General features: G+C 42.5%; 1 long non-coding RNA gene across 1 annotated transcript; it reads right to left on the reverse strand.

Annotated features, from left to right (window-relative positions):
- Positions 1-39,510: 39,510 nt before the first annotated feature.
- Positions 39,511-46,669, reverse strand: LOC122546117 (uncharacterized). Its single transcript, XR_015753384.1, has 4 exons — positions 46,642-46,669; positions 44,607-44,740; positions 43,658-43,735; positions 39,511-40,804 (listed from the first exon to the last, which is right to left on the reverse strand). It is a non-coding gene; the product is annotated as an uncharacterized LOC122546117 (long non-coding RNA).
- Between the last annotated feature and the right edge of the window lie 25,420 nt (positions 46,670-72,089).

Below are 72,089 nucleotides of genomic sequence, written 5' to 3' on the forward strand. Positions count from 1 at the left end.
TTAGGATGGAATCTACTATCTGTTTTTCCTGACATCTTCGCAAGTAAGTCAGAGTTTCCCATGTGTTATTTCAGCTCCAAGTCCTTCAATTCAGCGACCATTTGAAAATACTAACTCTGTCTTTAAAAGGAAATTGGTAACTTTGGTCCAGGTTGATGGATAACTTGTGTGTTTCCCTTCCTCACAGTTAACGCAGTAACGATCCATGTCCTGCTTTATAAAGATTGTGGATTGTCTCCATGTGTCAGACGCTACCTGGGGGCCATGGCAGTGGCGGATCTACTGGTCATTATCATCGACCTGATATTGAGACGCATTCCCATTGTTTTTCGGGAATATTTGGAATTCCGCTATTCCATCCCCGTGTGTAATATCCACGCAGTCCTGCTTTATGCAGCCACTGACTGTTCTGTCTGGTTCACCGTCACTTTCACCTTTGATCGATTTGTGGCTATTTGTTGCCAGAAGTTGAAAAGGAAATATTGCTGAGAGAAAACGGCAGCTGTGGCTATTGGAACAGTGACTGTGCTGAGTATTCTTAAGAATATTTTCTGGTATTTTATGCTCACAAGCGAGTATTACGTGGTGAACAGCCCCTGGTTTTGTTATGTAAAATATTATGTTTACTTGTCTCAGATCTGGGCCATAATTGAGTTCACCCACTACGTTCTAACTCCGGCTGTCCCTTTTCTCCTGATTCTGCTCCTGAATGTTTTCACTGTCAGACACATTTTCGTGACCAGCAGAGCCCGCAGGAGACTTCGGGCTCACAAAAATGTAGACACTCAGTCTCACATTGAAATACAAAATCGAAAAAAGTCCATTATTTTACTGTTTATGATCTCGGTCAATTTCATCCTGTTATGGTCAATGTTGATGGTGTTTTCCATATGGAACCGGATGTACTTTATTGTGGATACCCCTGTATATCTAGAAATCTTTGTTCAGGAACTGGGATTCATGCTTCAGCTTCTCAGTTGCTGCACAAACACCGCGATTTATGCCCTGACTCAGACTATGTTCAGACAGCAGCTGAAGAATGTTCTGAAATATCCATTTACCCAAATAAATAAATCAATCAAATTTGCTCCTTAATTAATCCGTCCGGCATTTTCTCATTTTAATTCACGTTTGCAGCGATGAAGTCGTCTGTCGCTATGATAACAGACTGAGGATAGTGATGATTTATCTAACCTTATGTAACGGGGGTCACTGGAACATATATTAATGTTTCTCAACTTATGGCCAGTGAGAAAATGCACCATCCGACTGAATGCATCTGTAACTTCAATTTAAAAACTGTAAAATCGTTTATTCAAAATGACAAGGAGTAGACTGAATCTATTGTTGTTTATGTTTGTGTTGACAATTCTGAGCAGGTGAAAGACAGACACAGCTCCATTTCCTGGATCTCAGGGAAGGGTTGACAACCGGAGCCAAGCTCAGCAGTTGGGTTAATTCCCTCCGTCCTTGCTTTCTCTTCTGGTGTTATGCACCCTGCACCATTGACCTCCCTGCCTCTCCCTCTTGCACTTCCTCTAACTCTCAATTTACCTCTCCCAGATTACCGCACACTCGGTTTCATTCCGTGGTTACGTGTTTACCTGCCGTTGACAGGAGAAAGAGTGTGAATGGGTTCACATGATTTTGTAAGGGGAACAGAATCAGAATGGGCTCACACGAGATTGCCAAGAGAGCAGAGTCGGGGTAGGAGCAGAGGCTGTTGCTCGGAAAACAGAGAGGGATGATGTCAAAGGCTATTGCTAGGAGAATATCGCGCGGTTATGGCCACAGAGCATTACGATTAGAAGAGAGTGGGAGTAAGTATATAGGCCATTTCTGGGGTAATAGCGTGGGAATACGTTCACAGGCCATTGTCAGGTGAAAAGAGTGTTGGCGGGGCCGCAGGCCATTGCCAGGAGTACAGAGTTGTGATGAACACACGTGTCATTGTTAATGGAATGGATTGGAAATCAGCTCACTCGCTGTTGCAAAAGAAACATTGTAACTATGTGCTCTCAGGCTGTTGCAAGGATGAAATAAAAAGCGATATGTTGTTGTGGTTCTGTTCGCCGAACTGGGAATTTGTGTTGCAGACGTTTCGTCCCCTGTCTAGCTGACATCCTCAGTGCTTGGGAGCCTCCAATAAAGCGCTTCTGTGATGTCTCCTCCGGCATTTATAGTGTTTGATCATCACTATAAATGCCGGAGGAAACATCACAGAAGCGCTTCACAGGAGGCTCCCAAGCACTGAGGATGTCACCTGGACAGGGGCCGAAACGTCTGCAACACAAATTCCCAGCTCGGCGAACAGAACCACAACAACGAGCACCCGAGCTACAAATCTTCTCCCAAAATTTCAAAGCGATACGTTCACATGGGATTCTTTGTAGAATAGAGTGGGGATGGATTCTTGGGGCATTGCGAGGAGAACAGGGTGGTGATGGGAACACAGAGAGATTTTAGGAGAGTAGACTAGGGATGGGGTCACTCGCCATTGCTTGACCAACAGGATAGGAATGGATTTACAGGACTTTGCGAGTGTAACTTTGTTGGGATGGATTCACAGGTGATTGTTTGGAGAACAGTGCAGGGATGAAGTAAAGGTTGTTGTTAGCAGAACAGCGTGTGGACGGATTGAAGGCTGCTGCGAAGAGAACCGATGGAGGATGGATTAACGGTCCGCTTTTAGGACACCAGAGAGGAGATGGAATCCACAGGCTGTTGGGAGGGTAACAGAGTGAGGACAGGATCACATTCTGCTGCCAAAAGGACAGAGTTACGATGGGTTCAAGTGGCAGTACTTGGGGCACAACGTGCGGATGCAGTCACATACTTTTTCTTGGAGAACAGGAAGGCGATGCGTTCACAGGCTATTGCTTTGCAAACTGTAAGGAGAGGGGTTGACAGTTAGGTGCAAGGAGATCAGGATGGGGTTGGGTGCACAGCTAGTTGCTAGAAGAAACAGGTGCGGATGGCATCACAGATGTTGCTAATTCGAACCGAGTGTGGATGGTACTCAGGCTTTTTCGAGGAGAACACTGTGGTGATGGGTTCAAAGGCACTTGCGACAAGAACAGCGCGGGAATTGAAACAAAGTTTATTACAGCAGAAGAGAGTGAGGATAAGGCACAGACAAATGCTCAGTGAACAGAGTGAGAATGGGTTTACAGGCCGTTGCTAGGAGGACAGAGTACAGATGGATGGTACGTAGTTTTCCAGAGTTTGGACGGGTTCAAAGGTAATTTCAACGAGAACCGAGTGGGGATGGGTTCACGGTCACTGGTAGGAAATCAGAGTGGGGATGGACTTTGTTCGTTTAATAGAATGGGGATGGGGTCTCAGGCTGTTGCTCGGGGAACAGATTTGTGATGGGTTCAGCTATATGTGCAAGGACAACACAGTGGAAAGGGGTTCACAGACAGTTGCTCGGAAAACAGTGCTGATGGAATTCACAGGAAGTTGGGAGATGAACAGAGATTGAGAGGGGTCACATGCTTTTGGTGAGAGGACAGAATGGGAATAGTTGCCTACGCCATTGCTCGGAGGACACAATGGGGAGGTATTCACAGGCTATTTCTTGTCGAACTTAATGGGAAGGGGTTCACAGGCAGTTGCTAGGAGATTAGGGTGTGGGTGTATGCACAGGTCGTTGCTGGCAGGACAGAGTGTGAATGGTGCCACCGGCCGTTGCTTCTTAGAGCACAGCGCAGATGCGGGTATTGCTTTGTGAACAGAGGAGATGATGAGTTCACCGGCTGTTACTGTGAAAATGGCGATGATCTGCATAGGCTGTTGGTCGGGAAACACAGTGGGGTTGGGTGTCACAAGCCTGGGGAAGAGAGCAGGGATTGTTTCGCAAGCTTTTGCTTGGAGAACAGAGGAGGGATGGTGCCACAGGTAGTTTCCCATAAGAACAGAGTGTGGATAGAGTCACAGTCCGTTGATTGGCGAACACAGTGGAATGGGTTATTTGGCAGTTGATAGCAGAACAGAGTGGGGAAAGTTTCAGAAGTCACTGCGAGGAAAACAGAGTGAGAATGAGTTTACCGGCCATTACAAAAGGAAAAGAGTCAGTCTGGGTTCACAGCACGTTACTGGCAGAAGAAAGGGAGAATGTATTCATGAGCCGTTGCTCGGAAACACAGTGTTTAGATTAGATTAGATTACAGTGTGGAAACAGGCCCTTCGGCCCAACAAGTCCACACCGACCCGCCAAAGCGAAACCCTCCCATACCAATTCACCTAACCTGCACATCTTTGGACTGTGGGAGGAAACCGGAGAACCCGGAGGAAACCCACGCAGACACGGGGAGAACGTGCAAACTCCACACAGTCAGTCGCCTGAGTCGGGAATTGAACCCGGGTCTCTGGCGCTGTGAGGCAGCAGTGCTAACCACTGTGCCACCGTGCCGCCCGTTAGCATAGGTTAGTAGGTGGTTGTGAGGAGAACAACTTGCGAAGAGTTTCCACGGTGGGAATAAGAGGCAGTTGGCATGGGAACAGAGAGAGGATGGGATCACAGGCCATTAATACAGAAACAGTGTACAGAGTGATACAGAGGTCGTATGGAAACAGAGTGAAGATGGTTTCACAGGCTGCTGCTCGCAGAAAAGTCTGAGGATGGGTTTCCAGGCCATTGCTCGTGAACAGATTTGGGACCGTTGATGGGCCATTGCACATAGAACAGATTGAGGATGGTCTCACTGGCTGTTGTCAGCAAATCAGCGCGGGTGTGAGTTCACAGGCGATTTCTGACAATAAAAGAGTGGAGCTGAGTGCAGAGCGCAGAGGTAAGAGAGCAGACAGTGGATAGAGTCACAGGCAGTTGCCGGAGAAAAGAAAGGGGACAGTGTCCTGGCCTGTTACTCGGAGCACAGACTGGTGATGGAAACACAGCTGTTACGAAATGAATAGATTGGGCATAGGTTCACCAGCTGTTGCATGGGCAGCAAAGCAGTTGCGTGTCCACGGGCTGATGGCTGAAGAAAATACTGAGGATCTGCTCACAGCACGCTTCTAGGGGCAGTGAAGTCTGCAGATGCTGGAGATCAGAGTTGAGAGTGTGTTGCTGGAAAACCACAGTAGGTCGGGCAGCATCCGAGGAGCAGGCAAATTGACGTTTCGGAGCTGAGCCCTTCATCTGAAATGTTACTCTGGGAACAGGCCGGGTTTGGGTTCACCGGATGTTGTTGGGATAACCGAGCGGGGATGGGTTCACAAGTTGTTCCTCTGGGAATAGAGTGTGGATAAGTTCACGGGCAGTTTTCAGGAGAACCGAGTGAGCATGGGGTCACAGACTACTCTTCGAGGAACAGAGCGGGGTGACTTCACAGGCAATTCCGAGGAGAATAGAATGGGAATGGTTTCACGGGCCATTCCTAGGGGAACGGAGTGGAAATTGGGTTCACAGGCCGTTGCCAAGAGAACAGAGTGTGGGTGTATCCCAGTTTGATGCGAGAGTGGGGATGGGTTAACATACCGACTGGAGATAGGCTCATGATCCATTGGTAGGAAAACAGAGTAGAGATGGACTTTCCAAGCTCTGGCTAAGGAACAGAGCAGGGGATAGGGTCAGAAACTGTTACTACTTCGAACAGAGTGGGGAAGGTTCACAGACAATTGCGAGGAGAATGGAAAGTGGATGAGTTCACAGGCAGTTTCAGGAGAAACAGAGTGTAGATTTGTTCAAAGACAATTGCACCGGGAGCAGGGTGGGTCAGTTTTCACAGACTGTAGGTGGGAAATTGAGGGGAATGGAGTCACAGACTGTTCCTAAGGTAACAGAGTGGGGATGGGTACCCAGGCTATTGCGAGGAGAGCAGCGTTGGGATGGTTTCACAGGCAGTTGCCATAGAAAGGAATAGGGATATGTTCACAGGTTATTATTAGGTGAACAGTGTGGAGATGGGTTCACTGGACATTGTCAGGAGAACAGCCTGTGAATGGATGACAGGCTCTTGCTAGAGTGCGGACAACTTCATTGACTGTTTCGCGGAGAATCGTGTGGGATCAGGTTCACAGTCCAGTGGCAGAGAATCAGGGTCAAGATGGACGAGTGGCGTTGGCGTCACAGGCTTTTGCTCGAGTAACAGAGATGCGTTTAGGTCAGCGACCAGTGCTAGGTGAACATGGGGGAAGGGGTTCATACGCAGTTCCTAGGGCAATGAGTGGGGAGGGACGTCAATTGCCGTTGCTATGAAAGAATGTCTGGATTGGTTCCAAGGACATTTCATGGGAAACGAGTTCAGAATGGTTCACAAGTTGTTGCTAAGAGAGAGATTGGCGATGGGTTCACAGCTAGTTCCTACTTAGAACAGTGTGAGAATGGTTTCCAGGCCGTTCCTGGGAGAGTAGATTGCAATGGGTTTCCAGGCATTTTCTGGAAGAACAGGCTGGGGATGAGGTCGCAGACCGATCCTATGGAATCAGTGGGAATTATTTCAAACACTGTTGCTCGGAAAACCGAGTCAGGCGAGTTCACAGGCCATTGCTAGCGTAACAGAGTGGCGATCATTTCACCGGCCATTGGATGAAAACCAATTGGCGATGACCATCGCAGGCTGTTGCCAGGGAATGGGGTCACAAACTGATGTGAGAGGAACGGAGTGGTGATTGAATCACAGGCATTTGCTCGGACAGCACATTTGGGATGGGTTCACAAACAGCTGTGATAAGAAAAGAGTGGGGATGGGATCACCATCCGTTGTGACGAGGGATTCAAGGCTCAGAGAACAGAGTGAGAATGTTTTCACAAACTGTTGATAACAGAATAGAATGTTCACAGGCTGTTCCTTCGCGAACAGATTGGGGAAGGGTTCAAAGGCAATGGCTCGGAGAAAATTATGGGAATGGAATCAAACGTGGTATTTCGAGCAACACTAAGGTGAAAGGTTAACTGACCGCTGCCGGAGACAGCGTGGATATGGCTTCACAGGTTGTTGCTATAGAAACTGACCAGGGATGGCATCACAAGTTGTTGCGAGAGGCACAGAGAGGGTATGTATTCACAAGCTGTTGCTCAGACGGCAGAGCAGTTATGGGTTCAGAGGCCGTTCCTCAGGAAACTGTGTGAGGTCATGGTCAAACGCAGCTGCTCATTAAACAGAGTGTGGAAGGAGTCACAGGACGTTGCTTGATAACAGAGTAGGATAAACTTCACAGACTGTTTTGAGGGAAATAGAGCAAGGATGGGGATACAGACTGTTACGAGGTGAACAGAATGAGGAGACTTCATAAGCAGTTGCTAGGAGGACATGGTGTGGACGTGGCCACAGTTAGTTCTGAGTAGTACAGGGTAGTAATAGGACCACCAGCCATTGCTAGTGGAACAGCGTGGGGATGGTTTCAAAGGACGTTGCCAGGAAAACTGGATGGCGATTGGTGTACGGGTTGTTGCACGAAGTGCAGAGTTGTGATCGGCTCACTGGCAGTTATTAGTCAGAGCCATGATGGATTATCAGGTAATTGCTGGAAAAACAGTATGTGATGAATTGACAAGCTGTTAGTTGGGTAACAGAGTGGGGACGGGGTCACAGGCCTTTGTCTGGGCTACAGATTTTGGATGGGGTGCCAGGGTGTTGTAAGAGTAACAGAGCGGGGATTGGTTCACAGGCAGTTGTTAGTAGAGAAACGTTGGGATGTTGGAGAACAGCGTGGGCATTGTTCCACAGGATGTTCTCGGGCAGCAGAGTGGATATGATTTCAAATAACGTTGCAAGGGAACAGGGTGGTAATAGTGAAGGTGTAAGCGATCCTGTAACTTTAAGAAAGTTGAAAGAAAGCAAGGACTTAGAGAAGGAAAATGTTTGCTTAAAAGAATACTGTGCAATTCTTGGTTCAGAACATCTGGCACAGGCAGTTTTGCTAAGTTAAAAGAGCACGTTCAAATTCGACCAATAAGTTTAAATTAATGCCAATCTCCAATCAAGTTTAAGTTTGGTATATTGACAATATTACGAACCAATGGAACGAGTCGATGCTTTGGAGTTTACACCGAGAAAACTTGAACAGCTGGGGAGAACTACCAAACCACCAGCATGTACAGATTGCCCGAAATGCAGCTCTCTGAAAAGTATCATTCTCTATCAATAATCTGTGCATCATATATCGCTAAGCAGAAGAATATTTACAGAAGAAAATAGAAAAGGAAGTTTCGACAGATGCCTGATTCTGAAATTTGAACTTTATGGGAAATCTTACTGGGGTATTTATCGGAATAATATTATTGAAGGGAAAGGAAAAGATAGTTTAGAGGAATGAGTTGCAAATACTTGTTTGTTAATTATTCTCTGTTGTACTTTAAGAAGTGAACTTGCTAATGTTAACTTTCAATAGTTATTGGCCTCTTGAGGTTTCACAGATTACTGCATTGGACTAATCTTTGGTGTGCTGCTGGTTGGAATGGGCAGGGTTGCGGTGGGGATTTACTCTGTGTCGTAACAGTTTGGGGGTTTGTCGTCGGGATTTGAATGGTTTAGGTCTTTGATTCGTGATTTGAACAGGTTTGAACAGTTTCAATAGATTTTGGGGAAATGGCACAAAGGTTGCAGGTGTCTTCGATAGTATAAAGGTCAACTGCAGGCTGCAGCACGACGTAGGCAGGTTACCGAGCGGGCTTGAGAAATGGCAGATGGAGTTCAACCTGGATAAATGCGAGGTGATGCATTTTGGTAGGTCGAACTTGAATGCTGCGGAAAGGATTAAAGACAGGATTCTTGGCAGTGTGGAGGACAAGAGGGATCTGGGTGTACAAGTACATAGATCCCTCAAAGTTACCACCAAATTGGATAGGGTTGGTAAGAAAGCATATGGTGTTTTGGCTTTCAGGAACAGGGGATCAAGTTTAAGAGCCGCGAGGTTTTGCGAGAGCTCTGCAAGTCCCTGGTGAGACCACAATTGGAATATTGCGCCCAATTCTGGACGTCTTACTATGGGAAAGATACGCAGGCTTTGGAGAGGGTGCTAAGAAGGTTTACCAGGATACTGCCTGGAGTGTTGGCCTTGCCTTATGAAGAAAGGGGAATAAGTTCGGACTTTTCTCTCTGGAGAGAAGAAGGAAGAGAGGAGACGTGATCGAGGTGTACAAAATAATGAGTGGAATAGATAGAGTCAATAGTCAGAGTCATTTCCACAGGGCAGGGTTGACTGGTTACACGGAGTCATAGTTTGGAAATATTAGGAGGAAGGTATAATGGAGACGTCAGAGGAAGGTTCTTTACGCAGAGAGTTGTGAATGCATGGAATGCGTTGCCAGCTGTCGTGGTGGAAGCAGAGTCATTGGGGACAAGTAAGCCACTGCTCGACATGTACATGGATAGCAGTGAGTTGAGGGATTAAATCTCGGCACAACATTGTGCGCCAAAGGGCCTGTTCTGTGCTGAACTTGTCAATGTTCTATAATCTATAAAACGACAAATCCTAGCAGATTTAAACAATTACAGACGCTCGATCGTTATATAATGCGGAAATGAGACAATGTGTTTAATTTTGGTGATTTGCTGTTCATTCAAACTGAGAAACATGAGAAGAAAGAGAGAGAGAGAATAAATGGAGAGAGAAAAGGAGAGAGAATTTGAACTGCAGAACTTGCAACTTAGTCACAAAATTCAAGTTCACAGGAAGGAGATTGAAAGAGAAGGTAGTGACTTCGATAAAGTTTTCAAAACTCTGCTATATTTTGTTGAAAAATATGTTCCTACCTTCTTTATTTCACCTGGGGAATTGGCAAGGCAATTGGAGTGCTCCCACGATTCATGTATTATGCTAATTCCGAATAACCTAATCGGCAGTAAGAGTGAGGCTATTGCCGTGCTCTCAGCTGATGAGACAAGGGATTACGAAGAGGTAAAACAGGCTGTTTGAAGTGCTTATGAGTTGGTTACAGAAATGCATGCGGTTCAGAAACACAAGGAAGGTAGTAGTTCAGGCTTATGTCGAGTTCAAAAGAATTAACATATTCGTTTTCATATTTGACGTGTTTTGAAATTAGATCAAACGATTGATGCTCGAAGAGAGATTATTCTGCTGAAGGAGATTAAAAACTCACTTTTGGAGATTGTAAGAATTCACGTGGAGGAGCAAAAAGTTCAGAAAGTGAGAAGGCTACCAGAATTAACCGATGAATACATACATGTCGGTGCATAAGATAATCTTCCGGCCAGACTTTTGTCCTGTTAGGAACAAATGTTGGGAGAAGGGGAGACCCTACACTACGAAACAAAAAGTAGAGAACACTGGTAAGAGTTTACCACAGGTTAAAGAAGCCCAAGAAGGTGGACAAGAGGTGGAAGTCCTCAGTTGTTTTCACCATAATGGAGTGGGACACCGAAAATTACGGTCCGGTGGTTTCAGAACGTCTCTGGGAAAAGATGTTGTCACTGCGCGATAGTGGTACATGTAAAGACACAGTGCTGGTCGATAAGTAAAGGAGCAGTGGGAAAACATTCCAAAAAAGAAGCTTCGCCAGTGGCATGAGTACAAGTGGGAAAGGAAATCCCAGAAGAGCGGAGGAGCTGCACGAGATTGCACAGTTGAGGCAGGGCTGGATATGGAGTTAGTACCTGATCTCTAGAAACAATTCGCTTCTGTGGTTGAAGTTTACTCAGAAAGAATGCGGAAGACGGAAAACTAGGTAGAATTTTGAGACATACGCGATCTAATAAGGCACTGATAGGAAGGGATGAGTGAAAATGCCCTCTTTCTAATTTGTTACTCGAGAGTGTCCTAATTTATGGGATAGATTGAGAGATTGTTAACGTATTTCTATGGAAGTTTAGGTCACAATACCAACTCAAGACTGAGGAAGTAACAGTGTGAGTGTTTGAGAAAATGTCAGTTCCAGGAGTTCAGTTTGCTCGTGTGAATGATTTGGCAGGATCCAAGGTCGGAATGACACCCATTTTGGTGGAAAAGTCCAAGAAAGACCAAGAGACTGAGGAGGCAAAACGGAAGTATCTCCATATTTTCCCAGACTGTGTGGTAACCCGATTTCACTATCGAAGTGACAGCACGAAGTGCAAAGTAAAGAGAAAGATGAAGAAGTTGAGATTCAGTCAGCGGACACAGAGTCGTGGATATATCACATGCTCTGCCCCAGAAGGCAGTTGAGGACAAATCTCTGGATAGTTTCAAGAAAGAGATGGATAGACCTCTGAAAGATAATGGAATCAAGGATTATGGGAATAAGTCTGTAAAATGATACTGATTGGTAATGAGAAGCCATGATCATAATGAATGATGATGTTGGCTGGACGGGCCGAATGGCCTACTCCTGCACCTCTTGTCTATTATCTACTGTCCACTGATACCCTGTTTGACTTAACAGTGCAAGTCAAACCTGAATATGATGAATGTTGAGATGAGAGATAGAAGTTTGTTTAGTCTGGACACATTGACATTAGTAGGGATGATGTGTTGGGTATGCTAGATTTTATAAAGGTGGACAAATTCCCAGGACCGGAGGAGACCTATCCCAGGTTGCTGAGGGAGGCGAGAGAGGAAGTAGCTGGGGCCCTGACAGATATCTTTGTGGCATCTTTAAATACAGGTGAGGTGCCGGAGGACTGGAAGGCTGCTCATGTTTTCCCCCTGTACAAGAAGGCAAGTCAGGATATTCCAGTAACTACAGATCAGTGAGCCTTACGTCAGTACTGGGAAAGTTGCTGGAGAAGGTACTGAGGGATAGGACCTACATATATTTAGAAAATATTGGGCAAATCAGTGATAGTCAACATGGTTTTATGGGGGTTGGGTGGAGATCGTGCAATACCAACTTAATAGAATTCTTCGAGGAAGTGACCAATTTGATAGATGAACAGAGTGCTGTTGATGTCATATACATGGACTTTAGTAAGGCGTTTGATATGGTTCCGCATTGTAGACTAATGGAGAAAGTGAAGTCACATGGTGTGCCGGATGTTCTGGACAGGTGGATAAAGAACTGGTTCAGCAACAGGAGACAGAGAGTAATAGCTGAGGGAGATTCTCGAAAGGTAGAAAGTTGACCAGTGGTGTTCCCAACGATTCAGTATTGGAGCCACTTTTTTGTGAAATACATAAATGATATCGGAGAGGCTCTGTTACTATGAGCAGCAAGTTTGCAGATGACACAAAGATTGGTGGAGTAGCACAAAGCACAAAGGACTGTAAGATAATACAGGAGGATATACATGGACTGGAGAGTTGGGCGGAAAAGTGGCAGAGGGCTTTCAACCAGACAAATGTGAGGTGATGCATTTAGGCACGTCTAATTCTCGAACGAATTATACAATGAACGGAAGAGCTTTGGGAAAAGTTGATGGGCAGAGAGATCTGGGAGTGCAGGTCCATTGTGACCTGAAGGTTGCTGCACCGGTGGATAGAGTGGTCAAGAAGGCATAACATATGCTTGCCTTCAGTGGACAGAGTATTGAGTATAAGAGCTGGCAAGTCATGTTAAAATTGTACAAGACATTGGTTCTTCCGCATTTAGAATACTGGGTGCAGTTCTGGTCGCCATATTAGCAAAAGGATGTGGACGCTTTGAGGAGGGGGCAGAGAAGGTTTACGTGGATATTCCCTGGTATAGAAAGCGCTGTCCATGAAGAGAAGTTGAGTAGGTTACGTTTATTTTCACTAAAAAAGGATATTGAGAGGGGACTTGATTGAAGTTTACAAAATCATGAAGTGTATAGACAGGGTGGATAGAGAAAATGTTTTTTTTTTCCCCAGCGTAAACGAGAGGTCATGCTTTCAAGGTGAGGTGGAAAGTTTAAGCGGGATACACGCGGCAAGTACTTCACATAGAGAGTGTTGGGCGTTTGGAACGCGTTGCCAGCAGAGGTGGTAGATCCAGATTCATTTAGGATGCGTCTGGATAGATGCATGAGAATGTGGGGAGCAGAGCGATACAAATGCTTCGGAATTGACCGACAGGTTTAGACAGTCCATTTGGATCGGCTCAGGCTTGGAGGGCCGAATGCACTGTTCCTGGGCTGTAAATTTTCTTTGTTCTTTGTTATTTGAACAGGTAGATATCAAACCAATGTGTTTAGTCCTGAAAGGCTAAGGGAATTGCAACAGCGAGAAAGGTAATAGATGACACATACACACACACACACACATACACACACACACACACATATCCTCTGGTGTTGCAGGTAGCACATGGCATGCATGTCGGAGGTCTCCAAGAGGCACAAAAGCTTCGGGCTAAGGTACAAAAACATATTTTCTTTGCCTGCAATGCCACAAAGATATGATTCGATTTTGGTCTATGTGTAGTATATGCCAAGTGGTAGGTAAGACACGACGGCAATAAAACTGGCACATTTGTTGCTAATACTCATGTTTGAAGATTATTTCTCGTGAATTATATTTGAGGGTATAGGTGCCCTCCAAGGAAATCGGCGAGAGAAATAACTGGAGAAACAGTTGTGACTTGCTACCCTGCAGAGTGAGGAATCAAAATCAGGTGATGTGGATTTTGATATTCCACAAAATAGATTAGAAGTCCTTGAGGAGTGTGATAAGTCAGTAAGTTATCTGTCTCAGGAGGATAGACCTCATTGGAAAGATTTCTTACTGCAGTACAAGGACATATGTACTAATCAGATGGGGAGGACTAATGCCACTGTACATGAAATAACGAAGGGAAAATTGCTCCAATAAAATAACACATCCATATGCTCAATACTTCAAAGCTGGATAGGTCCAGGAAGAGGTGAAGGCAAATGGAGTTCTTTGATAGTCTTGGTTATCAAATCGGACGGGACTCCATTATTCTGCGTCAAATATCGGAAGGTCAACATCGCTACAAAACCACACTCATATCTAATTTCTAGCATGGAGAAAGTCGAACGAGCCAGTTGCATTGCCAAGTTGGACTGAATGCGTGGTTACTGACGGGTATTTTATCAGAGATGTCAAAAGAAATTTCTGTGTTTGTAACAACAAATGGGTTATATCAATTTAAAGTGATGCTCTTTGGAATGAAGAATGTACCCGCCACATTCCGAAGACTCATGCACTGTGTTGTGGGTGCGTTAGCTACCTGTGTCAACTATTTGCACGATGTAGTGATTACATGGTACAGCTGTCAGAGCTCTTTGAACGACTACAGGAAACAAAAGTGGTGATAAACTAAAATAAAACTGAATTTGAGAAAGCAGAAGGGACCTTCTTGGGACATAGCATCGGTCACGGAGGGTTGATCCTAGGGAATTGAAAGACGAAGGGCATTCAGCAATTTCCACAATCAACCTCGAAGAAAGAGATGCTTCGAATTTTCAGACTCAGCGTATTCCATCGGAAGTTTATTCCAGATTTCCCCAGTATAGTAGAGCCTTTAACTGCTTTGCTGAAGAAGAACACAACGTTTGGGTGGACAGAAAAATGCCAGGAGGCATTCGAACATTTTAAAATAATGTTAAGCATCAAAACCGTTTTAGCTACACCAAACCTTTCAGAACCTTTGAAAGTCGGCATCGATACTACTGACATAGGAGTTGGAGTTGTTCTCGGACAGGAAGAAGTGGAATGGGATTGAACAGCTGGTTGGAAAATTCTCGAACAATATCAACATCCAACAGAGGACATACTACACGAACAAAAACAAAGACTATTGTGCATGGCATTGGCCTGCCAACATTTTAATATGGATATCACGGACAATGTGTTGGAGACGGTTCTGTGCACGTATCACAATCCGCTTACATTCATAGAACGCGTTGAAGGCAAGAATATGAGACTATTTCGTTGGAGCTTACGTTACAGACTTCTAATTTAAATTTCGTACACGTTGCGGTTCGTAATGCTTTAATTGCCGATGCGTTGTCGTGGGTTTAACTGATAAAGTTTAGGTGACGTCTGGTATTACTTACTGCTATAAGGTCTCAACAGTTATACGGGAGGAAGTTAAAATGAACGAAGATTGAATTTATCGGTTTGTTAGGGTGATGTGTTTAAAGAAAACCATAGAATAAAGCCATCGTTTAATTATGCTTGTTTTTTTTTCTGAAGGCGGGAGGTGTTATGAGTACTATAGCTTTAAGACAGTTTAAAGCTAGCAGAACTACCTGACAGCACCAAGCGTTCTGAACTGACATTTAATCCAATTGAATCGAATTGGTGCAGAATGTGGATTATATTCATTACTCATTTTCTCTTTCCTGCATTTCAAGCTTCTGCTTCCAAATAATCTTTGGAAAACAAAATTTTCGTTACAACGGCATCTTAACTTGCATGCATCTATCACATCTCTTAAACCCTCTCGACAACATAACCTTGTCATTAAAATACTTGATTCCTCAAACCATTTGAAAATTCCCATTCTGAACTGAGGTTGATGGATTTTGGAACGTCCTTTAACATGTGGACGTTTGGCACTCAAACGAAGAGATGTATTTGTTTCTTCTGAATGTCTCTCAACATATTTATTTTATCATCGCATTTTTCAACGAAGTGGAAGACATGAAAACTGAAGGGTTTCTCTGATTCCATTTCTGTTCTATCTTTTCAGCTACAAGGTCCATCAGGAGAGCATGCATTGAAGTGCGATGTCATTTTTTTCAGAGGTGAATATCATTCAGCATTCATCTATAATTCGATACCTAACCTGCTTTGTTGTGGTTCATTGGTCAGGTCCTCTTGTGATCCTTTCACAGTGGATGTAGGTCCACGATCATGCATAGCTCTGCTCCCGATCTTTGCCATTGTCCAACCTGTTTTATTTTTAATAATGAGTATTTTAACTCTGTGAGGTAGTTTGTTGTTATTTCTTCCAGTCATGTTCGAAAGACGGTTTCACCACTGCAGGTCCCTCAGCTCTGTGCTGCTAATTTATTTCACTCGTATACGGGGCCTCTTTCACAAGCATCACTCGGACTCTCCTAAGCTCCTGCTTACTTTAGTATTTCGTGCTCCCTCTTATACTCCCTTTACTACTCTTACAACTACCGCCCCCGCCCCTTTCTCTCTCCCTTTCAACTCTGACAGTCTTTTGTAAGTCCAGATCCTTCCCTGATGGATCATTGTAAAAGAGTTACGAAGAACATTAAACAATACAGCAAAGGATCAGGCCGAAGATGTTGTGCTGAACATGACACCAAATTTAACTAATTCCTTCTGCATGCCCTTGTTCTATTTCGCTCCATTCCTTGTATCACAATGTGCTTGTCTAAACCCCACTTAACAGCCCATATCGCGTCTGCCTCCACAACCACACCTGTCAGCATTCTCCAGAATCCTCACACTCGCTGTGTAAAATAAAACTGCCCCTCATAATTTCATAATCTTCAGACTGAACAACCCTCCCTACATATTTCACTTTGACTGAATTCTGCAAACCTCCAGACATTCCAATCCTCCGTATCATTGTAACCTCCTCCTTTCACTCACCCCGCCCAGTCGCTGTCGCCTTCTGCAGTCGCTCCAAATCTCCCTATCGCTGTCATTTTCCCCAATCAATCTAAATCTCCCTATTTCTTTCACCTCCTCCAGTCACTGCAGCCCACAATGTTTTTTCACCTCCTCCAGTCATTCCAAACCTCCCTCTTGCTGTCAACTCTTCAATTAGTCCTAGCCCTAAATGTTTTTCCCTCCTCCAGTCACTCCAAAACGTCCTATCTCTGTCAACTCCTCCAGTCACACCAAGTTTCCCTATTGCTGCCACCTCCTCCAGGTATTCCAACCCTCCCTATTGTTGCACCCTCCTCCAGTCACTCCAGCCTTACCTGTCATTTTCACCTCCTCTCGTCACTCCAAACATTCCTAACCCGGTAACTTCCTCCACTCACTCCAAACATCCCAATCGTTGCCACACCTCCAGTCACTCCAACCATATTTGTCATTTTACTTCCTCCAGTGATGGCAACATCATAAGTAATGGAGTGAAAGCAGAAGCAGGGTACTGAGTTAGATAATCAGCCCTGATTGTATTAGACGGAGGGATAGGCTCGTGAGACTGAATGACATACACCTGCACCTCTACAAAACACTCTCTGTTTGCATGACTTCGTTCAGGCACTACTACCTTCTCTATCTGCGGTAAACCCACACGACTTGCTCACAATGGAAATTTCTCAGAATATTACTTATCTCTCCACCAGTACCTACAACCCTCCAAATCTGTTTTATCCTCCAGCCCAAAATCCTCCCGAACTTTATGACTTCTTTTAGCTGCTGGAACCCTACCCATCTCTGTAGCTCCTACAGCGTCCATACCTTTGTGTACCCATCCAATCCCTACAGCCCCTTGCTTTTGTAGCCGTATCACACACACTGACAACTCTTCCCGAAATTTAACCTTAACTGACACTGTTAACTTCTCCTACAAACCTCCCTGTTTGAATGATCCTTTTTAGTTTATCAGCCTTTCCTGTGTCTGCAACCTATACTAGCCTCCTTGGCACTCCTTACATCTGTAAAGTACTTCGTTCCTCACACCAGTCTCTGTGTCTGTACCTACCTCCAACCCTTATGTCACTCCACATCTGTCAGGCCCAAAGCAGTCCCGACAGACTCTGTAGTCCACTCTCTTTCTAACCTCCTCCAGGTGGTGCTAGTCATCCTACAATTTGTAAACCTCTGAGCTGCAATAACATTCCACAATCTTGGTTTGCTCCTCCACTCTCTACAACCCTGTCAGCTTCTCAACCACTCTCTCCCTGTGAAACTCTGTAACTTTCCCTCTGTGTTCCCTGTTTCTCACCAAAATATTTCTGTCTCTCTGTTACCTGATCCAATCCATCCACACCTCACGATCTCAGTAAACTCCTGCAGATCCTCCATCCTTCCATAGCTACCTCGACCAATTGCAGCACGTGTTCCCCTCATTAAATCCGAAAGAATTGCAGTGGCTTGACGAAGTGCTCCTGCTGCTCCACGGATGCTGCCTGGTCTGCTGTGCGTTTCTACACATCTTGACACATTCAATATCGAGTAAAATAGTTCTGGAACATATCATCCTCCTTGTCTGTGCTACCTCTTCAGTCCCCCACAACTCCCCTATTTCTATAATCTCATTCAGCCCCGATAATGCTGCCTTAGTGTACTTCCTAAATATGTACTCACTTCAGTCACTATAAGTCACTGAACTCTAACATGCACAAGATCCTAGTAACCCAAAGGTCCTTGTATCTATTTTTTTTCCTTTTGTTCAGATATTCATGTTTCCATAACCATTTACTATAAGCCTTTTATGCATACCGAGCACTAACTCGATTAACAATTTCCAACACCGACAAGCTACAATAACTTTCCTTTGCCTGATCTGTTCCAGCACCTCTGCTGATAACATCCAGTAACCTGCTTCAGGGCCTGCAATTTCCCCACGCTTCCATTTAAATTGCTCCATCCTCTACAGTGCTTTTAATCACTATAATACCTCTGTGCCCTCTTATTCTCATCCTCGTTTCTGCTGTCTTACAGTTAGAAAAGCGACCCTATTTGGCAGCAATGCGGAATTGGATGTTTCGACTGTCAGCTGAGGCTTGAGGGCGACCATAACCTGGGAGTCACAAAGGCAGAGAACTTGAAAGCGATCCGCAACAAGTCAGTGAATATAAATCGTCAGTGAAGCTCAAGACCCACTGCTACAAGGGAGTCAAAGTGTCCCTGTGAGGAGGCAGCCTGGATTTGGGAGTTGGAGAAAAAGAACTCGTGCCTGGGAGAGACAAAGACGGTGACGTGTGAGGACGCAGAATGGAGTGGGAGCTGAAGGATAACACGTGCCTGGGAATCACAGTGATGGTGACCCTGTCAGAGAGCAGAGTGCAGTGCGAGCTGTAGGATTACACGAACCTGGGAATAACACAGACGATGACAATGTGAGGGAGCAGAGTGGAGTCGGAGCTGGAAGATTATACGTACCTGGAATTCTAAGAAACCATTATCCTGTAAATGACAAGAGAGGAGCAGGAGCTGAAAGATTACACTTGCCTGGGAGTGCCCGAGACGGAGAAGCTACAGGTGGAGTGTGTACTGGATGACTGCCTCGGAGTCACAGAGACTGTGACCCCGTGAGTAGCAGTGAGCAAATTGGGTAACGGAAGTTAACACGTGCCTCGGAGTCTCAGAGACAGTAAGCCTGTGAGGGAGCTTAGTGGAGTGAAAACTGGAACATTAAACGTCCCTGGAAGGCTTAGATACAATGGCCTTATGAGGGACCAGATTGGAGTCGGAGCTGGAGGATTACTCGTAACTGGGAGTCGCAGAGACGGTGAAACTGTGAGGGAGCAGTGTGGAATGGAAGCTGGAGAATAACAAGTACATTGGAGAAACAGGTGAGACAATAAGGGAGCAGATTGGAGCTGGGGCTGGGGGATTACACGTACCAGGGAGTCACAGAGACGGTAAACCCGTGAGGGAGCAGAGTGGAGTGGGAGCTGGAAGATTACACGAACTTGGGCTAAACAGAGAGAGTGATGCTGTGTGGTTGGAATCAGTGACTCACTGCTCCCAGCAGGCTCCTGGTCCAAGATCCCTTCGAGTTACTGCAGCTGCTGAAAAAACAGATATGGAGGACTCCCAAGCTCGAGGTAACATTTAAAGTAGATAAAATATTTTCTCATTCGTTCTGACTTCTTCTCAATCAACTGACATCGTGGTGAGATTTTGCAGAATAAGCTGAAACATGGCGTTTCAGATAAGGCCAATAACACTCAACTCACCACACACCTCATCAACACACCACCCACTCCACCGCTGCTATACGTCCCTCATCTCCAATGTTTCGTTCATGAGGATTTAAAGGGTCAGTGGTTATAAACAGAATCATAGGGATTCGATGGAAACCTGCACTATCTCGCAATGGTAAACAAATTGCATTCCGAAGTCCTTTTTCCCACACCCCCACCTATAGCCCTTGACTGTCATGTTATATATATATATATACACACACACACACACATATATGTATATAACACACACACACACACACACACACACACACACACATATATATAGATAGATAGATAGATAGATAGATAGATAGATAGATAGATAGATAGATAGATAGATAGATAGATAGATAGATAGATAGATAGATAGATAGATAGATCGATCGATAGATAGATAGATAGATAGATAGATAGATAGATAGATAGATAGATAGATAGATAGATAGATAGATAGATAGATAGATAGACAGATAGACAGACAGACAGACAGACAGACAGACAGATAGACAGACAGATAGATAGACAGACAGATAGACAGACAGATAGATAGACAGATAGATAGATAGATAGATAGATAGATAGATAGATAGATAGATAGATAGATAGACAGATAGACAGACAGACAGACAGACAGACAGACAGATAGACAGACAGATAGATAGACAGACAGATAGACAGACAGATAGATAGACAGATAGATAGATAGATAGATAGATAGATAGATAGATAGATAGATAGATAGATAGATAGATAGATAGATAGATAGATAGATAGATAGATAGATAGATAGATAGATAGATAGATAGATAGATAGATAGATAGATAGACAGACAGATACATACATAGACACACACGTCTGTGCCTTAATGATAATCAATAAGTCTGCCTTCACCGCTCTATGGGCAAGATTATTCCGAGGACTCACAGCATGAAGAAAAATAAAATAGATCTCCTCATCACAATAAGAACTTGTGGACATTTCTCAGAAGAAACAAAGAGTTTGTCGTACTTGTGAACACAGTGTTGGGCTCTATACCGAGGAGTCAACTTTGAGGGGAAGAAGTGTTGCTGCAAATGAACCCAGTCCTAGTGCAACTTCATCAGGGAGTTTCCGTTGTAACCTTCTGAATCTTTATCGAAGATAGGAGGTAACTACGTTGGATGCAGTCCCCAAACTTTTCACTCCAGCAGTATTTGAAAAAATGATTTATCCTCCGTGTAATTGTGGACGGTTTGGGCCTATAACGCTTAGAACTTAGGTGAGTGAGAGTTGATGTTAATGAGATATAATACACCCAGAGACAACTTTACAGGGTGGACGTTGAAAGGATGTTTCATTATGTGTAGGTGAAATAAGGAACTATAAGGAAGCGTCTTACACAGAAATCAGCGAAGACTGACTAATTTTAGATATTTTGTTGCTGTGAAAGCCAACAGTTATGTTGGAAAAATTGGATGAGTTATTTGCCTCGAGTCATAAAAAGTGAAGTCATGTGGCGTGAAGCAGCATTCTTTAAAATTGCGGGAATTCCCAGTGAAGTTGGATGTAAATATGCACTGTGTGTCGGCCTTTCCTTCTTCACGGAACAGGGAATGTAACTGAAGGTTTCAGGATTGTGTTTCACAGATCCTCAATGGACTCTAATTACAGATACATCTTGAAAACTCTTTCATTCACTGCTTTTTGAACGAATGAGTCATCATTGTCCCTGTCATAAATTGGGATCTTTTAATCTGAGGATATTTTCTCCGGTGACAGCATTGAGCTATTCTGTTCTTATTCACACATAGTTTTCCATTAGCTAGCATATAATCCAATAATTTGCCACGTTGCATCCCATCACTGAGTTCGTGTGAAATCCTCATGATTTGCTTTCGTGATTCATTTTTGTTCAACTTGCAAACAAGGAGTGACTACAATCGCTTCAATCACCCACGTCATTCTATTAAAAGTAATATCAGCCCCAACATCGATCCGTCTGGCAATTCGCCAGTAAATGGGCGCCAACGTAGGCATGCTACCCTGATCATAAATTTTTATCCTTCGGACAATTGGCCTTATTCTACAGTGCAAATCGGACATCCAGCAAACCGAGCTCACTAAATCCCTGGAACCCTGTATAATAATGCACTGCCCTCTAAATCTATATTCATTCCTGCTTATAAAAACTCAGATAAACAAAAGCTTCCTGATTACTTGCTATAACTGAACAAAAATGTTTCCCGATGTTTGCATAAAACACAAGATCCGACCGCATTTTATTCATTCTCTGTGACCTCTCATCCATTCATTATAACTCCTCAGGAATATATTCACACTTAAACATATATTCTTCTATTTCTCATACATTGTTCCCCTAAGCTGATCAATGATTATCTTCTTATATACTTCAGAGTTTGATAGAGATGGATTCTTCATTTGTTTGTAATGCAGATGTGGATAGGTTTTTGTTGAGGAGGTGAATGAACTATTTCTGGAAGAAGAAAACAGCGGCATACATAACAGAAACAGAGGAGTAATAATTTTTTCAATGAAAAGTACTCAATAACATATGTTGATCATTCAACCACTTATTTCAGTTTAACAATTTATAGTAAGAAATACATTAATGTTTACTATTACCTTGTTTCTTCATTTTTCTACTTGTTGTATGACGTAATGCTTCACTTTTTAACTCTATTACACTGACTGCATTGCACCCAAGCTTTTTATAACAAGGTACCCTTACCTAACCCGGTCCTTTGTCTTTTTACGCATTTTCCTTTTTCACCGCAATCCTTTATTTCTGTACTCCAGGACAAATGGCAATAAAATCTAAATATAAATATAAATGCAAAAGAATGTCAGATCTCCATGAACAAACTGCCTAGTCGGTATGTTTGTTCTCCCAGAATTCTTTCTAAATTACCTTCTTTTCATTAATGCAGGCTTCAAGCAACTCCTCGTGAGTTCAGTTTACAAAATGCGCTGGCACACAATAAACCAGCACGGTCTGAACCGACAGACACATCCATTCTACTGGATAAGGGCAGTGGATCATGATCCCACCAAATACCAGCTTTCTTAAGGCAACTAGGGACGAAAGCTGACTTCTGTCCCAGAAAAGTTTCCCACATTCCATGAACAAATTGACTGAAAAAAAAATACTTAGTGCACTGATGCTACTGGAAGATTTTTGACAGCCCTTCACGAAGATAGCAACGATATTTTCACCTCTCCCAGGCGTCATTAGATCCAACATTTAGAAACATTATTGGACATCATATTGCAATAAGCCCACATATGCCTTCGAATGTGAAGCGCATAGAAAGTCAATGAAGCAGTGACATTTGTGGGATTGGACATCAATATCCTCACCGTTGTATGAGACTCCAAGTTTGTTGAACAGCACGGCACACCTTCGAAAGCACAACTTTTTCGGATGACAATTGTGTTACAATGGACTCCGGGATTATCGATAAATTTGAAAAGTGACATTGGAAACCTTAGAGGACGTCGACCACCAAATTTCCACCTCTTCACTTTTAATAGAAAATTTGGCCCAGTTGCATTGTTTGCTCAATTTGTCAGTTAACGTTCAAATCTTCTTTGAAAATACATCACAGCTCTACAACAATGCAGAAAACCATTCCCAGCATCTCCCCAAAATTTCCAACGTGAAAAGGACAGCAACTGCTGCACATGCACGGGATGCCACCTTGGTAATTATGATAAACTTCCCTTGCTCTTGCTTCCCTTTCTTCTATTCGTCTTCTATTCTGAAGAGACATGGGCATTGCTCCTCTCAAACTCCAAAATGCCCAGTTCTTTTATCCAAACAAGTGTTTGGCAGTGCAGCTCCCATCATTTCATTCCGATTCGCAACTCTAATGCCTGATGCCTGTGAATTTGATGCATCCGGAAGTGAAAGTGTGTTTTTTTGATACAATGGAAATGTCAGAGGAAGGGTACTCGTGTATTTTAGTTTTTTTTCATAATAGCTTTTGCACAACACGAGCGGTGCAGCATGTTTTGTCCATTCCGAATTCGACCAAATCAGTTGCTGGTTTCGCCAAACTGGAGGACAAGTAACAGTTAAACCTGATATTTGTGCGGCCCTGTATTCAGATATTGGACAGAGTAAGCAAGGCAGGCCTTTTCTGAAGGGTATTAAAAAACTGCATTGTGATGTAGATTCTGCAAACTAATAGACACTGCTCATATCTGTATATGCGCGCAGGCACGCACTCACATGCTTGCACACAATTGCATACATATATGTATGCAATCGTGTGTGAGAGTATATGTGCGTGTGTCTCTGTCAGTATGTTTACATATAATATGTATAAAAGTTTAGCTAGCAGCGACGTGGTGATTTTGAGTCCATTCATTTTGCACTTGCCCTGGGATCTGGATTACTCGGAAAGCTACACTATCGCAATCCGTTGCTTACGCTACCTGACGATTTGAAGCTTCCAGTCGATTTACTCACAAGTGCAAGTATCGTGAGAGGAGAATTGGAACATTCGTGTCGAGCGCAGATAGTGAAACGAATTGGGCAGGCTACTATATGCTGATAGAAATTAAATAAGTTCAGAGCAATAACACTTATCACGTTTGAACAGTCTGGTTTCTCTTCAGATAATGGACTTATACTTGCTTGACAAAGAATGGGGTTTGCAAGGCGAAATGATGGCAATTGTTCCCATGTTGACAAAGTTTTAATAACTAAATAATTAACGTTGTGCAATTGTTTATTGAATTAATAGTCAGAAGGAGTAACTTACCAGGAAGACCAACAATTGCGAGGATAGCAACCAGCTTGCATTACCCAAAGTATAAGCCTTATCCGCATTGCTATGAATGGCCAAACTTAAAAAGTACCATAAAGACCCAAAAACAAACAAATTCGATCCATTGCTTTAATATTTCAGTCTGTTGCTGTCAGATTTTGGTCTGCCTGCCCCTCACTGTGCAGCTGAAGATTCCTTGTTGTGTCACACATAATGCTCCCTCTGTTACTTTGGGAAAACATACCCATAGGCATACCTTTTAATAGAAGATGGAATCCGGCTATTGAGAAAATTAGGATTCATGCAGACTGACTTTAACTCCCGTCAATGCACGATCAGTTGCAGTTCACCGTTTTCCATCGAAATCCTTTCTATTGTGGCAATGCTGCTCCTTTATTAAGGAAAAGTTATCGTTGGCCTTTTTCCGCAGGGGTCATAAAGGCTGAGGTTCCGATCCGTATAGAACATTCTAGATGGAAAAGCCTTTAAATTATGTTTTGTTTTCGAAAATACTTGAGCAACGAAAGAGGATGGCCACTTATCCCACTTCAAGCGTTGTTTTGATTAGATTTTAATTGCACCTGCTGATCAAGTTTTAGATATAAACCCAGAGAAGGTGCTGCGAACATTTCTCTGATATCACTCCAGTAAGAATACGTATTTTATTTTACCTTTCATTGCAAAAGTTGCGCTTATGGAAAGTTGCAATTAATTGCAACAGTATGATTAAGTTGTCACAGATTCAATTCAGTTTTCAGACAAGTCAAGTTATTCTAAATGCAATTCTCCTTGGTTCATATTTCGTTCAGTAAATTCATTCCGTGTTAATTAAATCTGAGTGGTTGGGCCAACTGCATCACTCCTGGAATATCCACTGTACATCCGCTTAAAACAATTAGCAAGGTTAGGGTCTAGGCTACAGTCTTCACATATTACAACCTGAGTTGGCTTGGTCTGTAACACTATCACGTGTTAATAATTTTTAGTCAGTCTTGCTGCTACTTATTCGCATTAATTATGGAAGTAATGATGGAAGGAGCAGAGGGAGTGTCGGTAATCAGTCCATCCTTCTTCAATATTAAGATCTACCGTCGGTCTGGTTGGAAATATCGATCTTTATGTCGAAAGGAGGATAAGTAAACTGTACAATCAAGTCACTAACATCTTTATTTGTCAAACATTTCGGAAATATTTGGAGTCCAACATGTCGGGAAATAAGTCGATGATTTGAAAATATGTATTTTTGAAGGACAAAAAGTCGAGATATGCGAACCAAAAGTTATGCCAAATTCCCTAAGCGAATTGGCTTAGTTTCAGATCAAAATATGTTCATGTGCATTTACTGTCCTGGTCAGAAAACTGCTTATCCAATTGATTGCACGGAATATATAATCTGGGCATGACATCGACTACCAAATTGAAGATTAGAGGGCATGTGGGAAGATGGTGACTGTGATGATATTCGGGAGACATCAGTTTTTATATCAGGCGCATACCCTTCGGGTGGTGGAACGTTTCAGTGCTGGTTCACAGAGACTGGTCACGGGTTAAGACCAGAATTTGTACGACTGAATTGTTTGGAGCATATTTTCGTTCTCCAGATGTGTGTTTGTGTTTTCTCAGTGTGCTCCGGTTTTCTCCAAAAACGCACTGCCTACGTGGTCTGGCCATGTGAAATTGCCCACAGTATCCAGAAGCATGGAGGTTAGCCAACGGAAATGTAGGGTTACGAGGACAGGTTGGAGGTGAGTCTGATTGCAATGATCATCAGAGAGTCGGTGTGAAATTGCTGAGCTAAATGTCCTGTTTCCACACTGTAGCGAAGCTATGGTGCATGCAACGCAGAATGCAGAATATCTCAAGTGTAAGGATTGTGGGCAGACAATATCAACGGAATGGGTCAGTTGTACAAGGGACAAGGAGCACACTCACTTGGTGTGCTTTCTTTATTATTAGAAATGTAATGATATACGATTGTCAAAATGTAATGATGTACGATTGTCAGCGTAGAGAGTTTATAGAAATGTAGATTACAAAATGACAGAAGTGATGTTCAAACTTCATATATAGTTATTTGGTCCTCATCTATGATATTACGGCAACATCTCTCAGTGATCGTTCTCACTGGAGTATTTGCTCCAGTCTCTCATTCAGTTCACTGTGTGCTATGATCTCCTGTTTCTATTCTCCAGGCCGATTTGCATTTTCGACCCGGAACAAATCCATAGACCAAAGAGTTGATATTCAGTTGTTTACAAATATTATGCAGGACACTTTTGTATCACAATAAATATTTTTCTCACAGCGAGTGTGCAATATGTTTAATCCATGACTTAAGAGTGTGGTGGAGGGAAGTGATATCGATGTTGTCAAGAGAAAGTTGGATTATCAACGGAGAAGGAAAAATGTTTAGGTATATGGAAGGAACCCAGTAGATCAGTAATGTGTATTGATCAGTTGGAGAGCTTGTGCACACTCCACAGACTTAACAGCAGTCATGTAAGTTACAATAATTATTAGAAAGAATAGCCACCTGAAGAGACAGGCTTGCATAATGCAGGGTGCACCACGTTCAACTACTAGTGATCGTTTCCACGGAAGACAAGTCCTCATGATCTGGTACCATACATCACGGAATGCTGAAGAAGGTAAGTGTGGAAATTGTTGAAGTCTTGCCCGAAAAGTTTGTTTCCTGTTAAGTCACAGGGGATGTGCAAGAAGCTTGGAGACTAAGAACAATGTTTCTTTTTTTTTCACATTTTCGACAAGAATAATGCGTGAATACAGGCCAGTGAGCTTTACGATAATAGCAGGGAATTTATTGCAGACGTGTCTTAGAAATAGGATATTTAGAATAGAAAAATGAACTTATGCACAATGCTCACACAACACAGGTTATCGTCCAAAAGGTTCAATTGGAAGCACTAGCTTTCGGAGAGCTTTTAATATTTTACATGAAAGACTTAACAACAATCTAGACTTTTTCCACATATCACCCCTGTTGCATGGCACTGCAAAATGTTGTGTCTAATGATCTTCTCCGAAAATGATCTGATGAAGAAGCAGCGCTCTGGAAACTAGTGCTTCCAAATTAACCTGTTGGAATATAACCTGGTGTTGTGTGATATATAACTTTGTTCACCCAAGTCCAACACCGGCACCTGAGCATTATTATTAGTAAAAGCCAGTTCGTCTATGTGCAGAGAAGGTCGCATCTCACAAACTGGACTTTTTCTGAGGAAATTACAAAGATGGTTAATGAGCACAGAGCAAGGTATGTTGCTTCTGTGAACATTTGGAAAACGTTTGACAAAGTTCTTCAAGTCAGGCCGATAAAAAATGCGAAGTCACATGAGATCCATTGTAAGATACTAACATTGATTCAAAGAAGCCTTAGTCCTAGAAGACTGAACGTACATTGGAACGATAATTTTCAGACTGCATTTCTTGGTATGTTCCACAAGGAACAGTGCTCAGTAACCTGTAATTGATTTGGACGAGAATGCAGGTGCCCTGATTAGTATTTTTTTTCCATTAATATAAAGATTGTGGTAGCTAAGGACTGTTATGAGGATTGCCAAGAAGGCAGAGAAAAGTTATTTGGCGATTACGTAAGTCTGATATCTAATGCAGGAGGAAAGAAAAGGAAACTTGCATCAACCATGGCATCAACAGACAAAGGGATGCTCTCTTAGAAGTCCGCAGTTTCCTGGAAGTGTTAGCAAAAGTAGTTACGGTCGTCAAGAATGCATATATCATACATGTCTTCGTTATTTGGGAATCGGGTATAATATTTAGCAAGGTTTATTGCCGATTTATGGAACGTAATATCGGCCCATTTTAGAATATTCTGTATAATTCTCTTTGTCACACGATCAGTGGGACGTGGAGTCTTTGGAGAGGCTACACAGCTGGATAACGGGATGTTGCCCGGTTTTCAATGTATTAGGTGTGAGGATAGATTTCATAATTACACTTGATTGCATTCAGTTAAAAGTTGGAGGATGACGGGCAATCTGATAAAAGCTTTGAACATTAGACACGGATTGGAATAATGGATAGTTCGAGTCTTATTTCCCAAGTTTGAAATATCAATTGCGTGGGAACATTGCGTTAAGATGCAAGCACTTAAGACAAAAGGAGCTGAGAGATGCGAGTCTCGACTTTGTACGCAGAGAGTGCTAAGTGCCTAGAATACAAATCTGGACGATCGTGAAGGCGGAAACAATGGCTACATTTAACCAGTATCTTGCCAGATTTCTTCACAGTCAGGCAAAGGAGGGATACGGAGCACATCGAGGCAAACGATATTTAGTCTAGAAAGGCAATATCTGTTGGGGTAGTCTTGGCAATTCCTTTTCCGGTGCTGGACAGTTCTTTGCTCTTTAACTCTAAAATTACAATGTTCAAGAAGCTCAACGCATGCAGAGGGTAAAGACCTTGTTTTCCAGTGAGGCAATTCATACCGTCTTGGACTCAATTTTCAGCTGAATAACTTCACAGCAAAATTTCTGTTGATGAGAATCCAACACAGCTATATTCATTTGTACATTCTTTGTATTACTAGAAGTAGAGTAGACAGATTTTCTCATTTTTACATCTCATATTTAAGGGTATTTTATATTTCTAAAGGCCCTTTCTGACTATTTTCACTCCCTTTGTCTTATGCTTTGGGCACACCCGTCATATTCTGTCCTGTTGTATTTGTCCCCCTGAGAACCTCTTCCCCGTACATAAACATCCATATGAACGATGCATTTAGTTTTTTTTTTAAAATATACTGTTTCCTTTCCATTGAGTAATTATGACTAACCATATATGTCTCTACAATTTACTTGGTTTCTCTCTGCGTAGCTGTTGTCAGACATGCGAAGTTTCTCCAGGATTTTGTTTTATGGAATACTTAGCGTTGGTAGTGTTACGACACAGGGTAAACCCATCTGCAAATGTAAATCAGACACGCAGGAAAGCTCGCATCGTGCCGTGATCTCTTTAGTTTCGAGTGGCAAAGAGTTAAGCCAAATATCATTATTTAAAGAAGAAAAAAATGACAATTTTATTCTTTAAGCCCAAAAGAGAACACTAAACAACAACTTGTTACAACTCCTTTCTCTTATAACAATTTTTACCTTACAATCTACAATACTGGTATGATAAAATCCTTTTTAAATTGATGACAAATCGATTTTCGAAACCATTTGTTGTCTTTGGTTTCGAAAGTCCTTTGGACGTTTCTGTAGGTCGTCTTCGGTCTTCTACTGCAAAACGTTCGTGTAGCCAGGTACATTTCAGAGAGCTATTCTGCTGGTAGTCTGTTGGTGATTGGCTGTTCTTTGCTGTTCTAAAAGTACGGCTTTTTTCTTTCCTTCTAAATTTTCGTGGCAAATTTGCGAATCATCTTAAAATCCCAAAAACTCTTTCCAAATTTTAGGATTCATTTCTCTCACTGTTATTTTTCCCTACCACAAGTCACGAAAAGTAAACAAATTTTCTTACCTAATTTCAGTTCCGTATCTAGGGCATTAACCTGCAAGGTTTTAAATCTAATGGGTTTTCTCGCACGCCACAGATACTCAAATCTGTCCAAATCACACACCGAATCTATCTAAACCTATCCAAATAAGGAATCCAAGAACCAAACTGTTCAAATACTGGCGATGATCCCCGAAGACATTGGACCGGCTCTTTGGTTTGATGTAATCGAAAAGAGTAAAATTCAAATGCTAACGGATTATGGTATATGGGGCATAACTGAAGTTAATTGTCTAAATTTTAATTATTGTATACCACCAAAATGTGGCTCCAAGCACTTGCTTTAAAATCAAATGTTACATTTTTAAGTCTTTCAATAGACTCTGTGCCCGCCAGACGTTTCAGCTCCCTGAAAGGTACAGTAAATCTTGACAACTTTATACAACTCCCCCTTTCATTACAAATAAATCAACATGAAGAAAAGATGGCTTCATTTTTTTTTCCTATGACATACATAGAACTTTAATCTAAATTCAACTTAACTTGTGTGTGTGTGTTTGCGCGGGTGTACGTGTGTATGCGTGCACAAACATTGGATAGAAACTAATCTCATCTAAATTTTATCATTTAAATCTACGAAAGCTCATCTGCAATTATATTCTTACAACTCGCTACATTTATGTTTGTAAATTAAAAGTGTGTAACATAAGACTCAAAAGAAATATGCTCATAATCCTGTTTTGAAAGCATTCTAAGAATGTCAGGGGTTTGTAATCTATGAAAACAATTGTCTCTGACACGTTGTTTGTGACGTGCGCATTACAATGTGTTAAGGTCATATAGACTCAATAATTCTTTTTCGGTCATGGAGTTTTTTTTTCTGCGAGATGCTGAGTTTCTATGGGAAGAAAGCAACAGGCAGTTCAATGCTATTATCATCTTCCACTAGCAATAGAGCGAAAATTCCAATGTCAATGACAACTTTGAAGGATTCGAAAAGTTTATTCGAATTGAAATTGACATGATGGTTAATATTGCATTTAAATGAGCAAATGCATTGTTTTGTTCGCGGAAATGTTTTGTTCTTCTTCATCAAATCTGTTAATGGTACCTCTCCATTGCGGATCTTCAGATCAAACTTCCATGACCGATGTTATGTCTCAAGAACGTCGCCACTCCTTTCGCCAAGTCAGTTTTGTGGAAGTTTATTACTGGTTTTGCTATTCTTCGTCGTTCAAAGAGCTCTCCCACTGTACCATGCGCTTTTTCACACACTCACCAAAGATTACAACATCATCCAGTTAAATTGCACTTTTTCTAACCCAGTCATATCTCTTTTCATGAGTCTTTCGAATGTGGTGGATCTATTCTTCCTTCCAAATCGCATCACTTGGCATTAAAATAGCCGCTGAAAATGTGTTGCTGGAAAAGCGCAGCAGATCAGGCAGCATCCAAGGAACAGGAGAATCGACGTTTCGGGCATAAGCCCTTCCTGAATCTCCAGCATCTGCAGTCCTCATTTTCTCCTCCATTAAAATAGCCGACATTTATTTCATCATCTCTGATGAAGGTACCTGCGAATAACTACGCAGGAGTTCTAACCTGGTGATGTCAATAGCTTGCACAGCTTTTTCCATGCAGCTCTCCAATCTTGGTGTCGGATATATATCCAATTCTGTTCCAGCGTTGACCTTCTAATAATCCACGCAAAATCGTTGAGTCCCGATCGGTTTGGGAAGTAAGACGATCGGCAAACTCCACTTGCTCTGGCTTGATTCAATCCCCGTTGAAAATGGTCACCACCTCACTCAGGACGTGTCTGCCTTTGAAGGGGAATTCCAATTCGCATGTTCTTTTATTGGAGGAGCAAACCCTACGTCGACATCATGAGCAATAGCATTAGTGGTTCCCATTTGATTCTGACATCTGCCCTCACACTGAAGTAACAAAACGTTCTTGTGCGTTCTTTGCTTCTGCGACAGATAGTTTACTAATCTACCCCACTCGTCAAGGGCTTTTTTTCAACTTATTTTGAGGCCCATCGAAATCCACACTTTCTGAATTTGATTCCTCACTCTGCGGGCAGTAACTAAAACGTGTTTCTCCAGTTGTTTCTCTCACATATAATACTGTTTCAACACGTGCTCGTGACAGACCCAACACTGTTGTTTTTTGTAATCTGGCATCTTAACTAGATAGTTCACCTGTCTCATTTATTTTTCTCATTTTGATAGCGACCAAGAAACCATGCTTCGAAGGCATCTGCTAACACTGGTAATAGCAGTAAAACGTCATCCCCTTGGTTAAACGTTCGATTCTCAGATTTTTCATCTGCGACCTGTTTAATTGTGGGCTGCGCCCCCGCTCGGTACTGTTTAGTGAACTTACATACTCGATTTAATCGTTCCCTCAACTCCAAGACATTATCGAAGTGTGAGATCTCTGAATTTGCTACTGTCAATTTATATTTAATTAATTAGTAAGGTCCTCTCACTGCATGTCCGAATGTTTACTCGAAGGTTGCAAAGTGTGTCGATTCATTTGGCGCATCTGCAATGCAAAACAATACGGATGGAATACCATTATCCCAATTATTCGGGTAATCCTGACAGTATGCTTTCAACATGGTCGTCAATGTCTGATAACACATTTCTAAACATCACTCAGGATGATACGCACTTGATTTAAAGTGCTGTATATCTGAGCTATGCCTACTTAAACAGCCTCGCAGTAAAATGTGCTCCTTCATTCGACTGACTCTCGCTGCATAGCCCATACAGTGAGAAGACAGCGACTAACTTCTCGACCAACCTTTTTGCCTTGAAACTCCGTAATGGAATTGCCTCTGGAAATGCGGGAGCCCCAATCAAGTACTGGTTCCCATTTTTGGTTCTCGGTTGTTGACCGACACAATCAATATAACGCGAATAAATGTTCTTCAAATGCTGGCATTTGAACAAAGGTGCTGGACTCAGTAAAACCTCGGGTTCGCTAACCATTTTGGCGTGTATGGCAGGTCCAGCAAAAGGTAATCCCATCCCTGTGCATTCTAGCCCAACGAATACGTTTTTGTGCCTGAGTCTAATTCTTTCAAACCACTATGTGACCTCCTACAGTTAGGTCGAGTGCGACACATAACACCCCTTATACAAGTTACCGGCAACCCAATCTGGTGCATTTCAGCCCATCTCTCCTCTGCACGATCCTGCCATTGTCTCTGTTTCTGTTTAAAAAATTATATTTTCGATAATTACCCTCACGAGTGTATTCGGACTCCTTTTCAGAATATCCGTCCAATATACATCTATTATGGTTTTGTCTTCCTGTTGCAAGGATTTTACTCTTTTCGGACCTGAAAACCTCTGTCTGACCCGCTACCTGTTCAGGTTTGTCCCACATCATTGCGTCAAATCGTTCATCTATATTCTTAGTTTTTGCTGTGATTTCTGATAGTGGGATCTGGTTCGTACACAGTCTGAGAAAATATCAACATATTTCTGCTTTAACCCTTCATATTCTTGGTTTCCCTTGGGCTTCTTCACAAAAAGGGGAGTCACTCACACCTTGAAATTTGCTAATTCATTACCAACAGAGAACTGAATTCCTGGAACTAAGACTCTGTCAATCAGTCACACTGTAAATTCCTAAGTCTTCGGTTGTCATGCCAAACAAATCTTACATAGGGAACGCTACATTTCCGTGCATGTAGCCCAGAATTTATCACATTCTCAGGTAAGCACATCAGAAACAACAAACCGTTCCACGATCCCACCCCCACCACCCTCCCCCACCCCCAGCCCCGCTCCACTCCAGGAACGCCTCTAAACACTGACACGTTCCTCCGGTGTATTAATTAATTCCTGAAGGTATGTATAAACATATGCACAAACACGATAAATCAGCTTTTATCAAGATACCACTCAAATGAAAGTTAAGGCACCACTACAATATAAGTGAAATGAACAATCAGAAAGTTCACTCATCCCTTACGATCAGCGACCGGTTAGATCACGTATCTCTCAGAATTATAACTTCTTGTCATTTTCTCCCAGTTCGTTCAGCATAAACTTTACACACACAGGCGAATTCTTTCGAGATCAGGTACTAACTCAATTCCCAGCCACTGCCTGGGCTGTGCAACGTCCTGCTGCCCCTCGGTTTTTACTGGGGTTTCCTTTACGAACTTCATTAATGACACTGGCTTGCCTTCTTTTGCTGCATCTTTTCCCACAGTGCCTCTCTTTAACGACGAGTACTGAGACTTTTTGTGTCCGAATTTACCAAAGTGGAATCAAGTCAGGCCCTTCATCTCCTTCGCCCCCTCATGAATGTTTCTGTGGTAAACTCTTACCAGTGTTCGCGACTCTTGACTTTATAGTTGAGGATCACCTCCTGTCCCACCTTCCATCCCTCCCACGACAAGATTCTGCATGGAATGTTGTCTTATACACCAAAATATATTCATCACTTCCTGAAAGTTCTGTTCCACCAGGTGAATTCTTACCATCTCTGGAAGTGAGTTTTTAAACTCCACCATCAGAATAGTCTTTCCTGTAGCCTCATATGTCCAATCTATTTTCAAGGCACGCGTTGATCCATCAAAATGACAATGTTTAATTGTTTCGAACTCAACATAAGTCTGACCTGGTTCCTTCTTTATGTTTCTCAACTGCTATCTGTGTACTTCTGGTATCAATTCATAAGCACTTCAAATAACCTGTTTGACCTCTTTATAATCATTTGACTTCTCATCTGACAGCTCGCAAATATCTCCCAAGTTCTGCCTACCAGTATAGTCTGTAATAGCATTACCCACATGTCCTCTAATCACTCGAACTCCCTCGCCATTAGTTCAATGAAATAAATAAGAAATTCAACATTTTTCTCAAAAATGTGGCAGAGGTTCGACATAGTTGTATACATTACTACGTTCTGTTTTCAGTCCTCCCTGTTAATTTGACTTTGCTGACTAAGTGTCAAACTCTCATGTTCAAACTCTCTCTCTCTTTCTCGCTGTCTCTCTTTTTCTCTCGCTTTCTACTTTCTCTTTTATCTCTCCCTTCCTTCTATCTATTTGCTCAGGCAAGCACCATTTTTCTCTCTCTTTCCCTCTCTCTTTCTCTTTCTCTGACTCTCTATCTACCCTCTATCTTCCCATTTCTTCTTTTTCTCTTCCTTTGTTTATCTTCTAGTTTAATTTCCCTCAGGTGTATTGCAATTTTTGTACCTCTACTGCACTTTCTTCGTTCTCTGACACATAAGTGTTTGAATAAATCCCTTACACTTCCTGTTTTTCTTTTCTCCTTGGTTAAACCCAAATCTAACTTAGTTGGTAATTCTAAACCTGTGGCTTGTTCTTTCCTTCTGAACATTCCCAGCAAATTTGAGAATCATATGTGAATCTCAGATGGTATTCAGCAATTTTAAGGGCTACTTCTCGCACTTCTAATTTAATCAACCACAAGTCACCAAAGTTAAACAAATCGTCTCACCGATGTTTTATTTTAAGATCTAGGACATTAACCTGTAAGTGTTTAAATCTATTGGGCTTTTTTCAAAAGCCAAATCTATTCAAATCTGTCTAAATGTCAGACTGAACCTGTCAAAACCTGTTCAGAGCATGAATCCAAGAGCCAAAATCTACAAATTACCCCCAAACTGTTATGACACGGCGTAAACCCCTCTGCGGACTTACACACGCAACACAGGAATGGTTCATCCCGTGCTGTAATCTGTTCAAAATAGGGAGGCAACGAATTATCCTCTAAATCACTTTTTAAAACAAAACTGAACATGGTTAGTTGTTTTAAGTCATTAGGTAGTATTAGCTACCAACTATTTTATAAGTCCTTCGTCTGAAACTTATCTTTTAACTCCCTGTGTACAATACGAGTCTGATTATTTTAAAAATCTGATTACGACTTGCTGAAAAATAATCAATTTGAATAACCAGTCAACGTGGCGAGTGTCATCAGTCGATTTTAATCTGCAGATTGTTAATCCCAGTCGGGTTCCATGTTTTTCTGTGCGAAATACTTCTCCAGACAGATACCTCTCAGAGACCCCTTACTCGCAGCCGACATTTCATGGTCTTTTGGCAATTATCTTTGTCACGCTGACCATCTGTTCAAAATATCTGTTTACACTCCAAGTAACAGATCATTACTTATGTTTTAATATTATCAGAATACTCAATTGAAAAGTGATTAACGTTTGGTGTCTTGGGGTATAATGTAAACTGATTGGACGAAACTGAATTTGTGTTTGTCTCAACATAATCCAGCTCCTCAAGCCGTTTCGAAGAAATGTTACAATGTTACCTTCTGCCGGACTTTTTGTGGTTCTTTCAGTCCTTGCTAGCTTTTCAACTCTCTTAAAGGAACAGCCCGCATCCACCTTCATAACACAAGTCTGAAGTGATTTTTGATGTCCTGTACATCTATATGACAGTGTAAACAATTCATCTCATGCATTCTGTGAATGACGATGTAAATTTCAAAATATTTCGGTTACATATGACGTTTGAATTAAGTTCCAGCTGACATCAAATGAAAACAAACAACCTTGCAAACTAGAAATTTGACACACATGCAGGGAGTGCTCGGTAAAATCAGCGCCTGTGACTGTATCCATGCTTCAGATCTTTTCTTTACAAGGTACCAAGGAATATCTGGTGATCCTGAAACCTTTAAACGTTTGGCAGCACTAAGAACAGGCTGGAAATGTAACGATGACCACGGCTCTAAATCGCAGTCTGAAGCAATTTATATTTACTCAGTCTAAACTATATTTATTCAATAACATGGAAAAGTAATGTGCAGTGTTCTATTCACAAAATCCTGTCCACAGAAAAAGCCGTCTAATTCTGAACTGACTGATCACTGTGCAATACCAGCTCTGTCAGGTCGGAAGGATAGTGATAATAAATTTTATATTAATTGCAATTCAGTTATAATTAGTAAATATGATGGATCGTACCAGATTATGCGAACAAGGTACACTAATAATTTTATTGCAGTATTCCGATTATAATCATTTAACATTATCCAAAGCCCTGATTTTCATACATTTAGTGAGGCTTGGATTCTAGACTGAGGGGGATTTCAATTATATGAACCAATTGCCAAACCTGAAATTTTTTATCCTCCCAGATGCCAACAAAATGTCCCACAATGATAATTCAAGTATTTCTTGCTATTTCTCATTTCACATTCAATTTCAACGCTGTGTTCTTCACCAAGTCTCGATCCTGCATCGTGAAGAAAATGCGTGTCAATTTATCCTTTTGCCATCTTGCCAGGCCATCTGAGCTCATTAATGATTTCCGATCCGATCACAAGAGCTACCACGTTCTCTAATAACGCTCTACGTTCCATTGTAAATGGAAGTGAGGACAATTCTCTCTCTGCTCTTTATTTGAAGATTGGTCTATCTTCATTTAGATATTTGCACAGGCACATAATACACAGCCATTTGGTCAACTTACAATGTATGAATTGAATTCTAGATTATATATTTCCCTGGAAGATTTTCTTCAGCATTTAATTTCAGTTGTGTGTTTATAACTGTGCAGCCTGTGACAATGATTTACCTGAACTTAAGGCTATATCAACGGCTGAACAATGCATGTTCTTTCACAACCTTGCCGTCGTGACGTTTTCTGCTCACTGAGGAAGTTATTATAATGCCCCATTCAGCCAACTGCATTTGTAACCGTTCTTGCAAACTGTGAACTACATGCAATAACATGCTTGGGACTCAGCATGTAAGCAGTAAATGTCTCCAGTGCACTCTCCTGGACGTGTGGGCATTTGGAACGGGGGCGCAGGACGTTCGTGAGCCTGAGGGAGTTTTGGGTAAAGTGGATGGAGAGGAGAAGCGTGTCAAGAGTGCGTGGTGCTGGAAAGGCGCAGCAGGTCATGCAGTAATCGAGGAGCAGGACAAGTTTTAGGCAGGAGCCCTTCATCAGGAATGAGGCTGGGAGCCTCGGGTGTAGAGAGATAAAGTCGGGGTGGGGGTAAGGGGTAATGCAGCTGACATTGCAACAGATGGATGGAAGTGAGGTTGATGGTGATAGGTCAGAGAGGACGGTGTAGCAGATACGTGGGAATGAAGATTGACAGGAGAGATATGACTTATGGACGGTTCTGAGCTGTAAGATCGGAACTGGGGTAAAATGGGGGATGGGAAATGAGGAAAATGATGCAGTCCACATCAATACCCTGGCGTTGAAGGTTCCCGAGGCTGAAGATGAGGCGTTGTTCCGTCAGGCGTGGGATCGTAAGGTAGTGGCAATAGAGGCGTCCCAGTGTCTGCAAGTGGGAAGGAGAGTTGAAATGTATGACCAGGGGGCGGTGCAGTTGATTGGTGCGGGTGTCCCGGCGAAGATCTCTGAAGCGCTCTGCCAGAAAGCGTCCAGTCTCCCCAGTGTATAGGAGACCGCATTGTGAGCTACAGATACAGTAAATGACATGTGTGGAAGCTCTGGTGAAACGTTGATGGGCATGGAAGGCTTCTTGGGGTCTTGGGCGGAGGTGAGGGGGTAGGAGTGGGCGCAGGTTTTACAATTCCTATGGTGGTAGGGGAAGGTGCCAGGAGGTGAGGGCGGTTTTTTTACAAAGCGTGAACCTAATATGGTAGTCGTGGAGGAAACGGTCTTTGCGGAAAACAGATAGGGAAGTGGAGGGAAATACATCACTGGTGATGGGCATCATTTGTAGATGGCAGAAATGTCGGCGGATGTTACAATTTATGCAGAGGTTGGAGAGGGGTCGCAGTAAAACAATGGTGTAGGATTGCACGGGCAGGAAGGGGAGTGCAATAGTGAGATGACGAGGCAGGAATACTGCCAGGTTCTGGCCATTCACTATCGAAAGAGATACTGCTTTAGATCCTCTTCCATTGCCAATAGGCTGTCGAGGGAAGGAGGAGCAACAACGGTCAATCAAGATCGATGATCATGTAAGTTTCTGCTGGACGGTGGAAAGGGAAGAAGTGTCGTAAGACATGATCCAAATATTCGGAAGCCCTGAGGTTATTAAGCCCCTACTAGTTGGTTCAGGGAAAAGGTGAACAGCCAATACTCAAGGGGTACATTCACACCAACAAAGTGTGTATAACATCAGGGACACGGCTCTCAAAGCAGACGGTTTGGTCTCAGGCAGCAAGCACAGCAGTTGCATCCCAAAAGCAGTGATGTCAGGATTACTCAGGATTATTACTTCTCATTTCCCATCCAAAATATTCTCCCAAAAGTATTCAAGTGAACGTGCCTTCCCAACATTTCCAGACACAACATTCCACCACGTAACTACTGGCTGGATGAGAAAGTTATTCTCTCAACAACATCCGTTGAAAATAATTATAAAACTGAGCCATGTCACTCACTGGCCTTTTAAAGAAAGGTAGACAATGTTTTAATGGCTATTCTGTGCTAAGAATTCATAGTCTTGAAATCCTATATCTAAACCTCTCTTGCCTTCCGCTCTCCCCTCCAAATTTAGTACTCCCATTTTAAAAACTCGCTTTCGAAGCGATCTGTGAACCACCCGCTGCACTCTCTCCCAACATATTTCCAACAACGTGCTGCCCAGAACTGTACACAGGACACCCAGAAGGATGGATTAGTGTGGACGGTAAGGGCGAGGCAATAATCTAGTTTGATAACCAATCTGCACACAACGGTAGTGAGTGTGATGTGCGAGTGATTACTGACAAACTGTAAAGGCAGGCAAAAGAACATAAATAACATTTTACAACAGGCAGAAAGACTGAACTATTGGTGCTGTTCCTCAATGTGAGTTCGAAGCAAATATATAATCACTTTTTATTCTGCTTCAATGTCGTTGTGATACGTTGCCGGGTAAGTGCATTTTTAATTTTGCAGAATGTTGTTCGATCCAGCCATGCCACACATAAAAGCAAGCTTTCTGAAAGACGTAGGATTGGACAAAATGCAGACATGTCAGGAAAATGCAGAACTGATTTGAGAGACATAAGCCATCAGTAAAACGTTATGGTGTTGACGACACTGTAAAGGTAAGACGGGGCTGGGAGGTGCCATGACGTCGTAGAAATAAGCACTCCAAATGACGCAAAGAGATCGAAAGGTCAAGTCAACTGGGACTTTGAAGCAATTCACCCACTCATCTGCACATGTGGTATCGACGTCATCGGGCACTATTTTCACCATTGGTTACCAATTTGCGTGAACATTTAACCAGCGTCTTACCCTTTAGGTGAACACGCTGGAATCACGGTGACAAGGTTGAGATGATGCACAGTTTTATCCCTGAACTATTATGGGGGTGAATGCAGTGACAAAAAATGAGGAGGGATCCGAATTAAGTGCAGACAATTAGTCAGTCTGGTTATGACCTCAGTGAATATCAGTCATCACAGGTTTGAGTTCGAGGAGCATGGAAGGGAATAGTGCTTTTCTGGGGTCTTGGGTGATGGGCAACTTGGCGGGAAGGCACAATAAGTGGGAGAGGGTGAAGAAGGTCTCTATTCTTGGCTCCTATTGTTGAAAGGTCAAGCTCAAATGAATAGAGAATTGTTCAAAGGGTCCCAGAGGTATACAGCATCGAAACAGATGCTTCGGTCCCTCGTGTCCATGTGAACATTGTTTACGAAATGGAAGCAATTCCCTTTACCTGCAGTTTTCCCATATCATTTTATTTTAAAGACAGATTTTCTTTGATTGGAAACGGTTAAAGTTCCCTTTCAGGCTGCGGCCCATACATATTCCATATTCGACAAAACGACTGGCAGTGAATTTGTGCAAACTTCCTTCACACTGGATGGGGTTTCTATGAACGAAACTCAGGAGGAAAGTCATCATTTTCACCGATACATCCACCTATACGTCTACAGACCAGCCAAGGACAGAATTGCAGTTCCTGTAAGCAAATCCACAAAGGTGACATTAATGGAAGCAAAACTCTCTCGTCAACCACACAGAGCAAGCACCACGCTGTTTTCCTGGATGTGAGCAACAATCTATTCACACCTGCCAGCACCCGGCCCATATGCCCCCAAGCCCTTCCTATTCATGTACCATGGAAATGCCTCTAAAATGATGCAATTGCACCAGCCTCCACACTTCCTCTGGCAGCTCATTCCATACACATACCAATGCTCTTACCGTCCACCCGATCTAACCCTCTGATTAATTTATACGTCTCAATAAGTCACCTCTCAAACTGTTTCTCTCTGACGAAAACAGCCTCAAATCCCTCAGCCTTTCCCAGTAAGACCTTCCCTCCATACCAGGCAGCATCCTGGTAAATGTTCTCTGAACCCTCTCTGTAACTTCCACATCCATCTGCTAACCAGAACTGTAAGCAATTCTGCAATTTGCAGCCTCACCAGAGATCTGTACACCTGCAGTATCACCTCATGGCTGTGAAACGCAGTCCCTCTCATAATAAAAGCTACCACACCGTATGCCTTCTGAGCTACCCCCTTAACCTGGGTGGCTACGCCCTTGGGCAAACGTTCATGGAAACTGTGATCCCTCTACTCATCTAAACTACCAAGCATCGTACCATTAGCACAGTTACCTGCATTTGTGTTACTTCATCCTTCAGCACTATCCACAACTCTAACGATCACAAGGTCTTCCACAACTTTATTAACTCATGATACTATGCCCTCTTTGAGGTCATTCATGAAAACAATGAAAATCAACTGTTGCTGCAAAGCAGATCATTGCCGTGCACACTAGTAGCTGAACTCCAGGATGAACATTTCCCATCAACCACATTCTGTGTCTCTTGCAGCTAGCCAATTTCTGATTCAAACTGCCCGATCACCATCAAAGCCTCGCCTCCGCATTTTATGCAATAGCCATGGTAGCGAATTTGCCAAACGCCTTTCTGAAATCCATATCCACCACATCAGTCGCCTTACCATCATCCAACTTTTCGGTCACTTGCTCAAAGAACCCAATAAGTTTGGTGAGGCACGACCTCTACTTCACAAAATCGTATTGCCTATCTCTTATCAATTTATTCATTTCTCGATGATTGTAAATAATATCTCTTACAATCCTTTCCAAGACTTTACCCACAGCCGAAATAAGGCGCACTGCTCTCTAATTGCTATGGTTGTCTCTATTACCCTTCTTGAACAAGGGAACAACATTTGCAATCCTCCAATCTTCTGGCACTAATTCTACAGACAATGACGATGTAAAGATCAAAGTCAAAGGCTCTGCACTCTCCTTCCTGGCTTCCCAGGGAATCCTGGGATCAATCTCATTCGGTCCGGCGGACATTCTGGTTTTCACAGTATCTAAATTTGCTAACACCTCCTCCTTGAGAACCTCAATCCCTTTTTGTCTATTCACCTATATCGCAGTTTCCTCCATGACAACATGTTTCCTGAGGAGACATATTCATTTAGCTCTTCGCCAATCTCCTTTGACTCCACCCAAAACTACCTAATACTATCCTTGATTGACCCTAATCTTATTCTCGCTATTCTTTACACCGATATACCTTTCGACAACCGTGCACTTTTCCTTTCTCGAATCAGCCAACGACATCTCATGTCCCCTCTTGGCTCTTCTTACTTTTCTGATTCGGAATTTCCTTACTAACATTTAACTCTCAAGCGCTGGAACTGAGCCTTCACGTCTCATTCTAAAATAAAATTTCTCATTCCTCTGGACAACATACTCAACTCCTTTAAAAAGCATGGCTCCCTCTCTGTACAGCTTCCTCCCTGAGGTAATGTTCTTAGGTATTAACATATTTATCCTTCGATCGACTTGTCTAGTTTAATTAGAAGCCTCGCTCAATTTCATCTCCAATTTAATAAGGAAGACTAGCGATCGGTCTTTAATGATTCCTCTTCCACTTGGTGTAACACTAACTCTTCATATCCACGAGTAAAACACAGGAACAGGAGAAGACCATTCAAATCCTGGAACCTCTCTCACCTTTCAACAGTATCATTTGCTGCCGAGCAGCACATGTCTGCACTTAGGCCTCCTTTAACGAGAAGAATTCTCTGATATTTCAATCTGAAATTTTATGGAGCGTCCACAGTGGTTTGTGCAAGTCAATTCTATAACATCTACACACCCAGCTTTCCTGTTTGTGTGCATGTTTGTGTGTGTGTGTGTCTGTGTTAGTGCGAGTGAGTGTGTATGTGCTGGTGCTTCTCTGTGTGTATATGGCATGCGTGAGTGTCCATGTTCGTGTGAGTGTGTGTGTGATTGAGAGTGTAAGTATGAAACTGCATGTCGGTTGGATTCAGAGTGCGTGCACGAATGAGTTGTGTATGAGTGTGTAAGAGTGAGTTGTGTGTGTCTGCGAGTGTGTGTATCTGAGTGCGCGTGAGAGAGCGTGGGTTTAAGGAGAGGACGTGAGAGCGTGTGTGTGTGTTTGTGTGTGCGTGTAGGGGAGTTGTGGCTGGGGGTATTCTTTACCATAAGGGACAGCGCCAAACTCTCAGGCTCTGCCTCAGCAGGAAACTGCAATGGAATGACTGACCTTCTCGTGCACACTCTGTGACTGATACAGAGGTTGAGAAGAGAAAGTTCCTAAAAGTGAAGGAGCAGAGAGCAGTCAGCGAAATTTGGCCCACTGACTCTCTGCATTTCCTTAATTGAATTGCGAGATCACCTTCTCTCTCTCTCTCGCTCGCTCTTTCTCTGACGTACACAGAGCGATGAAATTGGAGGACTGCAATTGCTAGCCATCAGAGTCAAATAGCGTGATGAATGACCACTCTGTGATACTCACCCCACACAGATCGTAAGTGCCCGGAATCTTCACGGCTTTCGTGATCAACCTCATGTGCTCTTTGATAAAATCCATGCACTGTCAGAACAAGATGTGGACAAGAGAGAAAAGTGTTCAGCTGATTACATGCAGATGCATTTGAATATTCGAATTGTAACAGTCTTCCCCACTTCCACGACGAGTTCGCTGCACACACGCACCGCCCTTTGTATGAAAAGGTCACCCCTCTCTTCTCATTTAAGTCTTTTGCCACCTACCTTATCATTACGCTGGCTGGTTTTTAGACCATCCAACTAATAGAGATGACAACGGCAATTTGCCTCATCTGTGCGCCGTATGATTTACTACATTTCTTTATGGTACCCACTCATCCTCTTAAACTCCAGGAAAGAAAACTTCCCAACCTTCCCAGTCTCGCGTTATAACTCATACCTTCCAGTCTCGGTAACAGCCTTGTAAATCTTTCCTTGCTCCTTTTCAAAATTAATATTATCCTTCCTGCAGCAGAGTGAGCAGAATAATGCACAGTTTACGAAAAGTGGTCTCACCAAACTCTCATTCAGCTCTAACATGACATCTTATCTCCTGTGTTCAATGCTCTGACAAATGTAGGGACGTAGCACGAAAAATGCATTTTCATCACCTTGACGACCTGTGACGTCACTTCAAGTAAATATATACCTGTACCCCTTGGTCTCTCTGTTCGACAACATTCCCCAGACACTAGCACAAACTGTGTAAGTCCACCCTGGATTGTCTTGCCAACACCTCACGTCCCAACCTGTTTAGCGTTTGCTCATTATCAATCCCTCCATACAAAAAGATCATCCTGGTGTACCTTCCCTGAAATGCCTTCAAGGAAACGATATATTTCCTTAAATAAGCACATTTTCCTCCAGTTATATTTTTTTTTCCCAGCACCTTCCATCTCATTCTTACTGAAACTCACCACCAAATTGGACTCATGAGGCAGCGAGTTGCAGACTTCCTGCTGCAGTGTTTCCATGTCTGCACCTTCCTTCCATTGCGACTGGAGCTTTAGGGAGATGTTCTCACACAGGTGACATGACATTGTGGCCCAAACTAAAATTCAGAGACATGGGAGAGATTCTGATTAAATAGGGAATATTTCCCTGAAGACAATGAATGAACCAGTTTTCAACTTTTAGTTGAGTGTGGAGTTGGGGCGACGGACAATTTTTTTAAAAAGAGATTCAGAGTAAAGAGCACAAAAGTAGTCTCTCGCTGTATATCTTCGGGAGTGCGTGCAATTTCAAGACCCGTGGAGAAGATACAGTGAAATTGCTCTAGAAACTCAGCAACTCTGGAAGCAGCTGTGGAGTCAGAGAATGTACGGTCAATGTTTCGGGTCCACTGTAACCCTCTTCAGAACACATTTCTTCCTGCACAGAGCAATCGAGTCATTTTACAAGCATTTCCAATAACTCTTCCATAATGACATGCATCAATGAGCGTTGGCCGTGACTGGTTAATCAGATTAACCGAATTGAGGCTGATGGAAAGAGAACTGGATTGAGAAGGGCAACATTGGGCAGCAAGGTCCGTCATAAAGATTTCAGATGTAGTTTTCGCCTTTATCTCTCTCTCCCTCTCTTCCGAGCTAACTTTAAAGGTATGCTCAGATGTGGAAGAATTACAGATTTGCTTGTTGACTGTAGAGAAGTGAGTAGGAGGATCCAGAAGGATAGGACAATCCAGGATTGCATAGAGGTGTAATATCATTCCCCAAAGTTACCATCTAAATAATGACAATGTCTTGTGGTGATTTTTCAGTATGGAACACTCAGACCAGAATGGTCAGGATTCTTTGTGCCATTTGAACTGATGTGTTTCTTGTATCTCCTGCATAAGGACACAACTGGCCACAGGAACTGTGGCTGCCCGGGACTCAACAGATTCTGGACTGGAAAATCTTCCAGAGAGACTGGTCAGGTCTGAATGAGAATTTGCTTACTGAAATGCTGTTGGTAAAACCGCGCCATAAAGGGATATATTATCTCTCCCAGATGTGGAATCAGGATAGCTGTTAGGCACAGTTCTCATTATCCCTTATGTCGAAAGAAATACAAGAGTGCTTGTCACTATTGACTGCATTGTCGACAGCTTTGACAAGGATTCAGATCAATGACATTTGTGTCAGTTATGAACTATTAACTCAGCTTTCTTTTTCTGCGGATGATACGAGACCAGCTGACTTTATAAAACAGTTTTGGTTGTTATTAATTCCCAGCAGCGTAAAGGGAGCCCATTTGGTGCGTCACACCTGCCGCAGTGCATCCCCCAGTTTCCCTGTCACCCTGCATTTTCGGAAACACACATAATCTGCACATCCTTGGACTGTCAGAGGAAACCAGAGCACCTAATGGAACCGAAGCTGACACAGGGGAGAGTCCATGCAATCAGTTGCCGATGGTGAAATTGAAACCGTTCCTTGAAGCTGTCCTGGAGCAGTACTAACTACTGGGCCGCCCTGCGTTGACGACTTTCAGAATCCACAGTATATCCCCTCATGGGTAATGCAGGGCCCGGTTGTGGAGTGGATCCCTCGCCCTGTCCCATTCTGACACGGCCTCCGATCACTCACTTCCTCAGCATAAGGGCAAATTTGTCGATAGCCCCGTTTAAATAGATGAGTTCCAATTAAATCTAAATCGATTTCTCTCTAACCACGCAACCGAGGAAGCTTTCTGAGCTCTCTCAGAATTTCGCATTTTATGAATACAAACATCTAAGCATCTTATAGAACCGATAAATTAATGCAACTTTCCCATCGCTGTCACTGAGCAGGGAACATTTCAGATTACACTTTGAGCAGCAAAAGAGCGGTGAATTCCCATCAGCATCAGAGCAGTTGGAAGCGACAACCGCTGTTTGTCACGGCGTTTCCGAGACACCTACTCAGCGTTCCTTTTCTCTGTCAACGTACAAAAGAGGAAAATGTTGCAAAGAAGTCAGAATCTTACCTGGAGATATGCAGAAAAGGAGGAGGAGCTCAAAGAGAGCCATCGCTGTTTTCTGACTATCGAAACCACATGAACTGCTGTTTTTATACAACAGGCAATAGCCCTGAACAAAGGGTTCATTGTCCAATGACAGAATAGCGAGCATAGCAAAACAGGTGAGGCACCCAATAGGAGCGCTGCTTTTTGTCCAAGACAACCGTCCCTGACACCGACAGATTCATCTACGTTTGTCCGGGTTGAACATTGAGCCACATTTCCTCATTGCCTAGAAAGTAAGATCATAAATTCTCGAAGAAAGAGAGAGTGAAGCAGAGTTCCCGTTTGGATATGGTGTGCATTTCCCTCAAGGGGCGTACCATGTTCCAAAAAAAGACCAAACAACGATCCCATCCAGGAAGTCGCTTACGGATCTGAAGACAGCGAGGTGACTGATCCCGAGAACTGGCTGTTCCTACTATCAGTGACTGGCAATGACTTGGGTTTGGAGAGTTGGTACATTGAAGGAAACACCGTGCACCCATCTTCATTTCGCATACGTACTCATTGTGGTGGAGGGGCGGTGTGTTGGTCATTCAACCAGACATATACATGGACTGTTTAGCTAGAATGGCAGTGTGCGCAGTGTTAGCAAACATGGTAAGAATGGCTGCGAAAAAGCAAAAGGACAGGACTTCAGAGGAAACTGGACATTTTGCTCTATAAAATGCTGGAAGCAGCTCTGAAGAGTTCCAATTTATAATCCCCTGGTTTTAATGCGGACTGTGATTAACAATGCCAAATTATAATGTGGGTTTAGCAGTTCACTGCTGTTTATTCAGTGTCAGTCCAATGATCTGGAGACATCGAGGCCATTACCTTTGGCTTCAGTCTAGCTGGAGCTGAAACAACGGGAATCGTTGCCTGCAAGTCTGTTTCTGAGTGAGGCTGCTTGCTGGAGCAGTGCAGCTGGCGTTGGCTGCGGTGGTTCGGATCTGCCGAAGGACATAAGCAATGCAACAGCGCTCAACGTGCATGGCCTAGTAAGGCACTGCGGGATTAAACCTCTATCACTCAGCGTTAAGTCATTCGCATGAGTGACAGCAAATTGAGCAAATTGTCGAGCAGAATTGCTAACAGATGTTTCGATGATCCCTATCCATTTGCATTGTCATCTGTTTGCAAAATTTTATTCAGCGAGTGAATTACGTTTCTAACCAGCAATGAGATCCAGAGAACAAGGTGAAAATATTCATGGGAGATGCTACTGCGTGAATTCACATTGGCAACGATAGCATCAAATTCGTTCAAATCTCCCCCACCCCCACAGCCCCTCATTCTGTTGGAAAAGCTGCCATGTTGTTTCCCATGTGGAATGGCCAAACTTGTATTCGTCCTGAAAAGTGCAAGTGTCTTGACAATGTATCTCCGAAGGTCATTGAGAGCAGATATTGGAAAGGTAAGATTTAAAATGACAGAGCGTCGTCCAAACTCAGGATGACTTTGGAACGAGCAAAACTGTGTCAGAAACAAGAATCTATTTTAAGTCATGCTTGGCCATTTTTTAAACTTTTGGATCGAATGTGTTCAGTTTTCCAAACATTGGATGGATGCCTGAAATGCTTACTCCAAATCAATGACTATTATTGCGAGCCAATGTTTCAGTCACACTTTTGTTTTACTTTTCTGTGCATTGAAATTACTCCATCGAGGCCGGCATCCCATTACCCAAGCACTGTTTAGGACAAGTGCGTAACACTTGACATAAGTTCGGCTTCCTCAGAGACAGCTCTCAGAGAGCAAAGAACCTCCCACACTTTAATTGTATCTGGCAGGTAATAATCCCTGGCTGAATCATATAAAATAATATTCTCTGAAGTTCACCTGTCTGATCTAGTTTTGCATTCCTACAAAACAATTACCATTAGCAATTCAAACGTATAAATGCCTCATAAGCACCACACGTGGAAAAAAAATTCTAATTCAGTTGCATTGATTGTCTCACTTGCAGTTGTACCACCAGAAAGAGCAACTCAACTTTTAACTGGAACAAACAGAAAGACGGAGAGAGAGGGAGAGAGATGAGGGAGAGAGATGCAGACAAAGAGAGAGAATTGGAGAGAAAGAGAGAGAGAGTGAGACTTGTAGCTTTCACAACCACAACAGCTACAGAAAGCTGAAACTAAAACTGTGATTTTGTGGGATACCTCACAATCTGGCTTCTTCTCTTGCATCAAAATAAATACAATGGCTCATAAACGTTTGGTTTTTGAAGGCTTCAGGTAGAACACTCGTAATTCTGTCTCAATTTCCACTTGTTTCAAAAACAAAATAGAGCATAAAATGCACCTGTCAAAACCATAGCATCTCCCCATTCAGTGATGGTTAAGGAACAGATTTTTTTTTTTTTTGGCAAATGAGATTGACGAAGGCTTAGTGCGGATCCTGACGCTGATGTTCTGAAATATCTACTGTCCTTGGTCTTGTAGACAATAGAGAGTATGAGTTTGGAAGGCGCTGCCTGAACAATATTGATTATTGTTCAACTATTTCCGGCTGCGATTTAAGAACATGGAACATAGAACATAGAAGAATACAGCGCAGAACAGGCCCTTTGGCCCTCGATGTTGCGCCGATCCAAGCCCACCTAACCTACACTAGCCCACTATCCTCCATATGCCTATCCAATGCACGTTTAAATGCCCATAATGAAGGAGAGTCTACCACTGCTACTGGCAGGGCATTCCATGAAATCACGACTCGCTGAGTAAAGAATCTACCCCTAACATCTGTCCTATACCTACCCCCCTTAATTTAAAGCTATGCCCCCTTGTAATAGCTGACTCCATACGTGGAAAAAGATTCTCACTGTCGACCCTATCTGAACCCCTAATCCTCTTGTACACCTCTATTAAGTCACCCCTAAACCTTCTTTTCTCCAATGAAAACAGCCCCAAGTGCATCAGCCTTTCCTCATACGATCTTCCTACTATACCAGGCAACATCCTGGTAAACCTCCTCTGCACCCGTTCCAGTGCCTCCACATCCTTCCTATAGTATGGGGACCAAAACTGCACACAATACTCCAGATGCGGCCGCACCAGAGTCGTATACAACTGCAACATTACCTCAGTACTCCGGAACTCAATTCCTCTACCAATAAAAGCCAGTACGTCATATGCCTTCTTCACCGCACTATTTACCTGGGTGGCAACTTTCAAAGATCTGTGTACATGGACACCAAGATCTTTCTGCTCATCCACACTACCAAGTATCCGACCGTTAGCCCAGTACCCTATCTTTTTATTACTCTTACCAAAATGAATCACCTCACACTTAGCTACATTGAACTCCATTTGCCACCTTTCTGCCCAGTTCTGCAGCTTAACAATATCCCGCTGTAACCTGCCACATCCTTCCTCACTGTCTACCACTCCTCCGACTTTCGTATCGTCCGCAAACTTGCTCACCCAACCTTCTAACCCCTCTTCCAGGTCATTTATAAAAATGACAAACAGCAATGGTCCCAAAACAGATCCTTGCGGAACACCGCTAGTGACAGCACTCCAAGATGAACCTTTGCCATCAACTACTACACTCTGTCTTTTTCCAGCCAGCCAACTCCTAATCCAAACCTCCAACTCACCCTCAATGCCATACCTCCGTATTTCTTGCAGTAGTCTACCATGGGGAACCTTATCAAACGCCTTACTAAAATCCATATACACCACATCTACTGCTTTCCCCTCGTCCACCTCCTTAGTCATCTTCTCAAAGAATTCAATAAAGTTTGTGAGGCACGACCTGCCCTTCACAAAACCATGCTGACTATCCTTGATCACATTATTCCTATCCAGATGTTCATAAATCCTATATGCACAGGCATTCGAGGAAGAGGAATTTTAAGTGTTGCCAAAGAAGATATGTACTTTGCCAGGGATGCTATAAGACTTCTTGAGTAATATTGAGGAAGCTTTCCACCTAGAAAGCTTTGCTTATTATGCTTTGCAGATAGTTGGATTCCCTCCTCGGGCGACTGTCTATGTGGAGATTGCACATTCCCTCCATGTCTGCTGGAGTTTCCTCTGAGTGCTCCAGTTCCTTCCACAATCCAAAGATGTGGTGGTCAAGTGATTTGGCCATGCTAAATTGTCCATCGTGTTAGATGCGTTAGTCAGTTGTACTTATTGGGTACGGGAATGAGTCCTGGCGGGTTACACTTTGGACGGTCGGTGTGGACTTGTTGGACCTAAAGTCCTGTTTCCATGCTGTCGGGAATCTAATCTAATAACTGTGTACTGGTTCTCTTGCGAAAATTATTTTGCCAGAATGTTGTTGCAATGTCTGCTTCAGAAACAGTGGCTAAACAGCATTGAGATCCTGGAATCGTTGCCTTTTGTTGAAGTAAACAAAAGCAGCATATATGGGTGGATTCATTCTCACCTGCAAACAGGTTTTTAGTTTTCCCGTCACTTTAAGTTGGGGTGGGATTTGGAAAGAGATTGAAGCTCATAGACACAGATCTGCCCCTTTTGCTGAAAAAAAAAACTGGCGTACTCTGTCTGCTGCTCCAGAATTTTTCGTTTTTTTTCTTTATCCTTTCTTCATGACTGAAGATAACAGGTTAAAATGAAGAATCTGTGTTAATGGGAGAAAGAAAGCCCCAACAAATACTGAAAAAAAATCCCAGCAGGGTTGGCAGCATCTCGAGAGAGTAACCCGAGTTAACGATGCGACTACAGTCACTTCTTCGGAAATCATGTTTTTTGGTGGTGCTGTTACATTTTAACAGTTAAGGATTAATAGTTGAACAAAGTAGACGTTTGGTCAACCATTTAATGGAATGTAAGTGATGCCAATTTTACACTCTTTGCGGCGTGTTAACTTTTTTTTCAAGAAGAAAGTGTGTTTTACTTAAAGCCTAGTAGCTTGAAGAAATCAATCACATCTGGAACACTGCACTTTTTGCATGTCTTTAAATCAAAAATGTTTAGGTTCGGTGGTATCTTCTTGAAATGTTGTGAAAGGAGCTTGTCCAATTCGTAACAATTCCCACAGCTGTCACTGGACTAGATTCTGAAGTTTCAATGTCATCAAACGTGCATCAGACAAAAGGTTGAAAATCAGAATGAGAAACTACAGGAAGACAATGGAATCGGTCTCACTCTGAAACTATCTATAACTGTATTCGAACAGATGAAAGGCTAAACAGACAATCAATTTTTCAACCTATCATTTCAGTTACATTACACTGCAAATTTTTGCTATAAATTCTGTGTTACGATCGACCCCTCCACAATCACCTGATGAAGGAGCATCGCTCCGAAAGCTAGTTGGCTTCCAATTCAACCTGTTGGACTATAACCTGGTGCTATGTGACTTATAAGTTTGTACACCCCAGTCCAACACCGGCACCTCCAAATCGGTCTCACTCTGTGAGTGACTTCTCTACATTTGGCAAATACAACAGTAACATTTTAAATGAAATACAAAAGGTGTGCACTATCTGTAAAATATAAAAAATAAACAAAATCATTTCTAGAAACTCGGCAATTCTGGCTGCATCTGCATAGAAAAAACAGAGATAACATATCGAGTCCAGTAACTCTTCATCAGTAACGTCATTGAGATAAGTGAAGACCATGAAGTTACCCTTCATTGTTGAGGGATCACTCCTTTATGAATTCCGCGATGGGCGTTTTGGTCGGAAGTGTTGACATCAATTTGTGATTTTATTTCTTGAGCAGTTGTAATATGTTTTTGAAAACGGTATCATAGCAGCTGATGCAAGGTTTTTGCTCAAGTGAGTTCATCGAATATCAATGATGAGATGCACAGCCATGTTAGTGAGGATGTATTTCAATTGTATTCCAGGGCCCACTTGAATGGGTCAGTTCAGAGGATCTTGTTGAACTATCAATTCCAGACTATTTAAAACAGCTTCTAATCTAAGAAATGGAAGATGCAGTAATTGACGAGTTAGAGCGAAGTCACTAGCCGATTCTAGCAGCTGTTCAGATCCCTGGTTATCTCCTTTGTAAATTGCTGATGTTGAACATCAATGTGAGCTCTGTATGTTCTTGATACAGTTCAAATTGATTTATTTCAGAATATATTGTTGCATTTAAAAATTGAACAAAGTGAGTTAGTCTGTGCACAGTGTTACACTGCTTTAGATTGCGTTGTATCTGCAACGAGTTTGCTTTGTTAATTTCTAGCATTCAGTCCTACTTGAACAAAACGGGGCATGTATGTTTAAAAAGTGTGGTGTTTTGTTCTTTCACGGGTAGTTGTGAGTCTGCAGAATTCTGGGCATCAAAGGTTAATAAATGATTTTTAAAGAAAAGAACTCATGACGGCAGAGCTAGTTCCTTGATGACCAATGAAGTGAAAGAAAAGCAGGGATATTCTGAAATATTCATGCATGTCGATATGAGGATAAAGGTGTGTGAAATGATCTATTAGCAATGCAGGCTCTAAGGGATAAATGAGCAACTTATGTATTTTTGATTGTATCTTCAAAGGGTTAACGAATTATCACTTTCCTTGAGTGTTGTTGAGAAAAAGATTTCTGGCCAAGAGATGGGAGTGGGCAGTCATCAATCTTTACCAGGGTTTACTTGTGAGCCTGGCGATCAGAATAAGTATAACCAAATACCTTTCTTGTAGAGGCCGGCCGTTCAGAGGAAATCCATGCAGACACAAGGGGAATGTACAAACTTCCTGTGGTCGCCTGAGGATGAAATTGAACCGATGTGTCTTGCACAGTGAAGCACCTGTGTTAACCATTGAGTCACTGTGCCAAGAAAAATCGTTTGATATAAATCTTTTCAGGAGGAAAACTCTGTTTTCCAGTCCCTATAATACGCAGAGGAAGCTGGAAATCGTCTCACCCTACTCTGACGTTTATGTTTATTCGGGATTTATAATATTGACTCTCAGTCTGATGTTGTAAAATATTGTGCATAACCGAGCCTAAAACAGATGGTAGTAAGATTTTAAATAAGGGGAGACAAAGATCAGAGATTATTGTAATTTAGAAAGTGAATAACATCGAGCACATGCAGGCACAGAAATTGTTCAGGAATCAGTCATTACAGGTATGGATGTGGATAGAGCGAGCATGATCGGTAACAGATTAGGTTAGATCAAAGGATGACGAGATCACACAGACCGAGTGAAGAAAGATACAGGAGGAAGCAACAGGAGGATACAGGAGGTTTGAAAGGAGACTGTGTTTCGCAGAGCTGAGATGGAGAAGCAAAATGGCAATTGGGAGTGTCTGAGAGAGAGTGACAGCAAGGGCTGGAGAATAAATTAGAGCGATAGATAGGGATGAAAAGGTATTGAGATGGATGGGAGAAGCTGATTTTTGTTTCTTGACAGAATTCTGTCTTCTTGAGCGATATTGCAAATTGGCCACACTTGATGCAACTATGTTAGTTTCAGTATAACAGTTTCTTCCATAAACCTGTTACCATTCCGAAATTCTAAACCGCATTTGAATCCAATGTTGGATCAATATCTTCATAACCCAGTATTTTGTAACTGAACATAAAAAGGCCTTTCTCACAGAAATTGCAAAAGCACAAGTCTGATGGGCTGGAATTTAATTTAGTTGCATAAAAATCGGCCGTGTGGAATTATTAAACTTGGTTTGCACCTTTCGCTTACCTGTCACTAACTTCAAAGGCCAGAGGGATTAATAATTGATATGGCTCTTGAACCATTTACTGTTAGGTTTGTTAAAGAAGCACGGCTGCAGTGTAATCCTTCACAGATTGCTGACAGTGTGGAAACAGGCCATTTAGACAAAATGACCACAACGACCCTCCGAATAGTAACCAGTTCCCTGTTCTATTGCTACAGATTTACTCCTGACTTTTGAACCTAACCTATATAACCTTGAACACGATGTGCAATTTTTCATCTCCAATTCACTTTACCTGCATATATTTGGATTAAAGACAAATACCGGAGCTCCCGGAGGAAACTCACACACACACGGGGAAGATTCTTCTTTCTCTCTTTTTTTTTTTAAATGGAATCCCTACAGTGTGGAAACAGGCCACTTGGCCGCACAAGTCCACACTGAACCTTCGAAGAGTATTCCATTCAGATCCATACCCCGACCCGATTACTCTGCATTTCACCTGACGATTGTACCTAAATTACACATTCCTGAAAACTATGGACAATTTCGCTTGGTCAATTCACCTGATGTGCACGTGTTCTGAATATTGGAGAAAACTTACTCACACATGGGAAGAACGTGCAAACTCCACACAAGCTGTCGTCTGAGGCTGCAACTGAACTTGGTTGTCTCGCGCTGTGAGGAAGCAGTGCAAACAACTTAGACACAAGGCCACTGAGCTAAAATTGCATTGAACTATAAGCAAATGTAAGGAATTCTGGTCGAAGCACAGATATCGTAATCTCAGCATCACTATATGTATATAGATTCTAATCCAATCATAGTCGATAAATTTGAATTTAATGATTAAATAAACTCGAATCATGACAAGTTTTCTCCCTGTTTAGTTCAGTGGAGGAAATCAGTCGGCCTACGTGTGACATCAGAAGAGACAAAAAAAAAAACTGCAGATGGTGAAATCCAAGGCAGACAAGCAGGAAGTTTGGAAAACAAGGGAAGTCCGGCAGCATCAGGAGGTGAAGATATCAAAGTTTCGGGTGTGACCTTCCTTCGGTCCTGGAGATGGGTGTAAATGAATCCATAGATTAAGCAGGGTAGTGGTTGAGGATCGCAGTGTGGTGTGTTCGGGACACGTGAAATCAAATCGAGGGTACGGTCTGGTTGGTTGATGGGAACAATGCATTTGTTTTGTTTCTGGAAAAAAATGCTTGGTTAGTGGAATGGAAAAGGGGGACGGGGAGGGGCTGGAATGGTGCTGGCGGATAGGAAATGGAGGTATTTGAGATTAGAGAACTTAATGCTGTCCCTATTCTCTGCACGCAGAGGATGAGGTGCCGTTTCCCACAACCTGCAGTCAGATACGCTGTGGCAAAGAAGGAGGCGAAGGATGGACATGCTGGAAAACGAATTACAACAGTCAACGACTAGGAGGTCAGGCCGGCTCCTGCAGGCCAGGCTGAGAGGCTTAGTGAAACGTGGCCTCAGTTTACTCTTGCTCTTGCTGATGACGAGTAGGCCTCATCCGAACCACTGGATACAGTAAACGAGTTTGGAGAGGAGAAGGTGAACATCAGTTCTTCCTGGAAAGACAGTTTGGGACCCGGGATGGAGGTGAGTGAGTGAAAGTGTGCCAATAGTTTTTCCATGCCTTAAGTCGTATGGGAATGTGACTTTGGGTTCGGGAGGGTTTACGGGGCAATGTCACCAAACATTTGGGGACTGGAACGAGACTTGATGTACTCATGAGGTGTAGTGGGGGTGGGGAGAGCAACGTATTCTTGGTGTTGTGGTTCAATTAGAGTTGTCAGAAGTGTTTAAGGATTATTGGTTGAATGTAGAGGCTGGTCAGCCGTTGTATGAGCGCAAGGGTGAACTTATCTTAATTTGTGTAAAGGGGCTTTGAGAGCAGTGGGGAATGGAGGAAGTGCGCTCGAGGGCTCTCTGAATGACAAGGCAGAGAAACACTTTGATCGAAATGGGTGGACATCTATGATGCTTGATAGTGGAATGTCTCCTCATCCAAACAGATGCAGTATCGGCTGAAGTATTCCGTGAATGCAGACGACTACTTGCCTGTTGTTGGCAGGGAAAGGGTGTCGTTCGTCTAGCGATGAGAGTCTGTGGGTTTTCTAGCATTCATCCGCCTGGAGATTGCATCCGAGATAGAAATGGAGATGTCAAGACAGGGGAGGTTGATGTCTGGGATGGACCAAGTGTGACTCCTGCAATGTACCTCATTGTTAACTGCCCTGGAGCGGTTGTGGGGTGTGATAAAATACTGACAGAGTATACTGTTAAATGCATGAACTATTAATAGAACACTTCCATTCTTGCTTCAATTATTCCAAACTACCTTATTCTGTCAAGCTGTCGTCACTTGAGTTTCATAACTGTTGCTTTCGTGAGAAACCCAACGTTATTTTCAAAGTTAGAAATCACACAACGCCAAGCTTTAGTTCAACAGGTCCATTCTAATTATTAGATGACCTTTTCCTATTCATGTATAATTATCCATATCATGATTAGAATAACTTCTGCATTTTTCTTTATAGAGAACATTGACAAAATATAATTTCATTCTCGCCTTCAATTTTTCAATATTAACATACTAAAAGTTTTATGAAGTACTTTCCACAGTGATGAAAGTCACTGTACTGGATTGAAAAATATTTTTATTTAAGACTCTGTTTCTGACTCTGGGTCAGTTTATGTTGTGATGACTGTTATGTCCCTTGGCATCTGTTACTGCATGTCTGAGATCTTGTCTTTTCTGTCTGAACTTGTGATCCTTCTTTGTCTTTCTTCCTAAATCCACGCTTCAATATTCATGGCTCACAATTACGGGAAGAAGAAATGGAGAAGTCTGGGGTAAGTGGTGTTTAGTCGGCACCAAGGATATATTTTGCCATTTTTCATTTTCTATCTATTATGCTTTGACGTTTTTTTCAGATTAACCCTTTTCTGCTCTAGCATCATGTTGGATGATCCTTATCTACTCACATAAATCTGTTCTAGCATTGTTTAGGCTACTAAGACACTTTAGAAATGGTAGCCCCAATCCCTTAAAATTACATAATCAGGGTTTAAAATTAAGTGTAATCTTTTTAATACAGGGGAAGAATAACTGTTTGAGATATATATTTTAAATATAAAAATAAGGATTAAGATGGAAGTCATCATTTTGTTTACAGTTATATATTGTACAATAGCTCGAGTGTCAAGGAACAATCTTTGAAATCTCAGCATTTAGTAACTTTTGGGCAAAGCTTCGAATGGGCCTTTTTGATCTTATGTAGAAGGAAGTGTTCTTTGAGTGCTACGGTTTCCTCTCACAGTCAAAATATGTGCAGGTTTGGTGAATTGGCCATGCTAAATTGCCCGTAGTGTTCGGTGAAGGGGTAAATGTAGGGTAATGGGTCCGGGTGGGTTGCTCTTCGGAGGGTCGGTGTTGGACTTGTTGGGCCGAAGGGCCTGTTTCCACATTGTAAGTAATCTAATCTAACCTAACAGGTCTATTTGGAAACACTAGCTTTCGGAGCGCTGCTTCTTCATCAGCTAGTTGTAAAGTTTCAAACGTCTTAGAAAATACTAATTCAATTCCCATATTTCGCATGCATTCTGCCTGAGCGGAGCACAGTCTCTCATTCTGCTTAACATGTCGAAAGGAATCTTTTGCCGTCACACTTTACCAGCTTTCAAACTGGTGCCAGATCCGAACTTGTACTATTGGATACTCTAATTGGCAAAACACTTTGCCAGTTGCATACTTCACTGCACTTTACTTCAGCCATTCAAGTGGATCCCATGCGTTCTTTTATTAAATTACTGTATTGAGTAAATAACTGATAAGCTTTCTTTTTAAATCAAAGTTAATTGTACAGAAATAGAGAGAGAAAATATCATCCTCCATCATAGAAATGGCGGAAAACGATTAAAACTTCATCCTAGAAATGTTAATTGAGACTTGGACTCTGCTTATGATCCAAGTATATTTTGTCTCATTCGATTAACCTCAGTTTAAACTTGATCCTGTCCCACTAAAAGTGTGCTCTGATGCTGTCGGATAGCTTTATTTATAAAACATTTCATCCCTTCCTGACTTCACTGCACCTGACTTCGGCCATTCACATGGATCTCGTGCTTTTCTATCTCAATTACGGTATTGAGTAAATCAATGAGAAGTGATTTCCCATTTTTAGCAAGGAAATTGAACAGAAGAACAGAGCAAAATTTGCTTTCCTTATTGAAAATGTGCAGGAAACGGTAAAAAAAATCCGTCTAGACATGTTATTTGCGTCGTTGTCTTTGTAGCTGATAAGAAAGCTCTGAGATTATTCTTTAGTCTCCTTTCGTTAAATGCATTTCATTTGTCATCCTCTTCCCAGCAGCAACTGTTCTTTCTTCAAAAGCATTCTTCACAATCGCATGGTCGTTCTCACTGGAGTTATATTGTGGTGGATAGCTGCAAATTGTTTCCGAAATTCGTCTGCTCAACACACGTGTTGGCTCTCTCATGGCCACTTTGAAATTTGCAGCCAGGGATGTTTCACTGTCTCACTGTGGTTTTCCCCTCTGATTTATTTTTCTGGCCATTTGCTGTGAAAAGCATAAAACAATGCACTACACTGAAAAGCAAAACACCGACTTTGGTTCTAACAGGAGTGACCATACTGGGCTGTTTGTAACCTCATCATCGAGGCTTTACACAGGAAGCTCGATTTATGATTGGTATTGGTCCATGGAAAGGCGGTTTGGAACTCAGCTTTGTTGCTTACGCGTCATGGACCGCATTTATCATGTTTCATTTCTCCCGTCTGTTCTTGTTTTGCTGCTCAATATTCTGATAGTCGCAATGTCGTGACTACTAGAGAATGACATGGGCTCCAGGACTGCACCATTTGAGAGAATTACAAAGACCGAGAAATGGTAAAGGGAAGGAGATCCATCATTTTACTCTTTAGTATATCTGATACTTTCATGGTTTCATTGGCTACTGGGCATTTTTATTATATATGTGTGCGAACTAAAAACATTGAATTTTATACCTCCGGTTCAGATCACCACATGACCACAGAACGCGCATCTGCCATGATACAGCTCCTCAGCATATTTGCCAATACTTTCTTTTAGACTGTAACACAGCATCAATTCGGAAATGAGCTCAATCACACTGTGAAATACCAAGGAGAATGGGCTGCAAAATTAGTAATGGCTTCTGCCTATTTAGAGCGACTGTGGACTTGTTCCTGGCACAAATATGCTGACGACAACACTGGAACAATGTCCAGGACAGAATAAGCCTCAATGTGCAAGTGAATTTACATATCTCCTCAGTCATCAACGGTGGTACTATCTGACTGAGTGAGAAATATGAGGCGGTGAATTCTTTGAATTGACAAGCTGTGAATTGAAACCTGCGGCGTTGGTACTGCATTTAGTGTGCCGGACATTTGGCTCTGCATTGTTTCCTTAATTATTTTTGTTGTCGTGAATAATATGCACACTTAAACAATGACTTAAATATTTATCTATATAAACAATAAGCCCGTTCTGTCCAGTCACTTTCGGATTTATTATTTACTTATTCATATCCTCTAGTGCAGACTCAATTTCATGAGGCTGCATTTGTAGGCGGGAGAACTGCTGGATTTTGTTTGGAGAGGAGTGAAAGGGACTGATACTATCGAAAAGTTGATGTTAATAAGATGGATGCGCTGGAAAGTCTGTCAATATATAAATCCCGTGGGGAGACGGGTTGTACACAAGGCTTCCACGAGAAGGGATGGAAGACATGCCTGTTTCGGCCATGATCTATTCAGTCCTCTTGAGCAGTGCCAGACGCTGACATGTGCTCTTCCGTTATTCAAGAAGAGGAATAGGGATAAGCCTGGGAATTACGGAAAAGTCACTCTTATATCGTTGGTGGGCATAAAATGGGAGAGGATTCTGAGAGTTAGGATTTATGAATGTTCGTTAAAAACATTGTTTGAGTAGAAATAGTCAGCATGGTTTTGGGTGTCGAATATTATGGTGTTTGGAAGCCACAGCAAATCAGGCAGCATCCAAGGAGCGGGAGAACCGACGTTTCAGGCGTAAGTCCTTCATCAGGATTGTAGCAGGGAAGGGGACTGAGAGATAAAAACATTCAGTGGTGCTGAGTGGAGGTGAGCTGGGAAACCGATAGGAAGATGCAGTTGGGGCGTGGTGGTGATTGGTCGGAACAGAAGGTGGGCAGGAACATGGAGAGATAGAACTGTTCAAGTGGGCAGTACCATGTTGGCGGTTTTAATTGCGATGAAATGGAGGGAGGGGAGATGGGAACACTGGCGAAGTCGACTGTGATGCGTGTCATTCGAGAGTACAAGGGCGGATGGTGAGGTGATGTTCCTCCTGGCGTTGTATGGCAAGTATTTGGCAGTGCAGGTGGTCCAGGACTTGCATGTCCTTAACAGAGTTGGAGGGGGAGTTGAAGTATAAGGCCACAGGGCAGTGGGGTTGCTTGTTGCGTGTGTTCCAGAGATGTTAGCTGAAATATTCCACACGTTGGCGCCTTGTCTCCGCAAAGTAGAGGAAACCAAATCACGACCAATGGACACAGTAGGTGACGTGTTTGCAAACACAGAATAATCTCTGCTGGATGTGTAAGGATCATTTAGGCCCATAGGTAAAGGTGAAGGGGTAGTTGTTGGCGGAGGTGTAACACGTCCTGCGGCGACCATGAATAGAGGGTCGGTTGGAAGGGCGCGTGGACGTCACGAGAGCGTCACGGAGGGAATTGTCTCCACGGAATGCTGAGAGTCGTGGAGAGGTAAATATATATCTGGTGCTTGGGTCTGCCTTTGGTGGCGGGAGTGGCGGAGGATTATGCGCTCTGTCCGTATACTTGAGGTTGGAAGCTGAGGTCCAGTGGGATTTCTCTTCTTATTGTGGTTGGAGAGATGGAGTTCAAAGGCAAGGGTCGGGAAATGGAAGAGATGCTCTGGAGGGCATGCTGACCCCGTGGAGTGGGATGTTGCTCTCCTTGAAAACGAGGCCATCTGCAATGATCTGGAGTTGAATTGTTACTACTGGATACAAAAACGGCCGGGATGGATGATTTAGGATTATGGGACAGCATTTTCACAGGAGGAGGTGAGGGTACAGTTGTTTTTCAGGTCGCTGTGGGAATGGTTAGGATTGAAGCTGATGTACGTGCTGAGTTGGTTGACAGAAATGGAAATGGAGAGGTCCATGAAGAGGAGGAAAGTGTCTGAGAATGGTTAGGTGAACGTGAGGTCAGCGTGGAAAGTGCTTGTGAATTTAATGGACTGTTAATCCTCCTCACAGTCGCACAAGGTGACGTCCACAGAACCATCAATGTAGCGAATGGAAACAAAATTGAGAAATGGGGCAATGGTAACTCCTGAAGGTGGATTGTTCCACATTTACGATGGAGAGGCAGACTTGGCTTGGGCCCACATGTTTGGCCATGGTTGCCGTTTAGGTCTGAAAAATGTGGGAGGATTCGAAGGAGAAGTTGCTGAGTGTGAACACCAGTTCCGCCACTTGAATGGGTGTATTGGTGGAGGGATAATGGCTGGATCAACGGGAGTGGAGGAAACGGATGGTTTAGAGTGTTGCACCGTGCTGAATGGATGCGTGTAGGGAACGCTTCTCCATGGTGAAGATGAGATATTGCGGGCAAAAGGGAAATGAAAGTCATGGAGGAGGTGGTGGGCGTGAAGTGTGTTGCCAATGTATGTGGGAAGGTCCTGGACCGAGGGGAATAAGACACTGGCAAGATATGAAAAAATAGGTTCTGTGGAGCATGATTTGGAAGAGGCAGTGGTTCGATGGTGGCAATAAAGTTTGTGAATTTTGGTTGAGAGATAGAATCAAAACGTGTGACTTTTTGGACGATGACGTTGAAGGCTGTGCATGAGAAATCTCTGAGATGATGAGGTTGTGGATAATATGGGAGATCATGGTTTGTTGATAAAAGATGAGGTCGTGGTTGGGGAGCAGCAGGAGGAGGTATCTGCGAGATGGCGCCTGGCTTCAACTGTTTAGAAGTAATTGTACCAAACGAACACAGCGCACTCCCAACTTCCAGTCCCGTGGGTTGATGATGAGTTTGGGCTTGAAGTGAAGGGAACTGAGGACTGAGCATTGTGAGAGTGAGGTTGGAGTGCGTGAAAGGGGTGGACCGGTTGAGGTGGTCAATGAAATGGCGGCAGTTGCTGCAGAAGCGGTCTGGGGTGGGCAACAGAGCAGCACAGGGTATCCAGTGGAGTATTTTGAAAGTACGAGAAGGGATCCTCGGATTTTGGATGGGACTCCTGATGGATAAAATAAGCACGGAGTCAGTGGCAGCAGAAGAAAAATGTGATGTTCAACAGCTGTTGAAATCCTTGATCCATGAACGGAGATGGCGCCTGGCTTCAACTGAGGACTGAAGTTCATCCTCAGTAAGTGGGAAGTGTGAGAGATGGGTAAAACCACTCAGCAAGGCTGACATTAAGGACCTGGCACATAGTTGGAGTTGGAAGTTGGGGCAGAGACTGTCTCCAAACAAAGTGCTGTTTGGAGGGCAATATACGCCCCTTCAATTCTTGGAAGACTGTCCTCTTACATCATTGTATGCTCTTTCCCAGTCTTCGCATTATTCCTTCCCATCCAATTCTGCAACTGCAAAGTACTGTCATGTCAGTCTTCTCTTCTCTTCATGTATGTTGCTGTTTGACTCTCAATCTCTCTGTCTGTCCTCTCTCTCTCTCTCTTTCTGTACTTTATCCCTTTGTCACTGCATCTCAGTGTCCTTTCATTGCGTCTGACCCCTCTCTCCATCAGTCTCCCTGCATGTGTAAATAATTTGGTGCATCACTTATGACAAATATCCGTTCCGTTGCTTTATATCTCACAACACGACCTGTCAGTCCTCTAGAACACACAAGATTTAGTGCAGAGACGGGGTGCTTGATGCATCGGGTCTGTGGCGTCAATGGTGCAGTTCGAAATTAATCATATATGTCCACACATTGTTCATTTTCCTCCACGATCACGCCCACGCACGCCATCCACTCTTCAAGTGTCTATTGATATGCTCCTTAAACACTGAGACCATATCTGCTTCTACCTCTCTCCTGGAAGCGACGTCCACACACCTACCAATCTCAGTGTAAAAAAAAAACACTTTCCTTTCGCATCTCCTATAAACTTGCCCCTTCCACCTTAACCAATGTATTTGATATTTCTAGTCTCGGATAAAAGATTGAGAATGCCCAATTCTCTCAAAATCGTATGGACTGTTATCAGTTCGCCCATCAGCTTCCGACTCCCAACGAAGATAATCCACATTTCTCATACCTCTCCTTATAGGTATTCCATTACCTTCCAAGAAACGACGCGGCAAACTTAGATTACACTCTTTCCAAATCAATCAGATCGTTCTTCTACTGTGGTGACCATAACTGTACTGAATGCCACACTTGCCAACTTACTAAAGGATTATAGAGCAACAATGTGACCTGCCAAGTTTTGTACTCAGTTTTCTAACCTGATGAAGGTAAGTGTGTTGTACACCTTTGTCACCTCGTTACACTATAGTAATTTAACTTTGAAGGAGCTACGGACTTCCAACCAAAGACTCTCCATGTGTCAATTGTCCTCTGAGTCTTGCCATTTGTTGATACTGCCTTCTTGCAATCAATGTCCTCAAGTGCGTCTGCTCACACAGATGATGTTCCAACTGCCACATTTCTACACCTATCCTCATAAACAGAGACATACAAATTTATATTGCAGAAGTCCCAGCACTGATCCTTGCAGATCACCATTGGTTGCAGAATTCCAGTCAGAAACAACTCTCCACACCTATCCTTTCTTCCTCTGACCAAGCCATCGTTTCTCACTTGTTAATTCATTGGCATGCCACGTCAGTTAATCATATGTCCCAGCATACCATGCTTGTTAGAAGTTTTAGGAAACCCAACTCAGATAATATTATGGAAGTTACTCTGGCAGTTATGTGGTTAACTTAGTGAAGTAATGCACACCCGGGATTATATAATAGGGCGCTAGTCACAGATAATGGTCGTTCGCTGGTAGGTAAGATTAGATTAGATTACAGTGTGGAAACTGGCCCTTCGGCCCAACAAGTCCACACCGAAGCGAAACCCACCCATACCCCTACATTTACCCCGTACCTAACACTACGGGCAATTTTAGTATGGCCAATTCACCTGACCCTGCACATCTTTGGACTGTGGGAGGAAACCGGAGCACCCGGAGGAAACCCACGCAGACACGGGGAGAACGTGCAATCTCCACACAGTCAGTCGCCTGAGGCGGGAATTGAACCCGGGTCTCTGGCGCTGTGAGGCAGCAGTGCTAACCACTGTGCCACTGTGCCACCGTGCCGCCCATGATCAGTTATGTGTAATGTAGGGAAACAGTGTTGCAGACGATGATTAGTTTAGAAATGCAGCGCAAACCAGTGTGATTGGTTATGCTAATGTTATCCGAAAAGCCCGGAAACAACAACTGTATAAACTGCAGTGGAACAAAGGTTTAGTGGGCAATCGGGAAACAATTATCTGATTGCCACAGCTTTTCTTTACAAATTAAAGTTTAACATGTTGAGCGATTGAGTGCGTCTCCAGGTTTTTTTTTAAAGAATATTGAGTGATTCTTCCACAACCATCTTGGCACGTCCAATGGGACTGGGAAGGAACGTTTCCCTTTAAAAAGAGGCTACAGCAACCGTGACTTTAGCGAAAGCTCTCCTGAGACGGGCAGAATAAAAGTGTTTGCCACACACAAAATAAAGGGTAAGCATGTTGCTGCTAATCTGGGCAATATTTTGTCAAATAAGGGAGGTTCTCACAAACACAAAACTGCAAAGAAAGTTTCTGGTGGGTCTCTCTGATCGAAAGAACCAAAAGCTAGATGGTAAATCAAAGGTTGAGGATGTTCAGGAAAACTGCGCAGGGGTGGTGTTGATTAGGCACAGAATAAAGAGATCGAGCCAAAATTCCACGTCATATAAAGAACTTCTGTGGATTCCGCCCTGAAATAGTTAAGGAAATTTAAAAACACAGAAAGTAAAGGAAACTCAGGTGACTGAATTGGCAGAACCGGTGAGGACTGTTTTATTGTTAGTATCATTAATTTTCAATTAAATTGAAAGCCGGAAGATTGGAAGTAGACGATTAGAAGTAAGTTAGTAGAGAATAGCAAGTTTTCTGAAGTGTTACTGGACTGTTGATTTTTTTCTTAAAGTGGCCTGGATGATCAGACTGAAGCTCTGGCTTGTAGTAACACTTTGAGTGTGTGTGTGTTTGTTTTTGAGAGAGACAGACTCTCAAGTTCAACCATTGTGGTCTGGTTTGTATGCACAATTAATTCTTGGAGATTAAATGTTTATGTCTTGTTCCCCAGAGCTCGAGATCCGGGAGTGATTTGATTTTGTTTTGCATTGTAGGAAAATAAGATCGAGCTTTTCTTCAAACCTATTTCAAAGAAGATTTAGTGATTACAGTATTGTTCAGATGCACTCCTCGAATAGTGCAGGAAGAACGAACGAGAATAGATTATCTTTATTAATTAGTTGAAACTAAGGAAGTTTCAAGATTGTTAAACCAATAAGAGACGACTGCGAGTTGTAGAGTTATGGAATATTCACAACAATTGACGAAGTACTCCCTGATATGTAAGGCATAAGGAAGTAAATTGTGAGAACAGAGGCAATGGACCAGCTTGATTGGAATATATGTCAAGTTGAACAAAGGACTGAGGTTGAAATACTGCGTAAGAAATTTCCAGTAGTAAGAAAGGATGTCGTAAAAAATCTTTAAAAGTGTGTAAAACGAACTCAAAATTTACTAACTGAATGGCCAAAAGAGGGTTCATTTGACGAAAATCTCTGCGATGAAATGAAAGGTTTAATTAAAAATTTCAGACCAAAGGAAAAAATGTTTCCGTGGACCGTTTTGAGGGTACTTATGTACTTACATTTGGTGTTGTAACTGCCGCTCCTTTCCGTGTCCGTGTGATACATGATCAGCTCGTTATGAATTTTCAGTTTGTTCCCTTGGCCGATACTTGGTAGCTGTGTGGCATCGGAGGGGGCTGTGTCCAACACTTCTGTTTAGTTGGGATGGCTACTGCCCTCGTGTGATACTCTTCAATGAGACTTTTGCCTCGCCAGAGGCTCAATTTGATGTTCTGCCCCGCCGACTTTGCGACTCCCGAAATGGGAGCGTCTCCCTGATCCTGCGTTGCCTGTGGAAGGTATTGGTCAGCCACGGGGTAACTCCAATGTGTTCAAGGTCAGTCGCTTATCCCTGCCATTGGTATTAGAAAGAATGCTGTGTGGACTAATCATATCTATTACAATTAGCAGGGATTTATTTAATACTCTGATGATGCCCTCTCCGCATTAGTTGAGCAATTGGATGTGACCAGTCAGACGGCATGGCTGAATAGGTAGGCCTTGGACTGTTCGTTTCTTGCTAAAGGTGGGGTCTGTGTACAGTTCTGGGGACATTGCCTGACGAGAGGGATCCTTTACTCGGGCTATGATTCGGCTCCAGAATTTACAGCAGCAGCTTAAGGAGAATGCAGGGTCCGGCCATCAGGTCTTTTGTCTGGTTGAATACTATTTTGTGTGGATTGGGGACTTTGTTCGGTAAGATTGTGAATGTGGCGGGTGTCATTTTGCTTGATGTTCTGTTTGTATTTTGCTGTGATCTATCTCTATTTATATATTTTTACTGTGTCTTGCTGCGTGACAAATCTCTGTTGTTCCAGTGGACTCTGGCCCCGCCTCGTCGTAGATCTTGTTTTTCCTCTTCCATTGCGGGTGGTGCGAGTTTTTGCCCTGTGCTTCCAGGTGCAGAAGCATAATCCTTTGACTTCTAATCCCTGGAAATTATTGTTGCCCGCTTTTGGGACTATGCAATCGATTTGGCCTTTGTACATCCAGCATCCTTGTATTCTTTCTCTGTATGAGTGTTGTTGATCTCAAAGGAATAATGCATGAATGTTAATTTGGCAGTTATGTCGCTAACTTAGTGTGGTAATGCACAGGATCATTTTACAGAGCACCAGTATTCAATAATGGTAGGTCACATTGTCATAGGCTAATTCAATCACCACTAGATGAGCTCACACTGAATGCGATTGTACTGTAATTTGACAGATTAAGTCTAATGTAGCGAACCAGTGTGGCAGAGGATTATTAGGTGAGGAAAACAAAGTAAGCCAGTATGATTGGGTATCCTATTGCTATCAGATAGGCGCAGGAAAAATAAACTGCATAAAGTACAGAGAAACAGAAGGCTCTTGCGCAGACAGGGAATCAATTTCCTAGCTGTTACAGCTTTCATTTCACAAGATTAAAGTTTAATTTCGTGAATGATTTTTTGTGTCTCCTGGCATTTTTTAATGGAACGTTGAGTGATCTTTCCACAACTGTGCACTGTGAAACCCATACGACTTCACCTTCTCCATCAGCCTACCATGGGGAACCTAATCAAACGTTTTCCTGAAATCAATGTAAATGACATATACAGCCCTTCCCTCATTCATCAACTTTGTCACTTCTTTATAAACTTCTAAGAAATTCGGAAGATATGACATTCCCTGCACTAAAGCATGTTACCTATCAATGCTAAGACCATTTTATTTCAAGTGGGAATAGATTCTATCCCTCACTATCTTCTCCAGCAGGTTCCCTATCACTGACGTCAGGTTCACCGCTCTACAATTACCTGGATTATCCCTGAGAGCTTTCTTAAACAAGGTGACAACATTAGCAATTTTCCAGTCTTCCATGTTCAAGGATGCTGCAATGATATCTGTTAAGACCCCAGCTATTTCCTCTGTTACATCCCTCAGAAAACTGGGATGCATCCGATCCGGACCGGGTTATTTGACCACTTTAATGCCTTTTAGAATACTTAACACTTCCTCCCTACTTATGCTGACTTTACTGAGAGTAATCAAACATCTATCTCTCCCCTCAACATCCTTCTTGCCCCTCTCCTTGATGGATACCGATGTAAAGTACTCATGAAAAATCTCACTCGTTTTCTCTGACTCCACGCACAACTTTCCTACTTTGTCCTTGAGTGCGCCAACCCTTTCTCTTGTTACCCTCTTGTTCCTTTTAGATGAATAAAAGGCTTTGGAATTTTAGCTTAACCTGCTCGCTAAAGTTATTTAATGACCCGTTTTAACCCCCTAAATTACTTGTTTCAGACTGGGGCTACATTCCTGATATTTTTCCAAAACTTTCTGTCTTCAGTCGTCTCAAACTTATGCACGCTTCTATTTCCTCTTAGCACGTCTCACAATTTCACCTGAAATTCCTGGTTCCCTAAACTTGTCATTTCTATTCATCATTTTGTTTGAATGAGACAGAGTGATGAGTATAAGGATTGTCTAAAATTCTAGATTTTCAGCACATGGCAGGAGACCAACCCATATCATCAAAGTAACGCTACAATTGGAAGCAAATTATTTGAACATATGCCCAATGTTGTTCATATTGGGAAAGAATGTTTGAAAAAAATGTTCTCAGAGCATCATGGATCTTACAGCTGTTCATGCGATTGCACGCATAGTTAAATATTAATTATTATTTTATTGCAGTTAACATATTCCTGCTAGTCTATTAACACACAATTTTTTTTTCTATTTGTTTTATTCACATGCTGAAAAACAAACAAAAGACCAAACTAACTCACGATTTTAAGGGTGAAATATATTAAGAAAAGAAAATTCTGCATTTGTTTTGAAATGTTTCTTTTTTCATTGCAAATTTTTTCATTTTATTTTGGAAAACTAAACAGTATAGCTTTAAATAAGAAGTTATGCATTCATTTCAGAGAGTCCAAAATAGGTTCATCTCTGGAAAAGACATTTTTTTCTTCGAGGAAGGTATTGAAGAGGGGTCGATCAATTGAGTTATTTAGTTAAATGTTTGATTTTTTAAAATCTTACATGTTTGATATGTGTATGTATGTGTGTATGCACATTTAAACATTATTGTCTGTAGGTAGTGAAATGTATATAAAATCCGGCTTTTAAATTAGATTACATTACAGTGTGGAAACAGGCCCTTCGGCCCAACAAGTCCACACCGACCCGCCGAAGCGCAACCCACCCATACATTTACCCCTTACTTACCTAACACTGCGGGCAATTTAGCATGACTAATTCGCCTGACCTGCACATCTTTGGACTGTGGGAGGAAACCAGAGCACACCCACGCAGACACGGGGAGAACGTGCAAACTCCACACAGTCCGTCGCCTGTGTTAGAAATTGAACCCGGGTCTCTGGCGCTGTAAGACAGCATTGCTCACCACTGTGCCACCGTGCCGCTCACTAATAGGGATAATGTTATTTAGACTATATAAAAAGTAGCGGAAGAGATGGCTAGAACACTTAGGAATGTTATTATCCAGCAAAATCAGTCAGAAAGTTGGTGACTCCGGAAAGATAAGAAGACAGTTGAAATGTCTCGGCTGGCTATTCCTTCCTCAAACAGTTATTGGAACTTTTGCAGGTGTAGTCTCTCCGAAGAAAATTGAAGATCCATCAGTTATTGAACACTTGGAACGATTCTAATGTTTGGAAGCTTTTGACAGTATTTGGTAGAATTGTTGCCACAGGGGATTGCTCCGATAGGGGCAAAGCACGGGATTCTATGGCAGTAAGCGTAAATTACGGATAGCTTGTTGCTGTCCCGTTATTCGGATAAAGAACGTCTCTAAAATTTGAAATATATTGTTAAACATGAGATTGAGAAGCAAAATTATGGCACATATTGGTAGGAATGTCATTTTTAGGGAAAAGAATAAATAGTACAGAGAAAATTTAAGAGTTATAGTAGAACATTTCAAAAAAAAAGTTAAAAGTGGTAGTTTCTTGTTCGGTTCCAACTCTAAACCAAACCAAGGGAAAGAACGGTAGGAAGAAAAAAATCAATCGCAGACGATTGATTGATCAGGGATATAAGTTTTTTTGGAATTTCCTTTTTTTTGGAATAGAAAAGACCAAAATGGATTGGTCTAATATTAACTAGAAAGCAACCAATATCTGAGAAAGAAGATTTGCTCATTTTTTCAAGGGAAATTTCACATCTTTAGAGAAGGAAACAGGAGTTATTCTAAGTAGCATTGTAAATGGTCGGATGGATGGAGAAGGTTATGAATTTGATGAAAGCACATCAATTTTTTAAAAAAAAACAGACGAGGGAATCAGAGAATATAGTAAGTCTGAAGAACTAAATTGCATTCATTTCATTTCATGGGTCCTACAGGGAAGGCTGATGAACTCAGGGCAGGTTTAAGAACGTGAGATTGCGACATAATAGCTATTATTAAAACCTGGATGAGAGGTATTCAGGAGTGGAAATTCAATGTTCCAGGCATTAGGTGTCATAAAAAAGGATAGAAAATAGACATGCGGTGGCTGGCAGGATTTAGAGGGCTTGCTGGAGGGCTGCCACCATGATTAGATTAGATTAGATTCCCTACAGTGCGGGAAACAGGCCCTTTGACACAACAAGTCCACACCGACCCTCCAAAGAGTAACCAACCCAGATCATTTCCCTCTGACTAATGCACCTAACACTGCAGGCGATTTAGTCTGGCCTATTCATCTGACCTGCACATCTTTGGGCTGTAGGAGGAAACCGAAGCACCCAGAAGATGATTAATGAATAAAGTATTGCAGTACCGAGGGAAGATATCAAAGTAAAGATCACGCTAAAGAGATTGAACAATATGGTCATTTGTGACAAATCGTCCAGTGAAAATATATTGGTAGAAATTAAAAACAAGAAAGGAAAGAACACGTTGATGGGATTGCACTCCATGTTCCCCAACATTAAAAAGAAATTGAGGAACAAATATGTAGGGAGGTCTCAGATATGCATAAACACAGTAAGGCTTTCATGATCATAAATGTTCATTTTCCAAAAATTGACTGGGACTACCGTAGTGTTAACGTTTTGTGGTGTACATTTTGTTAAATGTTTTCAAGAAAATTGTCGTTATCAATACGTGGATGCTTCTAAAGGGAAGGAGCAAAACTGCATCTTCTTTTCTTATAATAGGCAGGGCAGGTGACTGAAGTAAAAGTGACGGAACACTTTGCGTATTGAAGTCAAAATTCTATTACTTTCAAAATGGTTATGGAAAAGAATAAGCCTTCCATTCACATGATATTTTTAATTGGAGTGTCACAATTTTTAAAGGCATCTGCCAAGGACTTTCCAAGTTTGATGATGTAAACTGTTAAAAGGTAAAAAGAAGGTCTGACAAGTGGGAGACGTTCAACAGTGTGACGACAAGAGTTGCGAGGCATTATCTTCTTGTTGGAGTGAACGGTAAAGCTGGGAACATAAAGGAACAACGGATGAAAAAAGTTATTGCGGTTCTACTCAAGAATAAAAGCGAATCTTACTTCATATAAAAACAACTTAATTCAATTTGATCTCTTAATCAATATAAAGAGTGTGGGGCATTATTGAGAGAACTATCAGGAAGGCAAAAAAAAAGGATATGAGATAGTACAAGCTCAAAAGGTTAAGGGATATCTTAACATATTGTTCAAATACGTTAAGAGCAAGCGGGTAACCAGGGAGAGGGTAAGGCCTCTTAAAGTTCACGAACGATTTATTTGTGTTGAACACATGAAATCGGGAGCAAAACCATCTACTTCCTGATGCACAGACAGCAGAAAATACATACTGTCTTTTAGAAACCTTGTATTCATCCAGATTGAGCTATATCTCCTATTTCAGAACCTATTGACCCATTTGAACA

This window comes from Chiloscyllium plagiosum, unplaced genomic scaffold (genome assembly GCF_037043375.1).
Source record: "Chiloscyllium plagiosum isolate Xiang-an unplaced genomic scaffold, Cpla_swu_hap1 HiC_scaffold_37, whole genome shotgun sequence".
NCBI classification, from domain to species: Eukaryota; Metazoa; Chordata; class Chondrichthyes; order Orectolobiformes; family Hemiscylliidae; genus Chiloscyllium; species Chiloscyllium plagiosum.